The 72,089-nt window shown below is 38.5% G+C and overlaps 1 pseudogene and 1 gene segment (V, D, J or C); both read right to left on the bottom strand.

Annotated features, from left to right (window-relative positions):
* Window positions 1-27,493: 27,493 nt before the first annotated feature.
* On the bottom strand, window positions 27,494-28,230 carry LOC125396833 (immunoglobulin heavy variable 3-9 pseudogene; annotated as a pseudogene). Its single transcript, XR_015739309.1, has 2 exons — window positions 28,085-28,230; window positions 27,494-27,984 (listed from the first exon to the last, which is right to left on the bottom strand). The product of XR_015739309.1 is annotated as an immunoglobulin heavy variable 3-9 pseudogene (transcript).
* A 33,482-nt stretch (window positions 28,231-61,712) lies between these two features.
* Window positions 61,713-62,314, bottom strand: LOC125396653 (immunoglobulin heavy variable 2-4-like). The segment is given in 2 exon segments: window positions 61,713-62,149; window positions 62,233-62,314. Coding segments are annotated over 2 exon segments (468 nt in total).
* Window positions 62,315-72,089: the final 9,775 nt, after the last annotated feature.

Raw genomic sequence — 72,089 nt, 5'->3', positions numbered from 1 at the left:
CAGTTCCCAATATTAGGTTTCTGTCTTGATTTCATGTCCTAATTTTCCTCCATGGTGGTCTGTAATATTTAAGATTACACAAACACTTTTCTTTCTATATTGATGACAACATCAATAGATAACAGATTGGATCAGTTTAAAAATTTTCTGATAAGAGACTGGGGGTGGGGATGATGAGAGTATGCACAACTGTAACCATAGGCACACATGCAGTTATACTTTTAGGTATAGCCACACTCCGCAACACACACATTCACACTCACGGAGAGTCACACTTACAGACACAGACACAAATATAATTACACCTTAACAGTCATATTTAATGATGCCATCACACACACATACATGCACACACACACACACACACACACACACACACACACACCACCATTACCACCACCAGTCCACCACTACCACATCCACATGTAGAAATGTTTATTTATAAGTAGAGGTGCTGATTTTTTTTCTTCCTGTCCTTTACACAGGGTCACTCTGGTTGGCTTGGGCCCACTATGTAGACCAAGCTGATTTTGAACCATGAGGGATTCTCTTGTTACTGTTTCCCTGGTGACTGAATCAAAGGTGTTCATTCCCGACCATCTCATATAGAGGTCTTAAAAATTGAAATATTTTTTTCATATAATGAATTCTAATCATTATGTTCTTCCCTTGTCTCTTTCCATGTCTTTTCCTCTTTCACAACTTGTCCAACTCCATAACAGGCATAGATTTACAGACAGTTTTGGAACCAGACACATAGCATTCAATTTAATATTGACAATAAATGATTTAAAAGTACAGAATTGTCAGTACTTTCTTTTAAAATCATTATAATATATATATATATATATATATATTTAGTTTACAACATTTTCATTAATGTTTACAGTGAATAGTGCTGTAATTCAGGGCTGAGGGGATGGTTCAGTAGTAAGGTGCCTGCTTCACGGAATGAGTGCTTCAGTTTGATTTTCAACATTTAACTCTGAAGCTGGTGGTGATGGTTTATTCTTGTATTCTCAGAACTGGTGACCTAGTGAAAGGAGCTTCTCTGAATCTTGCTATCCAACCATTCTTTCTGACCCTCCAGAACTCCAGGATTAGTGTGAGACTCTCAAAAAATAAGGTAGATGTCAACTGAAGAATACACTCAGAATCAACTTGTGGCCTCTACACCCAAGTGCAGTCATACACTGTGATAATTAGTGTTTCCATTCTTTTCGATCATTTCCCTTTCTGTGTGTTGAGCTCATCATTTATAGTTATTTAGAACCAAGTCATGGAAGCTGCAGTCCTAGGCAGAGCTGATTTCTATGGGAAGCAAGAACAGAACTCTTATGCTGTATACTTATTCCCACTGGAAAACTTCCATCTGCCCTTTCTACTCTAGGAGCTATCATTCCTTCTCCAGCCACAAGATTGCCTGTTTCAAGTCTATTAATGTGGTAAATGATATTTTTCTGTATGCACTTCTGATTTTTTAATTTGAATGTTTTTCTTGAACTTAATACCTTGTAGATGGAAGGCAAGTACTATAACCCAGAGCTAGCCTAGCCCTTCTATCCTTTAAATATCACATTTTTCATTAGAAAATAATGTTTTGATTACAACACTCAAAAACAAACACCAGCCTCCCCACTTCAATTTGATATCCAGCTCTTATGTAACTGGGGTATGTAACACAGCAGAAAAATGGATTTGATAAATATTCTGAATGTAGAATAGGAAGAACAAATAAAATCAGAGAAGTAAAATGAGACTAAGGATAGAACCTTCCTTCTCAGCTTGTGGCACCCATCCAGAATCTAGAGTAGATGAAATGATGAAATCATTATGTACTGTAAAACTCCTAGAGCATTCAGGAATCTCCCTAATTATATTCAACACCACACACTTGCATGAAATTGTAAATATAAAAATGTTCTGTAAACACGAACAACACATTTTCTGCAACCCACTGAACCGAGGAATGCAGGGGCTACTGAGTTGTGCTTTCACTCATTGATGTTCTAATTGTCACTTTGGATCTTAGGCAGAAAGTGGATCTGGGTTTAATTTTCAGCATTTATAAAGGGAAGGGAGGCCCTGACTGTAAAGTCAGTACCCCACTACAAGACTCTCAGGGCACCTGATACTTGAGCAGGTCTCTGTGGTCAGAGGATTGTCTCTGTAAGGTAATCTATTAACATACTATGAGAAAATATGCCTCTCATAAGCAAACAAATAAGATTCCAGGCATAGACACAGACAGACATAAAAATGGAGAAAAATCTATACAAAGACATATATACTAGTGAAAAGATATATATGTATGTCAATATGTTATTTGAATGTCATTTATTCTATTTGAAATATCATGTTCATTCATAATATACCTTGATAATAATGATACATCCCAGTACCTTCTCTCTCCTGCATCTTACTCTGGATGACCCTGTGTTCCCTGAGCTATGTCCTGTGGACTGAAATCTCTGAGAAGTGTTTAAAATGAGTTGTTTTTGAAAAGAAAAATGAGACAGTTATTTTGATGAGAAATATGTCTTATCCTTTAACAGGGAGTAGTGATGATTCAAACACAGTATTTATTAATCATAATGAGGAATTAATATTTGGAATATTTCTTTTTAAATAAAAACATCATATATACTACACAAGAACTCTTCTATCAAGTTAGCTCCCAGAACTAGATCAGTAGTTTTTTAAATAAATACTTTTTTTTCCAAGATAGGATTTCTCTGTGTAATAGTCATAGATATTTTGGAACTGGCTCTGCAGGTCAGGCTGACCTAGAACTCAAATGATCAGCCTGATCTGCTACATGAGTGCTGAAATCAAAGATGTGCAATACCACCACCAGGCAAATACAGTATTTTGAGTTATGCATACATGTTTCTGTGTGAATGGTATAGTGAACATGGAGACATTCAGAGGTTCGGACTCACATGTGTTTATGAACTGCACTGAGTCTAGGGTTTAGAATCTCCAGAATTTTTAGTGTCTTTAAGATCTGATGTTGGTCACCAAAGAATCAGTTCCACCTTTTATGATAGTTTTCATTTAGTTCATGTCTGAGTACACCCTAAATTTAAAAAGCAACTTTAATGGGAAAATGAAAATAGCTCTACAGTTTAGATTATTGCTGAAGCAGAATCTTCAACTGGGATCTTAATTATGAGCACAAGTCTTCAAGGCTACAAAAAGAGCTGTGTGTCAGCCAACAAGTTTTTCTATCCCTGGGATGTGGAGACAGTATAATCACAGGAATTCACTAAAACTAGTCTAACCATTTGTGAAGTCCAGGCCATGGTGTAGAAAGTCCTTCTGTCTATGTGTTTCTTTTATTGGTTAATAAATAAGGTACTTTTGTCCTATGGCTTAACAGAATTATCCATACTGGAAGAGATATATATGTAGTGTTAGTAGGCAGAGTTAGTGAGACTCCATGTAGCTGCCAGAGGAGAAAGATGTGAGCCACCTGCCAGAATCTTGCTAGTAGGGCTTGAGCATCATGGTAAAATAAAAAGTAAATAGAAATATTAAGCAAAGCTATAAGAGCAAACTATCAACATGCTTAAGTGATTAGCCAAGCAGTGATTTAAATAATATAGTTTCTGTGTGATTATTTTGGGAGTCTGAGAGACTGGGAAATGAACAAACAACCTCTGGCAACAAGGCTATCTGATACAGTTTGTCATTGTAATAAGGTGCAGATTGATAGATGAATGAATCACAATCAAAATGTACAGAAATACACACAATACATGGGGGCATGTTACAGGGAGAGAGAGAGGAAGAAAGAACAGTATAACAAATACATATATAAATACAATTTATATAATAAAAATGAATAAAATAGATACAAAAACACTTATCAAACTAAAAACCAGAAATTTAAATAAACAGTTGGACACGTCAAGGAATGCTACACACCAAACCTGTAGAGCGAATCCTGAGTGTGATTTGGAGATGCAGCACAGACAAAGAGGTGTCTGTCCCTTTAGGCCTCATTCAATAGGCTCTACTGTGACCCAGAGCTCTGTGTGCTCTTAGCGCCCCCTGCTGGTTCTTAGGTACCTGCAGGGAGGTTTTCATATGAACTCACAGTAGTATTCTTAGTGTACTTTGCACCGAAACACATGGCTGTGTCCTCAGACCTCAGACTGCCTGTTTCCAGGTACAGAGTGTTCTTGTCCCTGCCTCTGGAGATGGTGAATCAGATCTTCATGTCATCATCATAGTTGTTGGAACTACTGTCACCCTTAATGCATGCAATCCACTCCAGCCCCTTCCCTCGTGCCGGGCAGACCCCGTTCTTGTTATAGTTACTTAAAGTGCATCCAGAGAGTCTCAGGAGCTCTTCAGGATTTACTAAGAATCCCCAAGACTCCACCAACTGCACCTCTCACTAGACACCTGAAAGCTCAAAGAAATCTGATCATAAAACTGACTAAAATCCATTTTTTTCATCCTCATGCACACACGTGACACATCATCTCTTCTCTATAAATTACCTTTTAAAATAATGACAAGAAAAAGTGAACTAAGCCACAAGTCCATGGTGAGTAGCCTGTTTTTAGTGCTAATCACTAATGGGAGGACCAGGGAATTCAGGACTGGGCTCCTTTGCAAGAGCTGCAGGATCAGGGCAGTTCTGGTATTCATGGACACAGAGAAGACTCATTTGCATGTCTTCCTGCTATAGAAAGCACTGGAGTGGGATCTCAAAGGAAGGCTTTTCTCAGAGCAGATAATAGTAATCAAAAACAATGAGGACATTTCTAGAAATTGACATAGTATTGAAGTTCAGTATTCATCCTTTTCTGGGTGAGGATTCATCACCTCTTGTTCTCTTTTGTGCAATAGCACAGAACTTGCTTTATTCCCATGATATATGGCTCCATTGTATAAATGTATAACTAAAGAGTTCCACACACATCTCTGTTTCTATACACAAGCTCATCCTTTCCCATTGTCTGGACTGGAAATTGCTACTCCCTGTTGTCTCTCTTAGACAGGGTCAGAACTACTTATCTAAGATCTTTGCAGAATTTCTTGTCTTTTATGGGAATACCTGTGAATTTTCTGAATTTTAATTATTTCTGAGACAATGCTGTTTCCGGGCAACAGGAGACTTAGAAATGAGACAAGTCTTGTCAGTGTCTCACTACCACTTTGCAGTTACATATTTTTATTTTCATCAAACTCACTTTCCGCATCCTTGTGTTCTGTCTTTGATTCATTTAAACTCTCTAACATCTTCTTCATGTTTACACAAGGCAACTCATGACTGCTTTTATTTTGTTTTAGCCTGGTTTTTATTTTATCCTATTAATATAATTAGCATATCACATGATTTTGATTAAGTTTTAGGATGACCTTGCTTTTTTTATTTGTTAACATTTTCTTAAATTCTCTTCTTTCCTCCCTACCCATTCCCTTTCTCTCAGCACACCTCACTTTTGTTTTCTCATCATCAATATAACCCTGCCTTTGGTAATCTTTGTTTCTCACATAAAATGTTTTCCCTTCCTAGGGTTTCCATTCTTGTTCCAAAATCTACAAAACAGAAGCAAGAACACCAAACACGTAATATAGGTTCTAAAATGATCAAAACAGGCAGTGTTCCTCCCCCACTAATCTTTATTCTACTGTTTGACACACGAATTTCCAGTGCCATGCATGTTTCTCCTAGGTTGAATGAACACAGAGGAAGAGGAGGCAGGAAGAATATAAAAGGTGGAGCATGGGGAGCAGTGCTGTGAAATCCTGTGTACAGGATGTTTCATGGTAATCACATTCATGAACTCATAATGACTGTTGTTTCGTGTGTAAGCCCTACTAAGAACAAGTCTGCCAAAACCCTAGTGGAGATTATTTTTAGACATTACCTCTTACTGAGGAGCTGTTGGATGTAGACTATTCCTGGAGAGGAAGAATGCTTGTCTTCTGAGTTGTAGTCATTGGTATTTTCCTATGATACAGTGCTTGTCTTCCCAAATATGCATAAATGGGCAACATTAACTGATCTTCTAAATGTCATTAAGTGGTGAGAAACATACATAGGGGAGAATATGAAAGGAAGTTGAAGGGGAAATAGCATTGAGATGTGATCATATTTAACTGTATACTAGCAGAGTACCCAATTCTTTAAGAGAAAGAAAAATAGTACCTACTGAATAACTGAAAGGTTTAAAGAAGCTTTTACTTAATGTGATGTGCAGCGGGTAGTCAAGACAACCCTCAGTAAAAAGAATGATGATGAAGGCATAATACACATTATTTCAGGTGCTACACTGCAGTTACCATGATAATAAATTCAGCTTGGGATCAGTACAAAATCAGAGAGAGAGAGAGAGAGAGAGAGAGAGAGAGAGAGAGAGAGAGAGACAGAGAGAGAGACAGAGAAAAAGAGAGACAGACAGACAGACAGACTGAGACAGAGAGACAGAGACAGAGACAGAGACAAAGACAGAGCATCTGGAAGAAGAAGTAGAGACCTAATGAGGTGGATTATATTTAGGGGGTGCCAAGAGTAAAATGAGTATTAGCTAGGTCATGAAATGGTTTATTTTGGCCTTCAAGGGCCATCAGGACAGACTGAAACAGGACATTGGAATATTTGAACTGCAGAAACCCAATAAAATTTTTGCAGTGTAAAGGCTAATGGCTAAGTTTGGAGAAGAACACAGGGGCCAGAAGGAAAAGAAAATTTACTAATTGCTTTTTCTTGCCAAATCAGGCTACTGAAGGGCAAATGGTTGGTGAAAATATAACTGTAGAGAATCTTACCTGAGAGGGCCTGACACTGAAATAGTGCAGTGCAGCACTGACAAGGGCTTTATGAGATTGCTTAGTGGAGATGTGCACAGAGTAAAATGTGTAAGATCATTCATTGTGTTGTTGTGCTGACTTAGTGAGACAAGTGCAGGGCCCTTGACAGTCTGTGCTTGTTATTTGGGGACTTATCAATAAAGAGAGAGCAGTAAGAGAAATACAAGATACTGGTTGAACAGTTGATGGGGATTTGGTATTCTCTATTGGTAATGGTGCTTAAAAGGAGGAGGTATGTTACTAGGCCTCCCTGGCCAATAACACAATTGTAGGAATTCTAGAGGGGGAGGATGACAATAAACATAAATTTTTATGTTTCATGAATTTGTTAAAAACATATCTAATTAATATTTCTTGAATATCTGCTGAGTTTCAATATAGTGAGAAGCAAAGATTATTCATACCATAAATTCCCCACCATATAAGACACAGATGTTTGACCATGAAGGCTGAAGACAAACAAGCTATAAGCATAGAAAATTATAAAAATTATAAAATTCCAGTCAGCATCTTTCTAAAGAGGAACGAGCCAGAAAAAAATCATCCAGAAACTTAATTAATTCAGTATATGAACCTCTAAGTAACAAGTAAAATTCTATGATGTATTATGAATGGTAACTTCAGGGGAGAAAGAAATGTTTTACTCTCTTACACAATAATGATTTCACCAGTGCTTACTCACACAACAACTATTGTGATGTCCAAGATGTACATTAGTTGTCAGAGATTATAGTATGCTGAAAAGACCTCAATAGGTTTCTTGTTAAAATTCTGACTAATGTAACTTCTGTCCATACTTTTATTCACAGTCATGCTCCATGCTAATAAAACATAGAATTAGGACCATGGGAATGTGAGAGGGAGAAGCACCATTCATTGAGGGTGTCTGTATGGAACATCACACCTCAGGCTTTCTGACGCAGAATCCAGGTGGAGAGACAATGTCACTGTAGTATCAGGAAACGAACACGGAATGAAAAACATCTATTTTAAATGAAAATGTCACCCTATTTCCACATTACTCATTTAAAGATTGCTCATCACATGGCCTTTGATTCTAATTCTCTGAAGCTCTTTAGTTACCAATGTCAAGCATATCCATGTACGTATAGAATGGGGTTGTGACATTTAATTTAATTTAAAAAATAAATCTTGGCTGAGGAACAGAAGAGTAATACAGCCACATGGGTCAGCCTTATAGAACAGGCAGCAATGAAAAACACCTGAAATCCCAATAGCCACAGTAGATTGCCATAGAAAAAGGACAATAATGATGCACACTCTTAATCGCAGAACTGGAGAGAATTATAAAAGAGGAGACAGTTCTCATTCTAAGACTCATTCTGAGTATCTTGGAGGCAGGTTCACCATTTCTGACTGAAATAGAGGAAAGAGCCAATGGATGGCTGTTTTGCTTTTCTGACCTTCATGTTTAACCCCAATTTCTGTCTCTGAGTTTCACATATCATGCCTCATTTGGCGCCCAACTTTAGGGATACAAATTCACCAATGAGCCATTTGCCTGAGACTTTTTAGGCACCAACTCAGGCCAGAGATGGGAGTGGAATTCCAGCTCTACGAGTTAGAGCACAAATCTGTGCTCCCAGCTGACATCCTCCCAACTTAACTTCTTCTCCTGCTGATTCTGCTGCTGTGCTGTCCTTGCTGATACTCCATGGCATATCACACAGCTTCCTGGGGGTGTTCCAGAGCTTCCTGAAGCTTTTCCTCTATCTCACATACATGAATCTTCTTTGGCCACCTCAGGTTGCCATGACTCCTGTGACATGTTTGCAACTGCTCTATAACTGCCCTGACCTGTGTCTGTTTAATAAAATTCTGTTCAGTTTGGTTTAGAGTTCTGCTTAGAAAATCTGCAGGTTTTTCTGGCCCAGTTTTGTTACACCTTAAAAGACTCAGGTTACTCAGGACTTTAAGAGAGATAGATCATAGGATAAACACACTCTTTTGACTATTTGTAAACCTCTCCTAAGATAATATCCCAATCCAGAATTATTTTTTTTAAGACAGAGTTTCTCTGTGTAACACTCCTTGTACTAGAACTAGCTCTTGAAGACCAGGCTGGCCTCAAACTCACAGAGATTTGCTTACACATTGCTTCCAAGTGCTGGGATTAAAGACATGTGCCCCACTGCCTGGTTCCCAATCCATGAATTTAGTCACCTTTTCATTTCTATTATTGATAGAATTCTAGGAGAGGAATGTGACCTACCTGGGAAATATGATTCTTATCCATAGCTCCTATCAGTTTGGTAATTCATATCATATATTTAGAAAAATGATTTGATAACAGACTCAAAATGAGAAACTTTTAGAAACCATGTAATTTCCTCAGACTGGTAACCATAAGTTAGCAGAAAAGATTCATGCCATTTAGAATGATAATCTTAATTTGACAGGCAAAAATTCAATTCATATCTATGGTCAATGAAACCTTACAAAATGATACTGAGAGATTATACAAAAGGGTTCATATTGTTGACAATCAAGATCTATTAAAAATTCATGACAAGTAACAGATATAACATAAGTCCTGAAAGAGTATCTACATACCATCCAAATAATCTGTAAGGATGAGAAGATGTCATTAATGAAAAAAAATTAAAAACTTGGAATCATATTTATATGATCAGAACTGAGATTAATTGATTTGAGGAAATATTTAGAAATAGTCACAGATCAAGAAATTCAGACTTTACAAAAGACAAGGATAAAAAGATTTCAATCAATTGAAGAACTTGTTAAACTGAACTTGTTAAACAAGAATAGGAGAAACAGACCAATAGTGAAGATGTAGCAACACCAGCATCTCTCAGAGTAAGAGATGACTTACAAGTGTTTTTCTGTTATTATTTCTAAAAATCCAACAAATATTGCATACCCAAAAGGATATAGAAAATGTAAGTGGGAGCCTATACATACCAAAGATCAGAAAGATACTGGGCAAGCAGTAGTATCTTGTGGCATGCCATCATCATATGTGAAGGAGCTGGTAAAGACATCGGTTTCAAAAAATAAGTTTACTTCACATAATTGCCTTCAACTAGTCTCAGCTGTACTAGACCATGGTCTGCAGCTTAAGTGAACGAGTTATTGGAGAGAGAGAGCTAAGGCCCTTGGATATCAAGACAGTCAGATGTTTTTCAGGCCTCCCAAGATCAAATTTTTGTGAGGGCCCTTGTGGTGATCCAGATAGTCAAGGTACATACAATTAAGACATGTTGTCCCTCTGTCATTCATCATCCTTGACAGGTTGTAACAAGATTTAAGAATCAAGAAAAAGAATTGAATCATAAACTAAGGTTATAAAAGCCCCAAGGGAATTCTTTAATGATTTTGGCAATGATTAACTAAAATGGTACAATTAGGGGACTCACCAGAACTTAGTGAGTCCACAGTGAATCTCTGGCTTCAGAAAATGCTAATTTAGAATGCAAAAAGATACTTGAGTCCTTAAAGGTCAGATTAGCACCAATGATCAAATGGATGCCACACAGAGACAAGGTTGAATCCTTTGACTACAACAGTGAGGCTTGGTTAAAAGTGATTTCCAATGGAATGAAGAGACATCAAAATAACAAATGCTTTAATTGTGGTAGAATAGGCCATCTGGGAAGGGGACTGTAGACTGGGATTTCCTAGAACTAATGTTTCTTCTGGGACTTACCCATATCGTAGACCCCAGTTTTCTAGGTTATACAGAAGATGTGTCAAAGATTAACACTGGTACAATGAGTGTAGAACAAAAAGAGACAAAAAAGGCAACCCATTATCATTGGTAAACTCCTTGAAAGACCTCTCCTAAGTCCCCAGGTTGCACATGGTCTAGTCATTCCTAGTCACTGTGGAGCCCACTCAATGGGAAATGATCATCACCAACTGCACATCAGAAAAAGAAATGATGATCTGAACATCAGAGGACTGAACTTCAAAATATATGAATAACTCAAAAATTAGACATCAAAATTCAAAATAACCCAATTTAAAAAGGTATACAGTAGTAAACAGATTAATTCTTAAAAGAAGAATCTCAGAGGACTTAAATACACTTAAAGAAATGTTCAATATATTTAGCCTTTAGGGAAATGCAATTCAAAACAGCCCTTGGGTATCATCTTACAACAGTTAGAATTGCTAAGCTAAAAATAGCCAATTTTAGCTTATGCTAGAGAAGATGTGGAATAAGAGGAGCACTCCTCCATTGCTGGTGTGAATGCAAACTTGTACAATCACTCTGTAAATCACTATGGTGGATTCTCTGAAAATTAGGAAGCAACCTACCTCAGGACCAATCAATAACAGTCTTGGGCATATGCCCAAAAGATGCTCAATTATACTACAAGGCCATTTCTTCAATTACCTTCATAGCGACATTATTTGCTATAGCCATAACCTGGAAACAATCTAGATCCACCTCAACTGAAGAATGGATAAAAAAATGTGTCACATTTACACAATAGAGTACTACTCAGTGATAAAAAAAAACAATGACACCTTGAAATTTGCATGCAAATAAATAGAATGAGAAAAAAAATATCCTGAATGAGGTTACCCAGAACCAGAAAGGTTACCATGGTTTGTACTCACTCATAGGTGAATACTAGTTGTAAAGCAAAGGATATTGAGCCTATAGTTTATAATCTTTAGAGAAGATAAGAAAAAAATTGCCACTATTTTATTGAGTATTATTGCAACATTTTTCTTTTTTTATTGTCTGATTTAGTTTATTGGACAAGGTTTGCCTCTTCCCAGAAATAGATCATAGTACAGAAGTTAATTAGGAGCATGGAGAATATTACTGAAGAATAGGGAAACAGCAGGAGTGAAAATATGTGTGTGTGTGGTGGGGGCATAGGAAGTGTAGGAAAAGTGACACAAAGAGAGGGCAATCATATTCCCATTGTAGTTCTTAAAAACTAAAATGAGGTGTAGACACCTATGTAATTTTACTATTAAAATGCTCTGTTATTAACAAACTTCAGGCTTTGCTTTTCATTTTGCCCCATAGTGAGAGAGTTCAGTGTTGATTGCCTAGTCCCACCAGCATATGCAGGAATTATTGTAGTTCTCTGATAGAGAAGCAAGACAGAAAATGAGGCTCTGTGTCATAGAGAAGATAGTCAGACAAGTCACTCATAGCTTCATATAATGAGAACATTGTCCCCATAGCCTTGGATCCCAAGTCATCAGGACTTTAAGATGTTCAGTGATGACTTAATACCTCACATCATATGTACCTGATAATGCCCTCATGTGTAATTGTTTTGAAGGAGGCAATTTTAAAAGGAGCACATGGGAATGGTGATCAGTTTGATAAATGTTCTAAAATCTGCATGCCTGAGAATTCACATGTACAAATTCTGATTCTCTAGATAGCGATGTTGTCTAGCTAACATCATGAAAAACCAAATGACCTCTGCTCTGCTTGGAGAACTAGAAACACCTCACATTAACTTTCTGTTCATGAAAATCAGAAAGTGTCTCTAATAATTATATGATGCAAGGCTCCATGTAAGCCCCATTATAGAGGCCGATGATGTAATAAGATCATGGCCAAGCATCTGAAATTACAGGGAAACCGCTGATATGTAACTGATGTAGTGCCGACATATGATTTGTAATCTAGTCCCAAGGAAGTCTCCAAATAAAAGAAGTGCAGTTTTATATTGTGTGTTTCTGTGACTTAGCAGTACTTCTTGGCTTGCAGTTTATAAACCTTTTCCCAGTAACTGATTGGGAAGTCAGTCAGTCATCTGTTTCATGGATAATAGTGGCGTGATTTTGAAAAAGAAATGAAATTCATAAATCATCAAAAGTTTTTGCTCATTGTTTTTAGTTTTATCTTGAATGACTATATCTCTGTAAGCTCATATTTTTATTTAGTATCTATTACTTCAACATCTAAAGAAAGAAAGCACTTGCCTCTCAGGTCACCCTATGACTTGGTGGACTACAAAGATAACTGGCTTCAAATCCAAAAAAAAATCTAACCACAAGAATCATTTTATTATGATTATATAGCTTTAAATCTTATAAACTTATAAAAAAGTATGCCATTATATAAAATTAAAACTTTCGTTTTTAACGAATGGTGATCTCTTCAAAAAGCCATTAACTTGGAATTTGAATTAAGAGGTTTTAAATGCTTTATACTTTTGTAAGTGATATTTTTATTTATTTATTTATTCATTTTTATTAATTTATAAAAGTTTCCACTTCTACACTTTCTCCCAATACCCTCGCACTCTCCCTACTCCCTCTACTCCTCCCTCTCCAGTCCTAAGAGCAGCCAGGGTTTCTTGCCCTGTGGGAAGTTCAAGTTCCTCTCCAGTCCATCCAGGTCTAGGAAGGTGAGCATCCAAACAGACTAGGATCCCAAAATGCCATTACATGCAGAGGAAGCAAGTCCCAGAGCCATTATCAATGGCTTCTCAGACAGTCTCCGTATCAGCCACATTCAGAGAATCCGGTTTGATCACATGCTCTTTCAGTCCCAATCCAGCTGCCTTGGTGAGCTCTCATTAAATCAGTCCCCTTGTATCAGTGGATGAGCACACCCCTCACGGACCCGATTTCCTTGTTCATGTTCTCCCTCCTTCTGCTCCTCATGTGGACCTTGGGGGCTCAGTCCAGTGCTCCAATGTGGGTCTCTGTCTCAATCTCCATCTATTGTCAGATGACAGTTCCCTCTGATCCTGACTTCCTTGCTCATGTTTTCCCTCCTTCTGCTTCTCATTTGGACATAGGGAGTTAAGTCCAGTGTTCCAATATGGGTCTCTGTCTCTATCTCCATCCATTGCCAGATGAGGGTTCTATGGTGTTATGGAAAATATTCATCAGTATGGTTATGGGCCGAGGCCAATTCAGGCAACCTCTCCTCTGCTGTCCAGGGAACAATCTGCGGAACTCTCCTTGGAACCCCTATAGAATCAATTCTCTAAGAAACCATAAAATGGCTCCCTTAGTTGAGATATATACTTCCCTGCTCCCATATCCATCCTTCGTCCCTCCCCCCATCTCATTCCCCCAAACTTTCCCCAATCTTCCCCTACTCCCTTCTCTCTAACCCTCTCCCCTCCCCCCCATGCACCCAAGGTTGCCTGGCAATCTTGTCTACTTCCAATTTCCAGGAGGATAACTATATGATTTTCTTCAGGTTCACCTTTTTATTTAGCTTCTCTAGGATTATGAATTATAGGCTCAAAGACTTTAATTATGGCTTGAATCCACTTATGAGTGAGTACATACCATATTCCTCTTTTTTAGTCTGGGTTACCTCACTCAGTAAAGCGTTTTCTATTTCCATCCATTTGCATGCAAAATTCAAGATGTCATTTTTTTTTTTTTTTTACCGCTGAGTAAAACTCTAATGTGTATATGTTCCACACCTTTTTTAACCATTCTTCTATTGAGGGGCACCTAGGTTGTTTCCAGGTTCTGGCTATTACAAATAGTGCTGCTATGAACATAGTTGAACAAATGCTTTTGTAGTATGATAGGGCATCTCTTGGGTATATTCCCAAAAGTGGATTTGCTGGGTACTGAGGGAGGTTGACTCCCAGTTTCCTGAGAAACCGCAACACTGATTTCCACAGTGGCTGCACAAGTTTGCATTCCCACCAACAATGGATGAATGTTTCCCTCACTCCACATCCTCTCCAGCATAGGCTATCATTGGTGTTTTTGAGTTTAGCTATTCTGACAGGTATAAGATGGTATCTCAAAGTGGTTTTGATTTGCATTTCCCTGATCTCTAAGGAGGTTGAGCATGACCTTAAGTGCCTTTTGTATTCAAAGTTTTTCTTTTGAGAATTCTCTGTTCAGTTCAGTACCCCATTTTTTAATTTGATTAATTAGATTTTTAGTGTCTAGTTTCTTGAGTTCTTTGTATATTTTGGAAATCAGGCCTTTATCTGATGAGGGCTTGGTGAAGATCTCCCAGTCAGAAGGTAGCCTTTTTGTCTTACAGACAGTGTCCTTCGCTTTACAGAAGCTTCTCAGTTTCAGGAGGTCCCATTTATTCATGTATTCTCTTATTGTCTGTGCTACTGGCGTTCTACCTAGGAAGTGGTCTCCTGTGACTATGTCTTGTAGACTATTTCCCACTTTCTCTTCTATCAGGTTCAATGTGGTCAGATTAATGCTGATGTCTTTAATCCATTTGGACTTGATTTTTGTGCATGGTGATAGATATGGATCTACTTTTGTTCTTCTACAGGTTGACATCCAGTTATGCCAGCACCATTTGTTAGAATGTTATCCTTCTTCCATTGTATACCTTTAGCCCCCTTGTCGAAAATTTGCCACTATTTTATTGAGTATTATTGAAACATTTTTCATGGCCAAGATGGACTCAAATTCTCTTTCTTATTAATGCCGTTGTAGGGTCTAGGTATCATGGTGATTGTAGAAAGTGTTTGGCAATGTTTCTTCTGGTTCTATTATGTGGAACAATTTGAGGAATATTGGTATTAGTTCTTCTATTAAAATCTTGTAGAATTATGCACTGAAACCATCTGGTACTGGGCTTTTATTGGTTGAGAGACTTTTGGTGATGGCTTCTATTTCTTAAGTTGTTATAGGTCTATTTAATTTGCTTATCTGGTCTTGATTTAATTTTTTAAGTCATATTTATCTAGAACATTCTCCACTTTCTTTAAGTTTTTCAGCTTCATAGAGTACAGGTTTTCGAAGTATGACATGAAAATTCTCTGGATTTTCTCCATGTCTGTTTTAATGTCTCCTTTTCATTTCTAATTTTGTTAATTTAGATATTCTCTCTCTGCCTATTGTTCAGTTTGGATAAAGTTTGTAAATTTGGTTGATTTTCTCAATGAACCACCTCTTTGACTCATTGATTCTTAGTATTGTTTTCTTTGTTTCTATGTTGTTGATTTCAGCTCTTATTTGTTTATTTCCTGTTGTCTACTCCTGCAGGGTGAGTTTGTCTTTTTTCTTCTAGAGTCTTAAGGTCTTCTGTTAACTCACTAGTGTGGGATTGGTCCAGTTTATTAATGTAGGTATTTAGAGCTTTGATTTTTATTCTAAACAGTGTTTTTATTATGTCTCATAATTTGGGTTTGTTGTGTGACAATTTCTTAGAAAGTCTTTAATTTCTTCCTTTATATCTTTTTGCTCCATTAATGATTCAGGTGAGCACAGTTTAATTTCCATATGTTTGTGAGCATTCTGCAGGTAGTGTTGCTGTTGAATTCTAATGTTAAGTCATGGTGATCTGATAAGATATATGGCATTACTTCCATTTCTGCATCTGGTGAGGTTTGCATTTTTACCTAGCATGTGGGCAATTTTTGAGAAGGTTCCTTGAGGTACTGAGAAAAAGGTATATTTTTTATGTGTGGATGGAATTCTATGTTGTTTAAGTCCATTTGATTCATAACATCTGTTAGTTACCTTATTTCTCTGTTAAGCTTTAGTCTGGCATACCTTTTCAATGGTCAGAGTTGGGTGTTGAAGTCTCCCACTTAAAGTGTGTGGAGTTTAATGAGTAATTTAAGCTTTAGTGGTCTTTCTTTTACATATGAGGGTATGGTTGTATGTGGCATAGATGTTCAGTATTGAGCATTCCTCTTGATTGGATTTTCTTGTGAATAATATGAAATGTTCTTCTTTGTCTTTTTTGATTGATTTTAGTTTGAAATCTATTTTCTTAGATATTAGGATAGTTACATCAGCATGATTCTTAGGTCCATTCTAATATGTGTCAGAAGGATGTTTTCATATGCAATCTGTTAGCCTGTTTGCTTTTATAGGTGTCTTTATCACATTTATATTAAGTGTTATTAATGACCAGTGATTGCTAGCTCCTGTTATTTTAGTTGTCATTGTTGGTGATGTCATTTTGTGTATGTTTCCCTTTGGAATTTGCCGCTGTGAGATCATCTATTGCCTGTGTTTTTGTGGGTGTAGCCTTGGGTTAGAGTTGTCCTTCTAGTATTCTGTGTAGGTCTGGGTTTATGGCTAGGATTTGGTTAAATCTGGTTCAGTTGTGGAATATCTTGTTTTGTTCATCTATGATGATTGAAAGCTTTGTTTGGCATGGTAGTCTGGACTGGCAACCATGGTCTCTTAATGTCTGCATAATGTTTGAGTAGAACCTTCTGGCTTTCATTGTTTCCACTGGTAATTCAGGTACAATTCTGATATGTCCGGTTTCATATATTACTTTCCTTTTTCTTGCAGATCATAATATTTGTTCTTTATTCAGAATGTTTAGTGTTTTGATTATTTTGTGGCAAGGGAACTTTTTTTGATCCAGTCTATTTGGTGTTCTGTATGCTTCTTGTATCATCATATGCATATCTTTGTATAGGTTGGGAAAGTTTTCTTCTATGATCTTCTTGAAGACATTTTCTGTGCCTTTGAGCTGGATTTGTTCTTCTTCTACACCTATTACTTTTAGGTTTTGTCTTTTCAAGGTGTCCCATATTTTCTAGATATCTTTTGTTAAGCTTTTGTTAGAAATAATGTTTTCTTTGACCAATGAGTCTCTTTCCTCTATTGTTTCTTCATTGTTGAGATACTCTCTTCCATCTCTTGTACTCTGATGTTTATGCTTACATTTGTGGTCCTTATCATTTCCTTTTATCTTATGCTTCTATATTTGCCTCAGGTTTATTTTATTTATTATCTTTATTTCAAGTTTTGAGTCACTATTTATTTCTTTCATTTCCTTGGTTTTTTTTTCTTAAAGTAATTTTTTGATTTCTTCCAATTTTTTGTTTTCGTTTTCCTCCATTTCTTTGAGAGAATTTTTCATCACCTCTTTAAGGGCCTCAGACATTCTCTTAAAGTTATTTATAGGTTATTTTCTTCTGCTTCATCTATATTTGGTTGTTCAAGTCTTGCTGTTGTAGGGCCACTAGTTTTTATTGTTTCTCTTTGTGGTGTTGAATATATTCTTACCTGTCTACCCATCTTTTTCTCTAATTGATGTAGTTGAAGCTGTCTTGTCTCTGGTGATCAATCTTACAGGTGCCATTGGATCCAAGGATCAGATAGTTGTTCCTTGTAGTGAAGTCATGGTCTGAGTTCCAGTCTCCCGGGTGGTCACTCAGTATTCCTGGAGATTGTTATGAACTCTCTGAGGTCACTCTGCAATACCAGGAGTCTTTCATGCCTGCTCCCATGAAGGTTACTTGCTTGTTGATGCTTACACTGAGGTCACTGGCATGGGCCTCCTCCTGTAGATATCACTATCTGAGGCCTACCTGGTGGAGGTTGCTGGTTTGGGGCTTCCAGGGCAGAGGTTGCTGGTTCAGGCCTGCTACCTCAGAGGTCCATTCATCTTTGGTATTGTAAATGTCTCTGACATGGGCCTGTTCCCTCAGTGGAGGCTTCCTTGTAACTGCTCCTGTGGAGGCTATTGTCTCAGGCCTACTTAAGCGGAAGTCACTGGCTCAAGCCTGATCCTCTGGTGGTCACTACATTGGGCCTGCTCTGGCTGGGGTAACAGGTTCAGGCTTGCTCCCATGGAGGTCTCTGGCTCAGGCAAGTTGAAGCAGATGTCCCTGGTTTGTGCCTGCTCCCTTGCAGTTGGCTGAGTTGTGTCCAGTGTTGCAAATGTCTCTGGCTTGTGCTTGCTCTCTCAGCAGTTGCTCCCTTGGGAGGACTGAGGCTTCAGGCCTGCTCCAGTTGAGATTGCTGGTTCAGGCCTGCTGGAGCGGAGATCACTGGCTTGGGCCTGCTATGACAGTGTTCGCTGGCTCAGGCTTGCTACCTCAGAGGTTGCTGATTCATGCCCGTTCCTATAGAGGTCTCTGGTTTGGGACTGCTCCCTCATTAGTGGCTCCCTTGCAGCCGTTTCTGCTCCTGTGGAGGATGCGACCTCAGGTCTGCACTGGTGGTGGAGATTGCTGGCTCAGGCCCGTGTCTGTAGAGTCCCTGGCCTGGGACTGCTCCTGCAGAGGTCCCTGGCTTGGACCACATTCCACAAAGTTCTCTGGCTCAGGCCTGTTCACTCAGAGATCCCTGACCCGCACCTGGATCCCCAGAGGTCTCTGGCTTCGGCCACCTCCCTCAGGGGATGCTCCCTTGTACTTGCTTCTATGGGGTTTCTATTTATTTTTTTAAGGAGTGGTTTTATTCATTTTCTTCTCTCCCAAGCCAAGGTATATTTTTAAACACACTGGAGCCATTTAGATGTTTATTTTTCTCTATCTGTTTTTATTATATATCTCTGTCTGTTTCGAAGCACATGAATCTTTAATCTGCTTAGCAATAAGGCTAGGATTAAAACTGTGACTTTGGTGGCTCTCTCCACCACATTTCTCATCTTGTGGAGAGTCTACCTTCATGGTAGGGGTAATGGCCAGGGTCACCTATATTTCAACAAATCTGCAGAGTTTCTAGGTCCATACCACCACCAGAAAGCCTAAAATCAGTTGCTCATAGGCATCATTTAAATGTTTTTTGGAAGAACCTCTTAAAAGAGCCGAGATGTTTTTGCTGCCAACACCGAGTCATGAAGTTTCTCTTAAAGGTGCCACACCTCTGCTTGCCTCTAGCAAGCATAACCTACTGGACTAAAGATGGTTACCAAGAAGCTGCACTTGACTCTCATCTTATCTGTCTAGAATCCTTTACTTAATGCCTTCTCAGGTTTTATGTGGAATTCTTGCTAAACATTTTTGGTGCCTTTTGTTGACAAAACTTTCTGTCCAACCTAGTTCTGTAGAAATTCAGTCCCAAATAAACACACAGAGGCTTATATGTATTATAAACTACTTGGCTTATTGTTCAGACTTACAATTAACTAACACTTATGGCGTAAGATCTCCTGTAATTCTTGTTTATATTTAGTCATATGACTTGGTACCTTTTCTCAGTTTGGCATTCTCATCTTTCTTCTTCATTTGAGTGGTGACTGACTGGCTGCCTTTCCTCTTCCAAAAATTACCCTAGACTGATTGCCCTGCCTATACTTCCTGTTGAGCTACTTACCAATATGCATTTTATTAAACCACTATGATGGCCAAGACTTCTCAGTGTACACGAACATTATCTCAAAGCACAGCTACCTGTACCTGGGACAGGATACCTGGGGACAGGAAGAATCAGGTACCATCAGTCACACACTGACACAACCTCTGCGTTGGCACATATGTACATGGTGATACACACCTTGGAGAGAGAACATCTAGGCCGTCCTTCTTCCTCAGGGAACTCAGCCTTATGTGAGAAAAAGCAGTGAAGTCCCACAGATCAGGAAGGGGTTTAACTTAGAGCAGGATATTGGATTAGCATGTAGGGAAGCATTCCTGCCTTCATAAGGGAGCAAGTTAGATATTGACTCCTTTTGCTTATTCCAGGGTGAGGATCAGTGATCCTGCATTCTTATTATCTGAGTCTGGAATAAAGAAGCATGCACACTGGGGAGTCACTGGAAACACATCAAGGTTTGACCCTTCCTTCTCACTGTAGAGCTGCCTTGACACTGACTCTCTTCTTCCCTGTCCTTAAAAAGAAACCTTTAATCTTTTTATTCACATAATGTATTTTATTCAAATACACCCTACTTTCCCCATATTTCTCATCTCTCATGATGCACCTTTTCTGCAGAAATAAAAGTGCTTTTTAAAAATCTGCAGACTCTACTTAGTTCTGCCTCAATGTTTATGCATGTGGACTTATTATTGCAATAAGGGTCAGTAGTCTGTTAGAAACTGAAATCCCAAAGAAAACTGATTCTCCCTCTTCTAATAGCTAACCATTTTGAATACTTCATCTAAAGATGAGGATTCAAGACTTCCTTTACTATCATGCTGAGATGCTGGCTGGTGTGGACTTGTACAAGTAGTTACAGGTGCTGTGGGTTCATGAGTTTGGCTCCCTTGCCGTGCCTGGAAAACACTGTTTTACTGACATCATCCCTCATTTCTGCCTCGTAAAGCTCTTTTTACTTCTCTTTTATTATTGGTGCCCAAATCTTGGAAAGTGACGAAATGTTTGAAATGTCCCATTTAGACTGAGGACTTCAGTCCTATTCTCTAAATGTGTGCTAGTTAGTTCTTTGTATTAATCAACACCTTCATAAATCAAGAGTTTTGAATTAGCTGAAGAAATGCAATGATATATGTTATAAATTTTAAATTCTTAAGGGGTTGTTTAATACAGTGTCCATTTAACAGAGTAATAGTGCTAAATTATCTCCTAGGTCTTATGATCTACCACGTCATGGGTTCTTGGACTGGTTCTTGGAACCAGATATAATTTCAAGTTTTTGGAGGTGGACCTAAAATCTAATGAGAAGTATTTAGTCATTCCCATAACACTTATGGCACTTTTGAACCAATGTGCATACATTGTCAGACTCTTTACTGTTGTATGTTATGATTCTTACTTTTGAGATCCAAGGCCAGTGTCAGATATCCTCTCATGTTTTCAAACTTGCTTTCTCACGTGTGACTCAAACACATTTCCTACTTCCTTCCCTGTTCTCAGAACTAGGATTTGTTTTTGTCTTTCTCAGCTTGCTACTGTATCACATTGTTGTTATATGTGGTTCACACCTGATTCTTGCCCCATCATCCCTGTGAATTGCATAAGAAACACAAGGTGAGAATCCCACCTGGACACCCTACTCCCTTGCCATCTTACCCAAGGTCTCCACACACTATTCACGTACTGCCATGACTTACACGCTTTTACTGGCATGCATGTGACAATGCCATGGGGGCAGATATGTACTGTTGCCAAGGTATCTAAAATATTATTTTTGGCGTGATGACAATGAATTTGTTCCTCCTATTGAGGCCACTGCAAGCCTGCGGCCCCTCTTGGATTTGGAAAGGTCTCTGTTTGTTTTTAAACTTCCTTCTTTTATTCATTATTTTCTTTATTATTTTGACCTGGAGTAACATATTAATAAATCCCTTTCACTTAAATCATAGTTTCCTTCTGCACTGGGGAATCTAACTTGTACTAAAATTCTGGAAGACAAACAGGACAAACACAGCACAGATGGATTTTATACTCACAGACCATGGTACAGTTACTGTGACTCAGAGAAGAGATGAGCACTGCCTTGGGAAGCTGTTTGAATCATCAGATTTATGACTGTGAGACCTTGATTTGGCTGGACTGGATGTTCCTGGGACATGGTGTGAGGGATGCAGAAGTTCACATATGAGGAGCATAGGCCTAAAATGCTTCTGATGAGAGGGTGGATGTGGGGGAGGTAATAGACTGCACAACTTTAACCACAGATACACAGTTATATTTACACATACAGTTCCACATTCCAACTCACACTCATACACACTCACAGACACACATACAACACAGAGTCACATTTACAGATGAGTTCTCATATCTGAATACACACACAAACACAGATACCAAAATTCATACTTATGGCTACAGTCACAATCCCAACACGCATGTACTCACTGTCACACAATCACAGGCATACATAGACACACTCCCAGATAAGTAACGTCCAAACACACACACACACACACACACACACACACACACACACACACACAAAGACACAAATAGTTACAAACACAGATGCAGTCCCACATCCCATCACACATATACATCCATACCCCCCTCAAACATGCACACTCACAAACTGACACACAGCACCAAAGGCAGACTCAGAAACCTCCCCATTCACAGCACCAGGGGTGGTTTTCTTCATTTCTTTCAACAGGTCCACTCTGTCTGGCCTGGAATCACTGTTGACAAGGCTGCTCTTGAACTTCAAGACATACTTTTGCCTCTGTTTCCCTAGTGCCCATATTAAAGGTATGTGTCACTGTGCTTGGCCGTCAAACACAGAATTTTTAAAATATAATGTTTTTATATCACTAAAAGTAGTTTCTTTATTCACAGAGTGTATTCTGAGCACTGTTTTCCTGCCCTCATCTCATCTGAGACTCTCCCCAGCATCCATCTTATCCAAATAATGACAGGCAGAGGTCATAGGACTATTTACAAGGTCATTTAAGTATTGAACTCATGGCATTCTTTTATATATGTAAATTCTTTTATACACACACACACACACAAAGAATGACTTAAAATCCATGATTTCCCATTCATTTTGCTCAGATAATATAAATAATATCAAAAGTTCAATTGAATAAAAACAATATTTAAGTATGTGTAGTCACTTGAAAGTGGACTTGCTTCCAATGGGTCATATGTTTAAACTTTGTTCTCTGTATGATGGTGCTCTTTAAAAATGCTGTGGAAAGCTTGAGAGGTGGTGCCTCAGGAGGCACTGTGTTACTAGGTGTGGATCTTGAATTCTTATATACCAGTTATCTCTGTGGTTTACTCTCTACTTGCAGGATGCAGGTGCAGTGGGAGAAATCCTGCATCCCGTGCCTTTCTGTCGTAATAGACTGTGCTCCTAACTTCTTCAGTCAACTAGACTCTTTGTTTCTGCAATTGCTTTCTGTTAGCTATATTTCACAGAATAGAAAAACAGCCAGTACAGCTGTAAATGAAAAATATTTTATCTATAAGTGGTAGTACAAGCCTACCTGGGAAGGGGTGATGTGATATGTAATGGCACATGGCTTGAGCACTCAGATACAGAGAGAGGTAAGGTGTTTGGAGCACAAATCTAATAAACATAGTCAATACATCAAAGACTTCAGAATTAGTCATGTTCCTCCAAGTCTCAGAGAACACTGAGGAAAGGGAGGTTGGAAGAATGTAAGAGGTGGAAAACTGCCTCCGTCAGATTGGTATCAGGCAAGACTGTACGACATTTTCATGATCAAAAATTGGTTTTGGAAGGCTTAGGCAGATTAGAAAGTGCCATTCCTGGACATGTGTTTCTGGGTTTTATAAAAAAGCAAGCTAAACAACCATGGAGAGCAAGCTGGTAAGCATTGATTTTGTGTGATTTTTGATTCAGTTCCCACTTTCAGTCTCCTGCCTTATTACATGATTTGATTCTTCTCTATAATTATCTGTGAGAGCTATGGTGATATTATTCATTCTCTTCTCATGATGCTTTTAAGAATGGTTTTTATCAAATAAAAAATTATAGTCCAGAAAAATTTAAAATTCTTTTGATGACAGTACAGACATGGAAAACACAGTCAAATATACAATCACACTTATAAGTACAGTCATATATCCCAACAGAACACACAAACACATTACCAAACACACACACACAAACACATACATACAGACATCCATAAAATGTACTTTAAAAAATATTCACTGGTAGACGGGCTGACTTTCTTTTTTACTTTCCTTCTACTGGCACATTTTGTTAGGCCTGGACTCACTATCTAGACCAAGTTGATATTGAACTATGAAAGATTTTCTAGTCACTGCTCCCATATAACTGGATTAAATGAATGCATCACTCTGCCTGACATTCACATGAAGAGTCTTAAAAAATTATTCATTTTTTGAAAATATTTACACACAATATGTTCTGATAGCTATTTCCCTCCTTCATTCCTTCCCAGGTCCTTCTTCTCTCCCACATTGCTCAGTTGCACAACTGGAAGAATTTTTGGGACATTGAAGAGAATTGCCCCATGGTTTTCACTTTTATCTAGGCAACAAATGCTTCAAAAATCCATAATTACCTAAATATTTCTTTTTTAAAATCATTATACATTGATTTCTTTTTTAGATTACAATATTCTTATTAACGTATACAATGTAAGGTGATAATATTCAGTACTACGGAGTTGGCTTGGAAGTAAGGTGTCTGCCTCCCAATATGAGTATCTCAGTTTGCTTCTCAGTATTTAACTAGGAACCTGGGTATGATGGTTTTTCCTTATATTCCCATCAGTCAATAGATTGTGACAGGAGGCCCTTTGGGACATATATCTAACCATTCTATCTAAACATGTGAGCTCCAATTTCAGTGTGAGAAATGATCTCAAAAAATAAGTTAATGGGCAATTGAGGATGATTCTTCTAATCAACATGTGGCTTCCACAGTCATATGCAAACATACACATATGCAGACACTGTATCAGCAATGAGCATTTTCATTCATTCAAATATTTCCTTTTTCCTGGATTGATATTGTAGATATTTAGAACTATCTCATGGATGTCATGTCATGAATCTCTGTGAAGAGCTAAAGTGTGTCAAGTGGCTAAACCGCTATTGTGTGAATCTAGAACTGAACTCTTGTAATGCACTGTGAACTTGTTCCCTCTCCACCTTGTTCCATCAGCCCTTTCTACTCTAGTGACTGCCATTCCCTCTGCAGTCATGACATCACCTCTATTAATGTGGGAAATTATATCTTTCTGTCTACAATTCTGATATTTTTTTTACTTGGACTTGGTTCTTGACCTTAATACTTTGCACATTAGACAAATACCTTAAAAACAATTCTAAAATAAACACAAGCTACCCCCAATGTTCTCTTCTCATTGCATATCACTTAAGACAAAGGTCATCATACAATAGAAAAATAAAATGTAAAAGATCGATGTTCTGAGCATCAATATCAATAAGGCAGGAATAGGGAGGTCAATTAAATCCATAACAAACCATAGAAGAGAGAGAGAGAGAGAGAGAGAGAGAGAGAGAGAGAGAGAGAGAGAGAGAGAGAGGACATGGATGGGGAAGATGGAGAGGACGGAGAGGAAGAGAAGGAAGAAACTGTATCTTCTGCTGGTGGCTTCTATCCAGAGTCTCGACCACATCTTTGAACATGGAAAATAAGAACAGAGTGTGGACATGAGCATTGCAGTGTCTGCCCCACACTGAAATGAGAAATGCAGAATCTACCGAGCTGAGTTTCAGTATCTGGCATTCAGAGAGGAACTGGGAATCTGAGGCAGGAAATGGAACTGGTATGTCTGGAGAGACTTGTTCAGGGGAAGAAGGCCCAGAACCTGATTGAAACCCCTCACTTCCAATCCCACAGGACACATGACCTGGGCTCAGTTGTCCAAAGGTGCTGTGGTAACCCGTGTAAAGTAATATTATGAGAAAATAAGCATCTCCTGAGTAAACACATAAGCACTCAGAAAGAAACACAGAAACAAGGCACAGATTAACCTACACAAGTATAGACATAGAAGAAAAGACAGACAGATGTGTATTAGCACCTTGTGTTGCTCGAAAATGTTCTGTTTCTATCTGTCATTCAACCTACTTAAAATGTCAATATCATGATTGTTTATAATGTTCTGTGATTATATTCATTCATCAGACTACTCTCTCTCTTTTTCCTCTCACTACTTTGACTGTTCTGTTTTCTCCCACTTTCATGTCTCTTCACTCTTCCCTCCCCCTCTGTTCCTCTTCCTTCCTGTTTGCTTCTTTCTTCTGCTCACCAGAAGTGAGATTACTGGATAACACGGTCTTACATGTGTAAATCTCTGAAGAACCACCATAGTATTTGTCAATGTCACTATAAAGCGATGTTCACATCAATATAGCACATGAATCCCTTCCTCTATATCCCCCACACACATTTCAATACTTTCCTTTGGCAAATGGCACTTGCACCATTGGTTACAGGCAGCTTATCCTTTAGGTTTTAATATCCTTGACTCTGATGATTAGAGATGTTGGCCTATGCAAGGTCTTCAACCTATATTAATTTGTGAAGATGAAGGAGTGCAATCAGTGCAATCAGAGGATGGAGGGCAGGAAGTTGTCTGCCCATGAGGACATCACCTTTCACAACTGTATTCCCCGAACTTGTTTTACCTTGTGGACCCATTTCTCAGACAAGCGAGAGTAATGAGTTTCTATGAGAAGAAAAATGAGACTGATATCTTGAATGAAATAAATGGTGTTCTAACCTTTAACAAGAAGGATTGACGCTTCAAGCACAATATTTATTAGTCAAAAATTAGGCTGTACTTTTGAAATATTATGATTTGAATCAAGGTTTCATACATACAAACCAAGAACTCAGCCATTGGTATAAGTCCCAGAACTGGATGAATAAAGAAATACTTTATTTTTAATTGTATATATACACTTCTGTGTGGGTAGTGTAGTTATCATGGAGACAAACAGAGGGTACAGGATTCTCTGTACTCACAAAAGTTTTTGAGCTGCCCTGAGACTAGGGTTAACACTTTCCAGGTTATTTTCTTTCCTTAGAATGTGTTACACTTCCCTAACCATAATCACTTCTGCCCTGCTTGATTATTTTCTTCTGGTCAGAGTGTATTCTGAATTTACAAGGTAAAGAAGCCGTTAAAATATTTCTGTAGATCAATTTCTTGCCACAGAAGAAAAACTGAATAGAATCTAACTCTGAGCTTTGATCTCCATGACTGCAAAATGAATGGGTTTGCCAGCCAAGAAGTTGTCCTATTTATGGGATGTGTAGATAGCATTATCACTGGGACTCATTGGCCAACCAGACAAACCAATTGACAAATTTCAGGCCCAGTTCTAGAACCTGTGTCAAATATATACCACAGGTTAATAGAGGAATACATATGTCATCACGTGTAGAGAGAGAAGGGAAGGGAGAGAGAGAGAAAGGAGGTAGAAAGGGAGGAAGAGCAGTGCCAGAAGGAGAAAGAGCGGGAGAGCAAAAAGAGAGAGAGTAAAAGAGGCAGAGGGCAAAAACAGTACAATAAACAAACAGAAAAACATGTCACAATAGAAAATAGATATTTGAATAAAACTGTGAACACTTCAAGAATTACTGTAGAGAGAATCTTAGAATGTGATATGGAGATGCAGCCCAGACACAGAGGAGTCCTTTTATGTCTCTCTGAACAGGCTCCTCTGTTGCACAGAGTTCTGTGTGCTCTCCGCGCCCCCTGCTGGTACTGAGCACCTTGCATAGAGGTTTGTGTCTGAGCTCACAGTAGCTTTCACTCACTGTGTCACTTGCACAGTAATACATGGCTGTGTCCTCAGACTTCAAACTTCCCATTTCCAGGTATAGGGTGTTCTTGGCATTGTCTCTGGAGATGGTGAATCGGCCCTTCACAGCGTCGGCGTAGCGGATGTTATTACTATCATAAATAGATGCGACCCACTCCAGTCCCTTCCCTGGAGCCTGGCGGACCCAGTACATCCAGTAGTTACTAAAGGTGAATCCAGAGGCCACACAGGAGAGTTTCAGGGACTTTCCAGGTTGCACCATTCCTCCTCCTGACTCCATAAGCTGAACCTCACACTGGACACCTGCAAACAGAGATTCCTCATTAGAAAACTGTCACAGAATCCAATTTTTTTTCCTCCTCATGTACACAGATGCACACAGCATATGGTCTCCACAAATTACCTTTTAAAACAATGAAAAGGAAAAGCCAACTGGGCCCCAAGTTCATGGTGAATGGTCTCTGACAAGTGGTGATCAGTGAATGGGAGGACCAGGGAACACAGGTCTGGGCTCCTCTGTCTGTGCTGCAGGGTCAGGGCAGTGCTGGTTTTCATTGGTACAGAGAATCCTTATTTGCATGTCTTCCTGCTCTAGTGGCTCTATAGTTGGAGCCTTGAGGGAAGGCAGTGCTCATAACAGATATAAGGCAACAAAATGAACGATGACAGTTAGAGAAATTGAAATAAAATTGTAGTTTTGGAATCACAATTTCCTTGTGAAGAATTCACAGCACTCAAGTTAGTTCCTTTATGTGCGTGTGCACAGAACATGTGGATATTTGTTATCAGGTCTCTTTAGTACATCTATGAAATTAAGTGCACCAAACACAAGTGTTTCTACAAAGGAACTCAGTTTTTCCTACTTTTTGGCCTAGAAATAGATTCTCCCTGATGTGGCTCTTTGACAGGGTCACAACATTCAGATGCTGTTAGCATAACTCAGTCTCTGTTGCAAGAACACTTGGAAATTTTCTGAATTTTACTTATTTTTGAGACCATGCTGTCCTCATGCTATAGGAGAATTGAAGTGAGATATCCCTTGTCACTCTTTCTCTACACTGCTTTGCACTTGCTAAGGAGACCTATGTCCATTAGCATCAAGTGCACTTTTTTCCATTCTCTCTTTGATTCCTTTAAACTCCCCACTCCACTGTTATCTTCTGTCATCATTACTCCAGGCAACTCATGACTGTCTTTATTTTATGTTAGAATAGTTTTCATCTACCTAATAATATAATTGTCAAAACAAGAATTTTGATTAAGTTTTAGGAAAACCTCATTGTTATTTAAGCAGTTGTCTGGTTTCCTCCTACTCATCTTCTTTCCATCATCAGTGCCAGCGTTTGCTTTAACAGCACCAACATTCTCCTTGCCCCTCACTTAAGATGTCTTCCTTTCCTAGGGTTCCCATTCTCCTAACCAGGTCTACAAAACAGATGCCAGAACACCTGACACAGAGAATCTAGGTTCTGAATATGATAGAAAGAGGCAGTCTTTACCCTGCTCAATATTTGTTATATTTTTATGACATAACTGGTTCCAGTTCCAATTACATTCTTCCAAGGCTCAGAGAACACTGAGAAGAAGGAGGTGGAAAGAATGTATGAGGCTGAGTATAAAGAAGAGCACTGTGAACTGCTGAATTCTGGATTTGATATGGCTCTCATATCATGAATTCATAATGACAGTTGTTTTCTGTGTAAGCATACCTAAGACGAGGCCAGTCATAACCATTGTGTAAATTATGTTTCAGGCCTTCACTCTTACTGATTATCTGTTAGAGACAAATCTTTCCTGAAAACTGAGAAACTTTCTTTTTGAAAATGTTATCATTTATAAGTTTCTTATGCTACAGTGCCTGACTACACATGCATGCACACATGAGCAGCATTAACTAGACTTAAAGAGGTCAACACTTTCTGAAAGGTTTATGTTGGAGATGATTTGGGGGTAACTGAAAGGAAAATAGGGTACAAATGTGATTAAATTTAATTGTATATATTTAGGGTATGCATTTCCACAAAATAAAGAAAAAATGATACCCATTGAATGGCTGAATTTAAATCCCCAAAGAAAATTATTAAGTAAGATATTACTAAATATGAAATAAATGGGTAGGCAAGGCAACCTTCAGAAAAAGAAATGGCGATGAAGGTTTTCCACACTTTATTTAGAACTACATTGAAATATCTTGACAATAAATCCAGCATGGTACAAGCTCAATTGCTGACATATGGGGTATGGGAGACGAGCTACAAACCTGAGGTGGTTGATGGTGCTGGTAGAGGTGCTCAGGGAGTAGTAAGGATTTGCAAGGTCAATACAAGGGTTCTCGTAGGCATATATGGGTTATCTGTTAGATAGAAAGTAGGGCACTGGGTAAGTTGAGTGCAGGTGAATCAGTAGAACATGTCCAGGGTATAGATGGGCTGATAACTGGGTTTTGAGAAGAGATCAGAGATCAAGAAGAAGAGCAAATTTATTACTTGTATTTTCTAGCCAGGTTGTGCAACTGAGAAGTCCCTGTACAGTGAAGGCAGAACTTTAGAGACTCCAGACAGAAGCTTGGAGAAGAGACACAGAACACCAGTGTACTGGCAAGTGGGACTTTGTGAGATCCCTTAGGGAAGATGTTATGGGAGTGATAGGTCCAAGATAGGTCATTATATTTGTGTGCTGACTTAGTGAGACAAACTACGAGCACTACAAATCTGTGATATGACTTGGGAAATCTAAATGAAGAGGGGTAAACAGTGAATAATGGCTTGGGGGTTCCATTTTGACAAGGTGGCTGAGGAGGATCATCAGTATTGACTAGCATCCCAGGACTATGGAACAGTTGTAGGATCCTGCTAGAGGGAGGAGGAGGAGCATATTTTTTATGATTGATACATCTGTTAAAATACAATCAAGAGTTCTTGAGTATCACCTCAATTTCAAGACAGTGAGAGACAAAGATGCTGCCTAACATGGAATTACCATTTTTTATTTTTTATTTTTATTGAGCTCTACATTTTTCTCTGCTCCCCTCCCTGTCTCTCCCCTGTATGCCTCTCCTCTCCCTTTCAACCCTCCCAAGGTTCTCAGACTCCCAATTTACTCAGAAAATCATGTCCTTTCTATTTCCCATGTAGATTAGATCTATGTATGCCTCCCTTAGGGTCTTCATTGTTGTTTAGGTTCTTTGAGATTGTGATTTGTGGATTGTTTTTCTTTGCTTTATATTTAAAAACACTTATGAGTGAGTAAATGCAATAATTGTCTTTTGGGGTTACTGAAAATGATGTTTTCTAGCTCCATCCATTTGTCTGAAAAATTGAAAATAAAGACATCTAAAATTCAATCTTTTCAGAAACAGGATTTTTTTCTTAACCAGGAATCCTGAAGATAAACCATCCATGACTAAAGATAAGACAGAGACCAGTAGTGTCTGCTAACATTAAAAAAAATTCCATCAACATTCTTTTCGAAGGGGAAAATGCCAAAGAAACTCACCCAGAAAGCATAAATATCCTCAGCACATATTCCCCAAATTAGTCAATATAATCATATGAGGGGATATTGACAGCAACTTCAGAGAAGAAATAAATACATCATTATCTTACAATGTAGTGGTTTCATGGGTGCTTACTTACCTGGAAACTTTTCAAGATGTGCTTGCAAGCAGAGATTATTGTATGATCACAATACCTCAATAAATTTTCTTTGAAAAATCTGACTAATGTAACATGGAAGCAGACCCTGCCAGATTAAGGAGAATTCACACTAGCTCTGATTAGGGCATAATAAGGGATCCTTTAATTAAAGGGGATGCCACAGATCACAATGTGGAACAGGAACTGAATCCAACATCCAGTTCTGGTGAGTAGGAATAGCAAGGGGGGAGACCATATCTTTTTGCTTCCCAAGGCCACACCAACCATGGTCCAGCCTCTCAAAGGCCATTGTCTGAAGGAGGTTCCTTATCACCTCCTTTCTGTGACCAAATAAGAGAGTTCCAAAACTAATACAAAACTATATACAATAAAGAAATGATTTTCTGAGTAAATTGTGAACATGAGAACCTCGGGAGGGTTGAATGGGAGTGGAGAGGCAGGGAGGGGAGCAGAGAGAAAATGTAGAGCTCAATAAAAATAAAGCCTGGTAGTTCTGGCACACACCTTTAATCCCAGCACTCAGGATACAAAGGCAGGTGGATCTCTGTGAGTTCGAGGCCAACCTGCTCTACAACAGCTAGTTTCAGGACAGGCACCAAAGCTACAGAGAAACCTTGTCTCGGAAAAAAAAAAACAGATTCAAGTATAAAAATTAGAATTACAACCAGTATGAACAATATTAATCAAGGAGTAAGAGTCTATTATTCTACTGGGATTTAGTCATAAATCTATATGTACAGAGAACAAAATTTGACCCTGCAGATGACCTATCCTTATGAGTCATATTTCTCTTTGCTTCGTGATCCTTTCTGGATAGTTATTTTTTCCTCTTTATTCATCCAGATGTCCAGGGTCTCTTGACTTTCTGAAGATGAGTATTTTCTTTCAAAGTCAAGAACTGAACCCTTCTCCAAGCCTCATGATGTTTTCTTAAGAGTTGTATGATTGTCAACTCTAAGCATGAGCTGCCATTTCTCTTTCTCAAGAGGTTTCTCCTTTTCAAATCAAATATTTATTAATTGTGATGGTATCCATACTTTTTCACGTCCTGTGGGAACAAGAGTGAAATCCCTTCCCCAACATAGCACATTTTCTGGTTTCCATTCTGAGGTTGGAAAGTTCAAGAGGCATAGGGTAGCACCAGGACATCCATGCTTGTCTGGAGCCTCCAGTTAAAAGGAGATGGGGCTTCTCAGCTAGGTCTTGGCTTTCATCCTGAGCCTTAGAGTGGCTTTCCATTGATTGTGATTCCTGAGAGGATAAAGGAAGCCCAGGAAGTTTCCTTTCCTTTACGACAGACTTTTGCTTAAGTTCTTCTTAGTAGAAATGGAAATGGATATGCAGGAACATTTTCCTGGTTCTCGGTGGGTTTCTTTAACAAGAAACTTTTTGAGTCACTCTGTGCAGACTTGACAGGCAAAAGATGGGAATGTTCATGGTAAATCCACATTCATTCAATGATCTTAGAATAGGGTATCACTTACTTGATGCATTTGAAAGTCTCCTGAAAATTCATAGAGTGGATTAGGATGTAATTTGAGCTCATAGTCATTAGAAATCATACTTAAGAAAATTTAAAATTTATCATTTTGGTGTCAGTAGAGACAATTTATTCTTATTCCTCATTTAGAAGGTAACTGGTGATTACTAACATTTTACACATGTGATCTCATGTGTTCATCTGGGAAAAAAACACAAGTGACTGACTTGGATTCTATCTTATTAGGGTCACACTATTTACCTTACTAATTAGGGACACCATGCATGGGCACTTTTTCCTTAAACATCTTTATTTAGTTCAGTCTGCTTTTCCTTTCTTTTTTTCATTTTTTTATTAATTTATCAAAGTTTCCACTTCCACCCCTCCTCCCAATTACCTCCCACTACCCCCTTTCACTCTCCACCTCCCTCTCCAGCCCTAAGAGCAGTCAGGGTTTCCTACCCTGTGGGAAGTTCAAGTTTCTTCCCCCTCACTCCATGTCTAGGAAGGTGAGCATCCAAAGAGACTAGGATCCCAAAAAGCCAGTACATGCAGATGAAACAAGTCCCAATGCCATTATCAATGGCTTCTCAGAGAGTCCCCGTGCCAGCCACATTCAGATATTCCGGCCACATTCAGAGAATCCGGTTTGATCACGTGCTCATTCAGTCCCAGGTCAGCTGGCCTTGGTGAACTCTCATGAGATCAGTCCCCTTGTATCAGTGGGTGAACGCACTCCTCACGGTCCTGCCTTCCTTGCTCACGTTCTCCCTCCTTCTGCTTCTCATTTGGACCTAGGGCGTTAAGTCCAGTGCTCCAATGTGGGTCTCTGTCTCTATCTCCATCCATCGCCAGACGAAGGTTCTAAGGGGATATGCAAAATATTCATCAGTATGGTTATGGGCCAAGGCCATTTCAGGCACCCTCTCCTCTGCTGTCCAGGGAACAATCTGGGGCTCTCTCCTTGGACCTGGGAACCCCTCTAGAATCAAGTCTCTTGTAAAACCTAAAATGGCTCCCTTAGTTGAGATATATTCTTCCCTGCTGCCATATCCATCCTTCCTCCCTCCCCCCATTCCAATCCCCCAAGCTTTCCCCAATCCTCCTCTACTCCCTTCCTCTAACCCTCTCCACTTCCGTCCACACCCCCACCCCCGTGCACCCAAGGTTGCCTGGCACTCTTGTCTACATCCAATATCCAGGAGGATAACTACGTAATTTTCTTCAGGGTCACCTTATTTAGCTTCTCTAGAATCACAAATAATAGGTTCAAAGACCTTTAATTATGGCTAGAATCCACTTATGAGTGAGTACATACCATATTCCTTTTTTTGGGTCTGGCTTACCTCACTCAGTAAAGCGTTTTCTATGTCCATCCATTTGCATGCAAAATTCAAGATGTCATTTTTTTTTACCGCTGACCAAAACTCTAATGTGTATATGTTCCACACCTTCTTTAACCATTCTTCTATTGAGGGGCACCTAGGTTGTTTCCAGGTTCTGGCTATTACAAATAGTGCAGCTATGAACATAGTTGAACAAATGCTTTTGTAGTATGATAGGGCATCTCTTGGGTATATTCCCAAAAGTGGAATTGCTGGGTACTGAGGGAGGTTGACTCCCAGTTTCCTAAGAAATGCCACACTGATTTCCACAGTGGCGGCACAAGTTTGCATTCCCACCAACAATGGATGAGTGTTCCCCTCACTTCACATCCTCTCTAGCATAGGCTATTATTGGTGTTTTTGACTTTAACTAATCTGACCTGTGTAAAATGGTATCTCATAGTTGTTTTGATTTGCATTTCCCTGATCGCTAAAGAGGTTGAGTATGACCTTAAGTGTCTTTTGGCCATTCGAAGTTCTTTTGTTGAGAATTCTCGGTTCAGATCAGTACCCCATTTTTTTAATTGGGTTAATTAGAGTTTTAGTGTCTAGTTTCTTTGTATATATTGGAGATCAGACCTTTGTCTGATGAGGGGTTGTTGAAGATCTTCTACCAGTCAGAAGGTAACCTTTTTGTCTTAAAGACAGTGTCCTTTGGTTTACAGAAACTTCTCAGTTTCAGGAGGTCCCATTTATTCATTGATTCTCTTATTGTCTGTGCTACAAGGGTTCTACCTAAGAATTGGTCTCCTGTGCCTATGTATTGAAGACTACTTCCCACTTTCTTCTATCAGGTTCAAAGTGGTCAGATTAATGTTGATGGATTTAATCCATTTGGACTTGAGTTTTTGTGCATGGTAATAGATATGGATCTACTTTCATTCTTCTACGGGTTGACATCCAAAAGGAGAAGTTTCTCTGATTTCCCTCTTCTTTATCCTTTGTGTATAGGAGGGCCACTGATTTTTTGGAGTTGATCTTGTACCCTGCCACATTACTAAAGGTGTTTATAAGCTATAGAAGTTATTTGGTAGAGTTTTTGGGGTCGCTTATGTACACTATCATATCATCTGCAAATAACGAGAGTCTAAATTCTTCCTTTCCAATTCGAATCCCCTTGATTCCCTTATGTTTTCTTATTGCTATTGCTAGAACTTCAAGCACTGTATTGAAGAGGTATGGGGAGAGTGGACAGCCTTGTCGTGTTCCTGATTTTAGTGGAAAAGCTTTGAGTTTCTCTCAATTTAGTTTGATGTTAGCTGTCGGCTTGCTGTAAATAGCTTTTATTATATTTAGGTATGATCCTTGTATCCCCAATCTCTTCAACACCTTTATCATTAAAGGATGCTGAATTTTGTCAAATGCTTTTTCAGAATCTAATGAGATGATCATATGTTTTTTTCTTTCAGTTTATTTATATGATGGATTACATTGATAGATTTGCGTATGTTGAATGAGCCCTGCATCTCTGTGATGAAGCCTACATGATCATAATGGATAATTGTTCTAATGTGGTTTTGGATTCAGTTTGCCAGGATTTTGTTGAGAATTTTTGCATCGATGTTCATGAGTGAGATTGGCCTGCAATTCTCTTTCCTGGCTTTGTCTTTATGCAGTTTTGGTATCAGGGTAACTGTAGCTTCATAAAAAGAATTTGGCAATGACTCTTCTGTTTCTATATTGTGAAATACCTTAAGGAGTATAGGTATTAGCTCTTTTTGGAAGTTCTGATAGAATTCTGCATTGAAATCATCTGGTTTGGGATTTTTTTTGGTCAGGAGGTTTTTGATAACAGTTTCTAATTCTTCACGACTAACAGGTCTATTTAGATTGTTCACCTGGTCTTGATTTAACTTTGGCAAATGGTACTTATCTAAAAACAAGTCCATTTCTTGTACATTTTCCAACTTTGTGGCACATAAACTTTCGTAGTAAGATCTAATGATTCTCTGAATTTCCTCTGTGTCTGTGGTTATGTCCCCCTTTTCATTTCTAATTTTATTAATTTGAGTGTTCTCTCTCTGCCGTTTGATTAGTTTGGCAAGGGGTTTATCAATCTCCTTGATTTTCTCCAGGCTCCAACTTTTTGTTTCATTGATTCTTTGGATTGTTTTCTGTGTTTCTAGTTTGTTGATTTCAGTCCTCGGTCTGATTATTTCCAGTCTTCTACTCCTCCTGCATAAATCTGGTTCTTTTTTTTCTAGAGGTTGCAGGTGTGCTGTTAAGTCTCCAATGTGTGCTTTCTCAATTTTCTTTATGCAGGCACTTAGTGCTATAAACTTTCCTCTTAGCACTGCTTTCATAGCGTCCCATAGGTTTGAGTATGTTGTGTCTTTATTTTCATTGATTTCAAGGAAGATTTTAATTTCTTTCTTTATTTCTTCCTTGACACAGCGGTGATTCAGTAATTGACTGTTCAGCTTCCATGAGTTTCTAGGCTTTCTGGTGTTTGAATTGTTATTGAATTCTAACTTCATTACACGGTGATCTGACAAGACACAGGTGGTTACTAATATTTTTTTTTTGTATTTGTGGAAGTTTGCTTTGTTACCGAGTATTTGGTCAATTTTCGAGAAGGTTCCATGAGCTGTAGAGAAGAAGGTATATTCTTTCCTATTTGGGTGGAATATTCTATAGATGTCTGTTAAGTCCATTTGATTCATTACCTCTAGTAATTCTCTTATTTCTCTGTTGGGTTTCTGTCTGATTGACCTGTCCATTGGTGAGATAGGTGTGTTGAAGTCTCCTACTATTAGTGTGTGTTGTTTGATGACTGCCTTGAGTTCTGAAAGTTTTTCTTTTACATAAGTGGGTGCTATTATATTAGGGGCATAGATATTTAGGATTGAGACTTCCTCCTGATGAATTGGTCCTGTAATGAGTGTAAAATATCCGTCACCATCTCTTCTGATTGATTTTAGTTTGAAGTCAGTTTTGTTGGAAATTAAAATGGCCACACCCACTTATTTCTTAGGTCTGTTTGCTTGAAAAACCTTTTCCCAACCCTTTACTCTTAGTAGATGTCTGTCTTTGTGGTTGAGGTGTGTTTCTTGTAAACAGCAGAATGTTGGATCCTGTTTTCGTATCCAGTCTCTTAGTCTGTTTTATAGGTGAGTTGAGTCCATTAATATTAAGTGATATTAATGACCAGTGGTTGTTGACTCTGGTCATTATTTTTTTATTTTTTTATTTATTTTTTTGTGTGTAGTAGAGTTTTTGTGTTTCCCTTCTTTGAGTTGTAATTGTGAATGGTCGCTAAATGTCTGAGTTATTGTAGGCAGTGTTGACAATGTTGGGTTCCTTGGGTTGCTATTTTCCTTCTATTACTTTCTGTAAGGCTGGATTTGTGGCTACGAATTGATTAAATTTGTTTTTATCCTGGAATATTTTGTTTTCTCCTTTGATAATGAACGATATCTTGGCTGGGTATAGTAGTCTGTGTTTGAATCCATCGTCTCTTAGTTTCTCCAGGACCTCTATCCAGGACCTACTGGCTTTCATGGTTTCCATAGAGAAGTCTGGTGTAAGTCTGATAGGTTTACCATTATAAGTTACTTGACCTTTTTCCTTTGCAGCTCTTAATATTCTTTCTTTAATCTGTACTCTTTGGGTTTTGATTATTATATGGTGAGGGAATTTTTTTTGATCAAGTCTATTTGGTGTTCTGTGTGCTTCTTGAACCTTCATAGGAATATTGTTCTTTAGATTGGGAAAGTTTTCTTCTATAATTTTGTTGAATATATTTTCTGGGCCTTTGATCTGCAATTCTTCTCCTTCTTCAATCCCTATTATTCTCAGATTTGGTTTTTTTATTGTGTCCCAGATTTCTTGAATGTTTTGTGATGAGAATTTGTTGGATTTGCCATTTTCTTTGATCAGAGCATTTATTTTCTCTATGGTGTCTTCAGAATCTGAGATTCATTCTTCCATCTCTTGTATTCTTTTGGTTATGCTTGATTCTGTAGTCTCTGTTCGTTTACCTAGATTTTCCATATCCAGCTGGCCCTCGATTTGTTTTTTCTTCATTGCCTCCATTTCAGTTTTCAATTCTTGAACGGTTTCCTTTACCTGTTTGATTGTTTTTTCTTGGTTTCTTCTTCAAACTTTTTGTTATAGTTTTCATCCAATTCTTTAAGGGAGTTATTCATATCATGTTTAAGGGACTCTATTGCTCATAATGGCACTTTTTTCCACTTCTTCTGGATTAAGGTGTTCAAGTTCTTCTATTGTAGGGTCGTTGGGATCTGATGTTTTCATGTTGTTTTTCAGATTGTTGGAGGAGTTCTTGCCTTGGCGTCTGCCCATCTCTTCCTTCAAATGCTCTCTATTGGATCTTCTGATATCAGGTCAGCTTCCCTTGTTGGGCAGGGACTTCACTGACAGAAGGCCTACCTTTACTCAGGCAGGCTATTGAAACACAGGTACTGCCTCCTCCAGGTTGCACTTACTGCCCAGGCCCAGCTTGCAAGGCTGCTTAGCTGGGGAAATTTTAGGGCCCCAGGGGGAAAGGAGGGATGGAGGAAGGTGTACCGGGACGAAAGCTGGGATGGGCGGTGAGAGAGCTTAGCAGGGTGGAACCACCACTGCAGGGTGACCAAGAGTCAAGGGGTTCGGGGAAAGTCTGAATTCCTCCTTGCCCAGCTTCTGCCGTGGGCCAGGAGCAAACTCACCCTTCTGATGTATGTCCGACAGTGGCTCAGTGCCCCTTACTGTCCAGGAATGTCACTGATCTGAAACAGTGCCCACCTGTCCTCAGACAGGGTATTGAAACACAGGCTCAGTCTGCTTTTCTCCTTACATTTTTATATCTCGCTTTCTCTGTCCTCAGGTTGGAGTACATAAGAGCCCAGGTTCTATGATTATAGCATTGGTAAGAGAGGAGAAAGCCAGCAGTTCATAACACCCCGTGAAATAAAGTTGCATGCAACCAGGATTGAGCGTTATGTGATCTGAAGAATTAAAAAGACATAGTGATAACAAGACATGAAAGGAGGGCATGCTTGCACAGTCAGAACTGTTTGCCTTGTGGTGAGCATAACCATAGAGGACAAGGCACTTTCCTGCGATCTTCACATGCCTTAGTAATGTAAATCACCAGGGAATGAAAATGAGGTGCTGTAACCAACCTGCCTTGTCAGATCCTGGAGAACATCCACCATTTCCTATGTGTTTGAACCCCACATTTTATTTCCCTCATTTTTTGTGCATAATCTGTTTACTGTGAGTGGTAGTGTTGGGGCTCGAACATAAGATAGATGAGACAATCATCCTTGCAAATACTGACTGAAAAACAACACTATGAGTGTTGTGTTCTTCTTATTCATGGTATTCTGGAGGTTAAAAGAATATTTCTCAGAAATGTTTACTATGTCTAATCTTGGGTTTGTCTGATATTTTCATTGTGGTTACAAAAATTGGGAAAGGATATCACAGATATATTTCTGATAATACATTTGAGAACATTTTTGCTGACTTATTCAGGTATTTTTGACTTTAGTTACTGAAGAGATAGTCTGTATCTATATTCCGTCCTCTCTTGCTCCCTGGGTTATTTTTTTTCTGTGATTCTGCCTAGAAGGAAGTTACTAAGCAAAAGTCGCTTGCAAAGGGAGTGAGTTCATGGTTAAATTAAACATTATTTATAATTATCTTCTATTTGAAAGGTGGATCCTTCTTCTTAAGTGTTTCATCATTGATTTTTTTTATGTGGTGGACAAATGGCAGTCACTTAATGGGCCACATTATAATGACAATATCATGCTGTCCATTTGTGTTGTAGTTAGAATTCTGTCAATAAAATGCAAAACATAGTCATTAGGGAACAAAGAACCCCTTTTGGGAAACATGCCTTCATCATTTCGGTCTGCATGCAAGACTTTTCTTGTTTAATGACTGATATGAGAGGGCCCCAGGCTGATGTTGAAGATGCCATCCATGAGAAGGTGTTCCTGGTTTGTATAAGAAAGCAGTCTGAACAACCATGGAGAGCAAGTTGGTAAACAAAGTTACTGGTTTCTGATTTCATTCCCACCTTCAGGTTTGTACCTTGATTTAATGTCCTGACTTTCCTCATGATACATTTTGAGAAGTAAGATGACAAAAACCCTTTCATTCACATGTTGGTTTTGTTCATAGTGTTGATCACATTAGTAGATCACAATGTAGTACAATGGAAAATTCTTCTCATTAAAATAGGAAAGTAAGGGACATGACAGGCTGATCAACTAGAAACACAGCCACACACAGAGTCTCCCTTCCAGATGCAGCCACACATTCCAACACACACAGACAGAGACACAGACACAGAAAATGATGAAAGTCCCACTTCCATATACAGTCCCATACCCATCCAACATACCCACAATCAGAAACACCCTTCAATATACAGGTAGAGTGGATGACTTACTTCTAATTTGACAGGGTAATCTTGGTGGTCTGGACTTTCTATATAGATCAAGCTATGAGAGACATTTTTGCTTCTCTCTCCCCATTGACTGGATTAAGGCTATGTTTCACCATGCCTAACCAACAACTGCAGTGTAGCCAATATTCAATGAATTTATTTCCTTAAAAAATTTCAACACAATATATCCTGATAATTATTTTCTTTTGCAGATCCTGCCTATTCCCCCAATTCCAGAATTCCATAAAAAGTCAGAGTTTTAAGGGTCATTTATGAGGACATATAAGGGTTTGGATGTGAGGCATTCATTTCCATACAGACAGTTAATTGTTTAAAAATTCATAATTGGCAATATGTTTTCTCTTTTAAAATTATTATATAACACACTTATTTGCTTTGATGAATGAGTTTGTTTATCAATGTATAGTGATAATATTTATGGCTCAAGAGATGGCTCAGTAGTAAGACACCTAATTTCCAGTGTTAGTATCTTAGCTTGATTCACAACATTTAGCTTAGAATCTGATTGTGTCTGTTTAACATATATTCCCAGCACTGGGGGGCATTGTGACTGGAGGTACTCTAAGTCTTGCCATCCAAAGATTCTGCCTGCTTATTTGTGCTCCAGGATCACTGTGTTATCTTTTCTCAAAAATAAGTTAGAAATCAACTGGTAAACGTACTCAAAATCAACACTAGCCACTAATCACACATGCAAGCCATATATTATGCACACACAGTCTAGCCAATTAACATTTTTAGCAATTTTAACAGTGTCCTTACCTGGCATTGGATTCACAGTTTGTTGTTGTTTAGAGCGGTACCACGGATGCTGCAGACCTTGGATGAACTGTTTGCTATGGAACCCAAGAGATGAACTCCTGTAGACTTGTTCCTTCTCTGAAACTTCCCACCTGCACTAACTTTGGGAACTTCTATTCATTTTCCACCCATGAGAGTGACACTTTTAAGTCTCTGAAAGTGAGAAATAATATTTACCTAAGTGCTTAATTCTTATCTTTAAGTGAGCTTGGTTCTTAAACTTAAGATATTTCATATTGGCACAAAGCAATATCTTATTTATCACAGAGATACAAGCCTAGTTCAACTTTTTAAAACATCAGATTTTTCTACAGAAAATAATTTTTGATGACTACATTTATTCATTAATAAAATAAACACCAGGAACTGCAAATTATTCTTTCTTAATGCCCAGCACTTATAACTGATTCTGTAAAGGATCAATTTACTGCCGGGTGGTGGTGGTGCACACCTTATATCCCAGCACTCAGGAGGCAGAGGCAGGTTGATCTCTGTAAACTTGAGGCCAGCGTGGTGTAGAAGTGTTAGTTCCAAGAAAGAATCCAAAGCAGCAGAGAAATCCTATCTCGAATACACAAAAACAAACACAAACAAAAGGATCAATTTTCTTAGCATAGATTTGAGAATGTTGGGATATTGAGGATAAATCAAACCAAACAAAGAAAATAGAAGGAAGAGAACAAGGAGAAGTATGGAAACTGCACCCTCAGCTGGTGACTCCTATTCTCATTCTGGACTGCATTACCTTTTCAAGACTTCTGCGTAGTTGAACCATAGCATGTGCTGGAATCTCACTACTCTTGTTCAACTCCACACACCTGAATGAAAAGAAAAATAAGAGCAGACTGCACATAAGAGTAAGAGTGTCTGCCACACATCTAAAAGAGGAAGATGGGTCCTGTTGAGCTGTGTTCTCTGCCTCTGGTACTTTGAGAGTCAGTAGGATCTTAAGAAAGTGAAATGTCTTCAGAGTCTTACTCATAGTAAGAGAGGCCCTGAGCCTGAGTCAAACCTGAAATCCCAATCTTTCTGCTCACCTGATCTCAGGGCAGGTTTCTGTGGTCAGATGATGTTACAGTAACCTCTGTAATGTAAGCTGTTTACAGATAATGAGTAAGTATGCATCTCTGAGGAAGCACATAGACACTAAGGCATATACACACAGACAGATATACAATAGAGACAATCCTTCCCACAAACACAAGAACAAGGGCAGATGGATATATGTATATTAACATCATAAGATATTTGAAAATTTTCTTTTTCCGCAATTGTCATTCATTCTACTTAAAAACAAACACCATGCTCATTTATAATGCACTGTGATTACATTGATTCATCCCACTACCCTCTCTCTTCTTTCTCTCACTACTTTGATCTTTCTGGCCTCTTCTATAATTATGCCTCTTCTTTTCTATCCTCCCTCCTTTCCTGTTTTTCTACGCCAACACTGCTTCTTCTGTCTGCTCTTCCAGAAGTGAGATTTCAGGGTCACATTGCCTTGTGTTATTTTCTGAAGGACACCCACAATTTCATAATGTCTTAGTAGAACCACATTCCTATTTCAACAGCAAAGGCATCTCTTTCCCTCCATTCTTATATCAAATGATCTCATTCTTTCCTTGCATAAATGGCACTCATATCATTGGTTGCAGGCAACTAATTATTTTGGATTTAAGATCCACTTCTGCCGTTGTTAGAAATGTGAGCTTTATGTAACCTCTTCTGCCCACTTTCACCAGTCATGGTTAAGCATCTCAATCAAAGGAGGGAGGGCAGAACAATGTGTGCTCATGAGTACATCACCTCTCAACTCTGGGTTCCCGGAGCTATCTGTTAACCTCCTGATTCAAAACTTAGAGTTGTGAGAGAAAGGATATTTTCTTGGAAAGAAAAATTGAACTGTTCTCTTGAATGACAGAAACCATGTTATAAACTTAACAGGGGGTAGTGATGTTTCAAATGCAGTATTTATTATTCAAAATGATAAATATATTTTGAAATATTACCATTTGAATCAAGGTCTAATATAAGCTACACAAGAACTAGACCATTGAGCTAAACCATAGCATTTAATGAGAACTGTTTTTAAAAAAATACACTGTTTTAATAATGGGTATATGTTTCTGTGTGGGTAGTATAGTGCTCATGGAGATAAACACATACCACAGGGTCCACTAGACTCACACGTGGCTCTGAGCTACCTTCATCTTCTAGGATTTACAATCTTCTTTGGTTTCTTCACAAACTGATGCTAGCCACTGAACAGGATCATTTTGTTCTGTATGATGATATGCATTTTATTCAGGTAAAAGCACATCCTAAATTTCAAAAACAAATATTATGGGAATGTGAAATTCAAGTTTTGCCACACTAGAACTTTTCAGTGGGTTCTGAACACATAACTCAGAATATATAATGAAAAAAGAGAAATGGGTGTGGTAGCCAACCAGATATACCATATAGGGAATGTGGAGACAAAACCATCACTGGGACCAGACTATCAGGTCATTGAAATCCAGGCCCAGTGAGGGAATTTGTCTCAAAACAAGTGGTACAGATTGCTAGAGAAATGCATCATATGTCAGCACACACACACACACACACACACACACACACACACACACACACAAACACACGGGAAAGAAGTAAGAAAGAAAAATTAAAAGAAAGAAAGAGGGAGAAAGAGAAAGAGAGAGAAAGAGAGAGGGGGAAGAAATAGGGAGACTGAGGGAGATAAAGGGAAACAAGGAGAAACACTATAATAAATAAACACAACTGGAAACAGATTTTGAATAAACATTTGGACATTCAAGGATTACTACACACTATTCCTGTAGAGAAAATATTTAAGTGAGATATGGAGAGGAAGTGTAGACACAGAGAAGTCCAGTCTTCCATGCTTCTCTGACCAGGATCTTCTGTGCCCCAGATCTCTAAGTGCTCTCAGCTCCCCCTGCTGGATCCGTGTTCCCCACACAGGTGTTTTTGTCTGAGATCACAGTAACATTCACTCACTGTGTCTTAGCACAGTAATACATGGCTGTGTCCTCAGACCTCAGACTGCTCATTTCCAGGTATAGAGTGCTCTTGGCATTGTCTCTGGAGATTGTGAACCGGCCCTTCACAGCGTTGGCATACCTGGTGGTATCACCACCTTGATTAATTTTTGCGACCCATTCCAGTCCCTTCCCTGGAGCCTGGCGGACCCAATTCATCCAGTAGCTACTGAAGGAGAATCCAGAGGCTGCACAGGAGAGTTTCAGGGACTTTCCTGGCTGCACTAATTCTCCGCCAGACTCCAGCAAATGCACCTCACACTGGACACCTGTAAACACGAAGAATTCTGGTTAAAAAACTGACACAGAAGATTATTTTTCTTTTTCCAGTGTCCACACAACACACACCATCTCATCTTCATGAATTACCTTTTAAAATGAGGACAAAGGAAACCAATATGAGCCCTAAGTTCATTGTAGAATGTCCTGTGTTCACTGATGATCCTGACTGTGAGGACTTGAGAATCCAGGGCTTGTCTCCTGTGCCAGCACTGCAAGGTAAGGGCAGAACTGGATTTTATGGGCACAAAGAAGACTTATTTGCATATCTTCCTGCCATAACAGGATCTGTAGTTGGACCTGGGCAGAAGGCAGTTCTCAGAGCAGATATAAGACATCATGCACACTGATGATAGTTATAGAAATTGAAGCGTTAACGTAGCTCTGTGTACACATTTTTCTTGTTAGGAATTCACCACACTATTTAGTTCCTTTTCCACCACAGGCATAGAGAATGCTGTGTTTCCACACTGTCCTGTCTCTTTAGGATCAATGTGAAAATTAAAAGCTTTGCAAATACCTGTCTTTCTAGATAATAGCTCTGTCCTAATGTTCTGCTGGACATGGCTTCTTCCTGAGGCCGATCTTGCATAGGGTCACACCTGCCTCTAAGTAGAATTCCTTTGCTGTGACAGGAATACTTGAAACTATTCTGAATTTTACACAGTTCTGATAAGGGCTGTCATATGGCCCCAGGAATCTTGGAAATGGAATATTCCCTGTTACAGCATTCAGTCAGAGTATTTGTAGAGACTATATCTTTCCCATTTGGTCTGAGCATTGGTTGAGGTAAAAACTCTCTAGTGTCTGAATAGTCTGCTTTTCTGTTCCTTCACTTTTTGCCCCTGGTAGCTGACTCAGGATTTTTATCATTAAGAACAATTAGAATTCGTGCAACAGGAGGTGTCCCTGCTGATGTTGACTTTGGATTTGAGATCAGAATTATAATGTGTGCTTCCACCACTCCAGATTCTTCACATCCACTTCAGACACTTTTCTGGAGGATGGCAGATCCAGCTTAAACCATAGTTGGTTAATGAGAATCCAGATACAGTTCAGGTGAGGGACAGGGTCTGTGAGGGCTGCACTAGACCAGGTCCTTACTCCTTCTGCTGTACCTTGGACAGGGAACCTGGGAAGAGCTACAGCCATCATGACACATGCATCCCACAGATGACATGCTGGGTCTCTCTCCTGAAACTCTGAAACACTTACAGTTTGGAAAGTTCACAAGGCAGAGGAGCAGCACCAGGACAACCACGCCCTACTGGATGCTTTAGTGAGAAGGAGATGGGACCTCTTATTCAGGCCTGGAATTTAGCCTGAGGTGGAGGGTTTCTTTGCATTGTGGGAAGTTCCTGAGAAGATGAAAGGAAGCACAGGGCACGGTTTACACTTTTCCTTCAGGTTTCTGATAATGCCCTTGTGTTTCTTAGAGAAGCTTGTGATAAAGAAAAATGAGTAAAATTTTTCTGATACTGTCTATATTTCCACTTGCATATAAACAGGAAATTGTATGATTCACACTGCGCAGATCTTAGATGCAAAACATTAAGTGACTCCACAGTCATACTGTGCCGATAACTGAAGATAACACATTCTCGGCACGTATCCTCATAAATCCCAGTAGAGTGTTTAGAAGGAATTTAGTCACAAGATGCACTTCAGGCACTGGGCGGTGGAGGTGCACGCCTTTAATCCCAGCACTCAGGAGGCAGAGGCAGGTGGATCTCTGTGAGTTCGAGACCAGCCTGGTCTACAAGAGCGAGTGCCAGTACAGGCTCCAAAGCTACAGAGAAACCCTGTTTTGAAAAACAAACAAACAAACAAACAAAGAAAAAAGATGCAATTCAGGCTCTTCCTGATGTAAACTCAGGATTAAGGAACTACTTAAAATTCTTTCTGTTGTCATTGAAGATAATTTTATCCTTATCACTCACTTAGAAAATCCAAGTTGTGAGGATGCAACTCAAAAACATTTAGTGCAAATTATTTTAATTTTTTATGTGAGAAAAGATTAAAGAGATTGATTTTCGTACACATTTGTGGTCTCAGAGTACTCACTGGTCTACTCAGGGACACCACACCTGTATATTGACTAATTCCTGTTTTCTGTTTTTCTGTGTCTTTGTCATTATGTACTGTTATATGTCCTTCCTTGTCTCTTTACCATTTGAATCACATTGCAAAGGCAGGTTCCTAAATATGATTGTTGTATTGGTGAGGGATGGAGAGTCAGCTCCTCATGCCACCTCATTAAAAGCAGTAGCATGGAACCAGTCTTCAGGGTTCTGTTACCTGAAGCAATAAAAAGACAGAGAACCCTAAGCGATGGCAAGAAGTGGAGAGAAATATGTGCTTGAACAGTGGGAAGTCTTTGTCTTGTGGTGAAGATCACCATAGAGAGAAGGGATTTAGAGCTCAGCTCCATGCCTTGGTAATGTAAATCATCAGGGAATGGCAAAACAATATCTCAAAACAATCTGTTCAGTAATCCCAGAGAATATCCATCATTGTGTGGAGTTGTTCAGTTCACTAGTATGTGTTCTGTTCTCGGGATCTTAATAACATAGTCAATTTGGTCTCCAAAGTTTCATTGCACACTATTGGTGAAACTGTTAGAGTTTACAGAGAAGTCTCACCCTCAGGTGTGCAGATTCTCTTTTCCTTTTAAAAGGTACCTCAGGTTCAAGATCAATTAACATAGAGCCCATTGCCTATACTGCTTCTCTGAATGACACTTCTCTAGCTCACACATGGGACACCAGGTTCTTCTGATCAGCAGGAAGAGAGAGTGCCCAAGGAGTTCAGTAATACTGCAAGAATGTTTAGGCAGCAAGAGCAACAACAAAAGCACACACTGTGAAAATCAAAGAACTCATTTGTCTATGGGAAGTACTGGTGAAAGATGAATACAAGAAAGCAACTGAAATCAGCTAGAATGTGTACACAACTGGCTAATGATTTTGTGGTCTGAGAGTACACATTATACCTGCATAGAAATCATTACATTGGACTCCAAGGGAAAGGGAATTTTTATCAAAATGCAAGTGTTTAAAAATAGAATTTTGCAGAAATGATAATGACTGCACAATTTTATGGAATCCTATGTGTTTAGAAATAAGAAACTGTGGGTGATACATTTTCAAATCATATTTCAGAAAATCACATTAATTCAGAAAATTTGTGCTTTGTACATCACATGAGAAAAAATAAGGTGGAGATATTACAGATTAGATTAGACAAAATTTCCAAATTTCCTTACTGAATTTACAATAAATATTATAATTACAAACTTTTGCTGAAAACCGTGTATCTATAATGACACACACACACAGGACCACACCTATACACACACACACACACACACACACACACACACACATATATATATATATACATATATATTAAATAATGTAAAATTAATGTTCTATTTGTATAGAGAAAGAAATAAATGAATAGCTTAGAGGGTTTGTTGGAAAAACTGAATTTAGTTTTAAACTTTAATAAGTTTAGTATAACATGACAGTGAAATGGGGTTGTTAAAAGATATCTTTGGTTATAAGAGGAAGTCATATGTTCCTTTATTAGAAAACTGGCTTGTGCAGCACATTCTATAACTGCATAGCTTCTGAAACATTCATCAAATGTTCCTTCAATGTCCCCTATTTGTCCTCAGAGCCCTCTGCTGCTCCTGAGTCTCTGGAGGAAGGCTTCTGTGCAGGCTTATATTGGCATGGGCAGAGAAATAGGGGCTGTGTCTTCAGTTTGCAGATTGTTCAATTTTATGACGTGGGGGTGTTCCTGTTAATATTTAATTGGGCTTTAAGAGCTGAATTATAATCTGTGCTTCCACCAATCCATATTGCTTCCATCTCCTCCAGACCTATTTCCAGAGGTTTGCAGAATCAGCTTACACTATAGCTGGTTTATGAGAACCCAGAGACAGTGCAGGTGAAAGACAGGGTCTATAAGGACTGCACTAGGACAGGTCCTATCTTGGTCAGATGAACCTGTGACATGGTAGCTGGGGACAAGCAACAGTAGTATCAATCATACATGATGTAGATGCCATGTCTAGGTGCCTCCTTGGAAACCCAGAAATAATTATAGCTAGGATAAGTAACCAGGTAGAGTAACAGTGCCAGGCCAACAATTCTCTGCTGGAGGATCTAGTGAGGAGACAGGCTTCTGAGCTATGCCTGGACTTTTAGCCTGTGTCTGAGGGTTGCTTTGAATTGGGAGAGATTTCAGACAGAATAAAAGCACAGGGCTTGCAATTTTTCTCCAAATGACTGTTATTGTCTTGTGCTTCTTTGATGAAATGAAATATATCCTCAGGAACATTATCTTTGCTCAGTCTGGATTTCTATTTTTGAAAAACCAGGAAACAGTTTAGAAGCAAATCATGGGAATATTTATCATGAGTCCTCATTCAAACAATGCACACAGAATATTGTGCCATGTCCTAAATGCAAATTTACAACTGAGTAACTTCCAACAGAGAATCTAAGATGGCATTGGGGCTCTTGGGGATCAGAAATACTGCTTAAAAATCTGCTAAAAATCTTCATTTTGGTGTCAGTTGAGACATCTTATTCTCACCACTTTTTATAAGTAAGGTTGTACATTTGAGGACATATGCATGTGGGTGATAAAGAAGGAGACTCCTGATGTGGCCATACTCTGAGGTCTTGTGATCCACAAGGTACACCATGAAACTCTACATGGTGTGAAAACACCAGATTCAATGTAGTGTTAGCAAAGTATGTAAGGATATAATAAATTTAATACATGGCATGGGACACTTTCATTTTGGTATTTCTCGACAGGACAATTTGAAATTCCAAAAGTGTGGGGAAGGAACACAGAAAAGCATGTGGCCTTCCTCATTGTGAAAATAAGTGTTACAGAAAATGATGCCACAGATATTCTTCTGAAGAAATATTATTATGGTGATTTCTTTGTTTCTTGGGGTTTTGTTTGTTTGTTTGTTTGTATTTTTTTTTTTGGTTTTTTTCGAGACAAGGTTTCTCGAAAACCTTGTAGCTTTGGAGCCTGTCCTGGAACTAGCTCTTGTAGACCAAGCTGGCCTTATAAAGATCTGCCTATCTCTGCCTCCTGAAGTCCTGAGGGCTGAGAGTAAAAATGTGTACTTCCACTGCCTGGTTTATTATGGTGCTTTCAATAATTGCAAACATGACTGTCTGTAAATCATTTTCCTTATTTATTTATTTATTAAAAAGTTCCACCTCCTCCCCACCTCCCATTTCCTTCCCACTCCCTCTACTTCTCCTCCCCCTCCCTCTCCAGTCCTAAGAGCAGTCAGGGTTCCCTGCCCCGTGGGAAGTCCAAGGTCCTCCCCAGTCCATTGAGGTCTAGGAATGTGAGCATCCAAACAAACCAGGTTCCCACAAAGCCAGTCCTTGCTGTAGAATCAAAACCCAGTGGCATTGTCCTTGGCTTCTCAGTCAGTCCTTGTTGACAGCCACACTCAGAGAATCCAGTTTGAAAACAAACAAACAAACATGAATAAGCAAGAAGAGCAACAATGTGAGCAGACTGCAGTTAGAGGTGAATAATTTGTTTCTCCCAAGTGATACCATTCTGTGCTTTTCGGATGCTCACTTTGAGTATATATCACTTTTCTAATAAAAATAAATAAATAAACAAAAAGAAACATTTTATTTTTAATTATTTCTATATTTTTTGTAAGTAGTGTAGAGTTAATGAAGGCAAAAAGAGGATCAACTGTCCTTTGTACTTAAAGGTTGATAGGAGGTGCCCAACGTGAGCACTAGGAAAAAGTCTTTCTTAACCACTGAGCGAGCTTCTTCTCCAGTCCCTGGATCAGCAATTAAAGTCTTCCCTCTCTCATGGTTGCTCCAGCTCTGTTCACAATGGCATAAATATCATACTTCATGGGATGAACATGGATGACATTTTCGAGATTACAGCCAGAGACCAAGAGAACAACCTCTTAGCAAGTGACATCAAAAATTATGTTCTTAGGCAAAGCTAAATTGAGGGCAGGATGACAATGGTTTGGATGTTATAGAGAGAAGACTACTTGGTTATACAGGAAATATTATCCCAAATATTAAGTTGAATTGACATGTGTTTAAAAACATCAGTAACATAGTCAGAATACAAATATTTCATCTTCAATAAGTAAAATACAGAGTAGTTCATGTTACTATAAATGTAGTCAGAAAAGAAATGAACCCATTACTAAAACATTGTTAGTGGTGCTAACTCACACATTGCTCCACTGAGGTTTCTTGTTAAAGGTCAAATTAAATCCATGTTTCTATTTTACACTATTAGATTATTGTACCATTACTACATTGAAACTTTAAATCTAAAATGCAAATAAAGTGTATACCACATAATTATTAAACTCTTAATTCCATTACTATAATGTGAATCACCTATTTACCAAATTTATGGGATCCTTCTAATTAATTAGAATACTTTACCAGTCTCAAAAGTTTAAATTTTCCTGATAAGTAAATAATGAATAAGTTTATAAGTAACTCAAACAACTAGATAGTAAGAATACTAATAATCTTATTTTAAGTGAAAAAGTTTATATAAGATTTGAAGCTACCAGGAACTTTTGAATTTCATTTTAACAACTTCCTTGTCTGTACCAAGATCAGACAATTTATCTGTGACCACTATCCTGACTGACCTTGAACTGGCAGAGTCCATCACTTATTTTATACAATCATTTCACAAGAAAACCTACACATGTTTTCATTTACATTTATTTATTTTGCACTTCTCACTCAGGTGATACTTGTTCATATGTCAGAATTAGGGAAAGAAAATTGTAGGAACCAATGTCACATGTCAGTTTTGTCACATTATCAAAGTCACATGGTATAAACCCCAACTCTTGTGCTTTGGATGGTATAGTGTGTGCCAGGTTTCTACACTCATGTCGTGTGCCTCTTTTATTTGTAACTCTGGAAACAATGAGAGGACATGATCAAGAGGAGAAATTCCAGCAGTATCTAAATACAATATTGATACCTCTGCCATACTTTAGAGGTGAATTTCTGTCTTCAGTTATTTGATCAGTCATTTTCATACTTCTGTATGGTCTATGGAACACCATTTGTACATGGTGTCAGAATACCATTAACCTGTCATGTATTTTCTTGGTCAAAACTGAAGTCATTGGAAATTAGAGCTATTAAAGTTGGCATATTTTATCCAACTACCTTGTTTAAAAGGTTTGCCCTGCTAATCCTGTTTCCCCATGACCTGTTTTGACTGGTCGTTGGCTTGACTTAAGGGAACATAATAATGCTTTTTTTTTTCTTTAAGCATCCTGTGGAATTATTCTGTTCAAAGTTATGTCTCCTCATTTTACGATTCTAATAATCTAGTCAATCTGTTCTCTAAGCATAATCGTGAACTACTGTTGTCAGTGCCAGAGTTTCCAGAGAGGCCACAGCCTCAGATGAGGACATTTTCATTTCCTTTTGGAGGCTTCCTCAAGTTCATGATTCATTAAAATGGAGCCCACAGTCAAAACTGCTACTCTGAATGATGCTTCTATAGCTCACACATGAGACACTAGGCTCTTCATCATCAACAACAGAGAGTGTCAGAGTAGTAGAGTAACTCTGGGAGCCTTTGTAAGCAGTAAAATCATCAACAAATCACAAACTAAAACTTAGTTTTCATAGAACTCACTTGCTTTGGGAAGGGCTAGTGACAGCTGGAAGCAGTAATGGAGCTTACACCAGTTGGGATGCGGAAAATTGGAGGCTAAGAATTACATAAATAAAAGTTCTCATGCTATATTGGAGAACTTGGCCTTTGGTTACTTCAGAGATAGTTTGTGTCTGCACTTTCTTGTTCATTGGGTTTTCCTTTTTCTTGCATTCCCTAAAGAAAGTCACAAAGCAAATTATTTGTAAAGGATAAGAATTCAAGGTAAATTCACCCATTATATATAATCATATTCCACTAGATAGGTAAATTCTTATCCTTAAATCTTTTATCAGTTATTTGTTTACTTATATCTGGTGGACACATGGGTACTCAATGATTCATGTTATAATGGCAGTACCAGCTTGCACATTTGTGGTGTGATTAGAATTCCAAGAGTATAATACAAACTACAGTCATCAGGGAAGAAGGGATTTCATTTGGAAAAATCTCCTCTACCAGGTTGTTAAGAATGAATGCAGGGTCATTTTCTTGAGTAATGATTGATGAGGGAAGTTTTAGAAACACAGGGTGGTGCCATCTATGGGAATTTGTTCCTGGTTTATATGAGAAAGCATGCTGAACAACCAGGGAGTGCAGGCCGATAAACAGGGTTCTTTATGGTTTTCTTTTCAGTTCCCACCTTCAGGTTACTGCTCTGATTTCATGTATTGATATACCTACATAAGATTTCATGTATTGATATACCTACATAAGTTTTCATGTATTGAGATACCTACATAAGATTTGGTTCATGCCTGTATCTTCCAGATCTTTGCCTAATGGTTGAACTTATGAATGTACAGACCTCTCCTTGTTGTTTCTCCAGAATTCACGGGATGCAAATGTGTTACAGCCATAGGTATTCCATCATTATAGGCAACAAAAATTTATGATTTTCTAAAATATCTAGATTATTTCACAGGTGACATCATGCTTTGATTGAAGAAATAAAATCACTTGGCTTCCAATGTCCACCTATTATTTCATAATGAAACTGTATATGATGCCCACCTAATCTTTCATAATAAAATTTTATATGATTCCAGCATGTTATTTAGAATACTGCTTTCTTCCGATTTTTGTAACCTGAATACATCAGAGCTCAACCTAAAGAACCTCAGTTCAGAATTAGCCAGAGGTGTTATACAGCATAATTTTTGAACAACAGTGTAAATAAGACTCTTAGAAACTTGTAGGAAAGAAAACTCATTGCACTCATCAAATTTTGCTGGAATTCCACAAGCTCAACTTTAACACATAAACAGGAAAGAAGAAAAGAAATCATGCTATGTATGAGTGGGTTAGGAACTATTTTCAACTAATTGAAGGTCAGTGCGTATCACTAGATACATTGAATTCACAATCTCAGTGCTGGAGCCTCACACACATTTTATTACTAGAACTACAGTTGATTCAAGGCTAGGTCTGTTTCCCTTTCTGTGTGATGATGACATACAGACAAAAGAAAATCTCTGTTCATGGTTCACTGACACTGACTAATTCCCTTATTGGCTCTGACATTAAACAGCACAGTGCTCTAACTAGGGAATATTACTGAGTCTTTGGTCATAGTCTAAGTTTACACAACCTCAAGGATTCTTTACTTCTTCACGATCTGATTCTGGCACCCATATGGCCTATTCTGCCCTGTGTGATGATCTACGATTTGTTCAAATCAGAGTATATCCTACATTTCAAAACACCTAAAATGTCCCATGGAGATAGCTCTGTGATTCAAGTTTTAACCACACACACAGAAGGAACTTTGTTTAGTTCTTGGAACTAAACAAAAAAGGTATATGTGATACACAATCTGTGAGAAAATCTCTTAGAAATGGAGACAGTATAATCATTGAGAATAGTCTAGGCAATTGGTGAAATCCTTGCCCAGTGATGGAACTTATTTTAAAATTATCATATAGGCATATAGAGGAAAGCATCTCATGTCAACATATACACAAACACAAAGACACACAGACACAGAGATATCATGGGATAGACATATAGACAGAGAGATAGATAGAAACACTATAATAAATAATAAATACATAGACACAGATCTCAACAAAAAACTGAAATTTGAATATAACAACCTTTGTAAACTTCTAGGATTAGTACACACTCCCTCTAGAGAGAGTTCCTAAATGTGATAAGAATTCACAGCCAGGATACAGAGAAGTCCAGTCCTGTGTTCCCAAAACTCTCTGTGTTCTCAGCACTCTCTTCTTCTCCTAATTCCCTGCAGGGAGGTTTGAGTCAGATCTCACAGTAGCATCTACCTATTGTGTCTCTTGCACAGCTATATGTGAATGTGTCCTCAGACCTCAAACTGCTCCTTTCCAGGTACAGGATGTTCTTTGCATTGTCTTTTGACATAGTGAATTGGTTCCTTAGAGCATAAGCATAGTAGATATACCTACTGCTAATGTTAATGGATGTGACCCACTCGAGTCTCTTCCCTGGAACCTGGCAGATCCAATACATTCTATAGGTAATAAAGGTGGATCTATAACTTTCTGTTTTCTATGGAAATAAAGATGAGGCTTCTTCCCCAAGATGTTGTATTGATACAATCACTTCCACCCAAATGTGTTGGTGAAGATGAAAAACCTGATTCAGATTGAGCGCAGGAAGATGTTTGCCCAAGAGGACAACAACTGTCATTCATGTGATGTCTAATCGATATGTTATCCTTTGGATTCACACCTCAGACAAGTGATAAAATTTTTTTATGATAAGATAAATGAAACCTGTCTCTTGGATGTCAACGAGCAGTGGAATGTGAGAAAACTGACTTCAGGTTAAATAACACTGAGGGAAAGTTGACCCTGGCTTACACACTGTAGAATGAGATGTCTAGACAGTTATATAGGAAGGATTATTAGAATGATGAACTGTATGGATACTGACCTCAGTTATTATGATATTATATTTTTCATATATGGAGTGAGTTGATCTTCTGAGATATCCCCCCCAAAAAATCAATATCTGTGTAGTCACTCAAAAGTGGACACATATGTGACAACATAATGTTGGACAGAAAAAATAAAGTTTCAATCCCCATACAGTAGTACAGGACCATTACTAAAAATACAGGCTGAAGAGAAATAAATGCATTATGAACATCTCAACTGTACAAATTTTTATTTCATATTATTAAATTATATCACCATTTGCTTATATTTAAATTTTAAGATGTAAACAATAATTTTTTATATTTTTATTATACTACCATTAAATTCATAACCATAATGTTAATCAATCAACTTTTCAATTCCTGGATTTCTTCTAATCAATTACAATACTTTAGAGATATCACTAATTTTACTTATTACCTAGTAAGAAAAAAATTTACAAAGTCTATGATTCACTGAAACAAGTTTATAGTAAGAATAGATATAAAATGATTAAAAGTGGGAAAAGAATATAATATATTTGTGGCTACTAGGCACTGATGAATTGTATTTTTATGTCTGCTCTGACTGAATCAGGCTCAGCCACTTATTCTGGGGCCATCTTCTGGACAAATAGGGAACTGGTGAGATTCTTCAGTTATTTGTATGAGAACTATTTACATAAAAATCTATACATTACTTATAAAATAGTTATTTGCATGAATTAGTCTATATTACAATTTTACCGAGGGAAATACATAAAAATGTGAATTGTCAGAAATGATAATGAAGTGAAAAATTCTAAGTTCTGGTGGTTTTGAATATGAAAACAAAATACTTATTCCATCATTTCTACAATAAATTCCACAAAATTACAGATTACTGTGAATTCCAAACAAACTTAATAAAATTACACTTAACAAGTATCCGAACTTACAGTCTCCTTTTGAAATACACATTTACACAAACACACACACACACACACACACTATATATATATATATATATATATATATATATATATATATATAGAGAGAGAGAGAGAGAGAGAGAGAGAGAGAGAGAGAGAGAGAGCATGGAATTAAGTGGAAATGTATAAGTAAATACATGGCATTTATAAAATTATATGTCAATCTGTCTGAAAAAAAGAAGCAAATGTACAGCTCAGATTATTGATTTGTGGGTATAGTCCATTGATTTTAGCTTCGGGAAAAATAGAGAGCTTGATAGACTTCAATAGTTGAGAGGAACCTCAGCTGGACTTTTTTGACTGAAAGAAGAAACTTCACATTTTAAAAATTAAAGCAACCCTAGAGATTCCCTAACATACTACAAAAGCATTTGTTCAACTATGTTCATAGCAGCACTATTTGTAATCGCCAGAACTTGGAAACAGCCTAGGTGCCCCTCAATAGAAGAATGGTTAAAAAAGGTGTGGAACATGTACACATTAGAGTTTTACTCAGCGGTAAAAAACAATGACATCTTGAATTTTGCATGCAAATGGATGGACATAGAAAACGCTTTACTGAGTGAGGTAAGCCAGACGCAAAAAGAGGAACACGGTATGTATTCACTCATAAGTGGATTCTAACCATAATTAAAGGTCTTTGAGCCTATTATTCGTGATCCTAGAGAAGCTAAATAAGAAGACGAACCTGATGAAGATTATTTACCTATCCGCCAGGAGGTAGGAAATAGTCAAGAGTCCAGGTAACCTCGGGTGCATGGGCCGGGTGGGAGGGTTGTTGGAAGGGGAGAGGGTTAGAGAGAAGGGAGTAGGGGAGGAATGGGGAAAGCTCGGTTGACCGGGATTGGGGGGGGGGGAGGAAGGATGAATATGGGATCAGGGAAGAATGTATTTCAACCAAGGGAGTCATTTTAAGGTTTACAGGAGACTTGATTATATATGGGATCCCAGGTCCAAAGAGAGATGCCCAGATTGTTCTCTGGACAGAGGAGAGGGTGCCTGAACCGGCCTTGGCCCATAACCATACTGATGAATATTTTGCTTATCACCATAGATCCTTCATCTGTCGATGGATGGCAATACAGATGGAGACCCACATTGGAGCACCGGACTGAGTCCCCCCAAGGTCCAAATGAGGAGCAGAAGGACGAAGAAAATGAAAAAGGAAATAAGGACTGCGAGGGATGCTATCACCCACTGATACAAGGGGACTGATATAATGAGAGTTTACCAAGGCCAGTTGGACTGCGACTGAACGAGGACGCAATCCAACCAGATTCTCTGAATGTGGCCGGATTCTCTGAATGTGGCTGGCCCGGAGTCTTTCTGAAAAGCCATTGACAATGACACTGGGACTAGTTTCCTCTGCATATACTGGATTTTGGGGATCCAGTCTGCTTGGATACTCACCTTCCTGGACCTGGGGGAGGGGGGAGGAACTTGAACTTCCCACAGGGCAGGAAACCCTGACTGCCCTTAGGGACAAAGAGGGAGGAGGAGAGGGAGTGGGGGGAGTGGGAGGGTGTTGGGAAGAGGGGAGTAAATGGAAACTTTTATAATTTAATAAAATTACTTTCAAAAAAAATTAAAGCAAGTGTTCATGCAGCATAGTCTATAACTTCCATGTTTCTGAAGTGATTCCTAATGACCTTAGAACTCCTGTAGGTTCTTTGTATCCCATTCTATTTCCAAGTTTCTTTGAAGAGGTGCTCTCTGCGGGCTCACACTGAATTTCCCTCACTGTGTGTCAGTCACAGTAATACATGTCTGTGTCCTCAGTTTGCAGAGTGTTGCATTTTAAGAAAGCTTGTCTCTTTGAGGTGTTCCTGCTGATGGTGACTCAGGATTTGAGAACTGAATTATATTAGCACAGATGCAGAGACGCACAGGAAGATGTAGGAGGTGACTTTGACTGTGGCCATAACTTTTGAGTTGATGGAAAAGTACGATGCTCTCCATTCTGAGACCATGATGAAGAGGAAATGTCAGCTCCTCAACTCTCTGAGCCAGTGGATTGCCAGCCCAGCTTCTGGCTTCTGAGTCTATACTGGTAAATAGAACATTAGAGATTTAGTTACAAACTACATTTTGTAGAAGTGGCAGGCTTGGATCTGATTGACTCAAATGTGGGCTAGCTAGTAACTGTAGAGTCAAAATTACTTTCTGAAACAGCAGCAGCTACAGGTGTAGTCACTGTGAAGGTGTTAAAAGAACAAATTTTTATTTTTATATCAGGAACAAAAAGAATATGATAAAATTAAAGTGAACATGGCAAACATTAACAGTTTCATATATATTTTATATGAAAAACCAAGAATCATAAAATCATCTTAACTTAAATCATGCAGAGGCTTTCTTGTTGAGAAAATTGAGGGGGTAGCTTTTACAAAATTTCTAACCACAAAATGTTATATCTTGCATCTTTAATAGAAACAGAATGTATTTTAGCAATGAAAATCCAAACATTATATTTCAAATTTTCTGGATAATTTTTTCTCATGTGAATAAATAGGACTGTCTCTAAACTGTCTGAGAATCAGGAAAACATAAGAACTGGTGCCTAACCTTGGCCAAATTGCAGCCCAATACTTACAGCATGGTCTTCTCTGATAAAGCCTGCCATAGGACCCAGTGTTTACATCCTATAATTCATTCTGAATACAAGTATTTCTGTGCATTATGACAAATCCTAGGGCTTCATGTCAGAGTGCCCCAGGCTGTGGAGAGTTAGTGGGGATTTCAGGATTTCCCACTGGTAAGTGCAAAAAAGAGACTTAGAGATGTTATCTCTGTTGCCCAGGCTTATGGAACAGTTGGAGGTTGTCTCACAGATGGAAAATAACAACATGAAGATTTTCATGTCCCATGTATCTGCTAAATTTATTTTAAATTTATTAGTAAATAAATTTAACAGACACATGCTTTGTGTTTATTTTCACTACCATGCGATACAAAAAGATATTGTATAAGAGAATTCCTTATGCCTGAAGACAAAAGACGAATGTAACAGTTTGGAGAAGAATAATCCACTAGAATGGAGAACACAGTGACTAAGAGAGTCTGCATAGTTTAGAAAAAAATCAGTCAATGTCAGTCAAAGTGCCAAAAATGCCACTGGTCAGTGAGCAATGCAGTGAATTCATCAACTGAGCCTAACTGTTGTAAATAAAAATGGCCCATGTTCCCGAAAATAATCTTAAGAAGCAATCATGAAAGGGCCTTCAAGAGAACAATGAATTTTTTCCTGTCTTACAGTATAATATTTTCATAGCTGTTTTCTCACTTGAAAACTTTTGTAGGATGCTGACATTGAATGCACAAATTATTGTATGGCCACATTAATTCAATAAATTATTTTACAGAAATATAAGCAATGTAACTTCTGTGCCCACTTTTATTTATGGACAGTTGTCATACTGAAAACAATTAAGTGAAAATTATAGTGGTGTGATAACTACAATCATAATTAATTGTGGGTGTCTCTGTGAGATTTGACACCTCAGGCTTCACTTATACAGTCCAGTAGTGAGAGACAGCAGAACAGTTGGATATGGAAATAATCATTGAAATGTAATAACCTATTTTAATTGAAAATATCATTTTTTTTCAGATCCTCACATAGAAGTGAGAACGTTGGGCATGTGTTTTGTATATAAAATTTTGTGGCTTGCCCAAACTCCTTTACAGTAACATAACAGAACCATGTTCCCTTTTACAAGGCACAGGGCCTAATTCCATCCTCATAGCACTGTGATTTCTTTCTTTCCTTTGGTAAATGGATTTTGAATTATTGGTTACATGCAACTTATTCTTTTGGCTTTAATTTTCATTTCTATGTTGATCAAATATGCTTGTTCTATGCAACCTACTCTGCCCACATGCATTGGTCAAATGAAAGAACCAAAAGAGAGGATGGCAAGCTAGAAAATGTCTGTTAGTGAGGGCATTAGAGCTATGTGCCATCCTTATACTCAAATTTCAGACAAGTGATAAAAATGAGTTATAGTTGAGAAGAAAAATGAGACTGATGTCGTGGATGAGACAAAAAGGTTAAAGGTCCTAAACTTTTACGAGGAGTAGTGGTATTTCAAAAACAATATTGATTAATCCATATGAGGAATACATTTTAAATTTCCTATATGAATCAAAGCTTCATATAAACTATGGAGCACTCACATTGGGTTAACTTTCAACAGTGGATGAGAAAATGAAATGTTTTGTTTTTAATTATGTGTGTACGTTTCTGTGTGAATAGTATAGTGTGCACGGGGACAAATAGAGACCATGGATTCTCCAGACTTACAGGTACGTATGACAGAATTGTGGAGGCCAGAAATTGTAACTGTTTCCCTGCAAGAACAGTATGCTCTCTGAACTTCTGAGCTGCTTCCTGAATGTGCAGATGAGCAGTGGCAACCTTCCCTTTTATGTTTGCTGCAGCCCAGTTCTCAACAGTGGAAATATCAAACCAATCTGCATGAGCACGGAGGGCCTTGTATCAGTAATAGCCAGGCATCAAGAGCACAAGATGACCACCTACCCTATGCAACCTAAGAAGCTCATCTCAGGAAAAGTAAAATTAGAGAAGTCTGATCATGATTTGGACAGTGTAGACTCAGAAGATTAATCAGTTACTTGGGAAGGATTATCCCAAATAATGAATTATATGGAAGTTGACCAAAGTTAATAAGAACACATCCTGTTTTCATAATAGGAGAAAGTCAGTTTTAAAGTTAGACAGACCCCCAAACAGTAACTATTTGTTTAGCCTGAGGAACCACTGCTTATTGGTCTGATGGGAAAGCTAAATTTTACCAAAATGCAAATGCATGAAATAGGATCTGTCAAAAGCAATAATCAGTTCTATCCTTTTATGGGACCTTCTTGGTGTAGAAGAAAACTATGGGTATTTCAGTTTGCAGTGTGTTGTGAGAAAATGACTTTAAATTAGGGAAGCTGTAGTTTCTCATTCACAGGTGCAAAAGCAAAGAGGACAAATTACAACTCTTTTAAAGTTCTCTGGCTTATAACTGAGCCTAACATCCAATAAATGTCATAGCTGCTGACTCCTTTAAAATATCTACATTTATAAGAAAATGTGTGAGTATGTATGTATATATGTGTGTGTATGTAAAACACATGAAGTTATATGCCATTCTATCTAATAACAAGAAGCAGATTGCTAGCTTTCACGGCTTGTGGAAAAAGCTTTTTGTTATAGTATGTGAACAAATAGGAAGTTTGTTAGACTGAGACAGTGAAGAGATGCCTCTAGAGGATTTTTTTTAAATTTGGGTTCGGAAGTGGAAAACACAGTTTATAATATCGAAACATATTTTCATGCAGCATAGTCTAGAACTTCTTATCTTACTAAGCAACCACATACTGGTCTTGGGAGAACTTCTTGGTCCCCATCGCCCCCTGCTGGTCGTGAGTGTCTCCATATGGAGGTTTTTGTGCAGGTTCACACTGGAGTTTTCTCACTGTGTTTTTGGCACAGTAATACATGGCTGTGTCCTCAGTTTTCAGACTGTTCAGTTTTAAGAAAACTTGGCTCTTGGAGGTGTCCCTGGTGAAGGTGATCCGGGACTGGAGAGCTGAATTATAACTTGTGCCTCCACCAGTACTTATATAACCCATCCACTCCAGACCTTTTCCTGGAGGTTGGTGGACCCAGTGTACACCATAGCTGGTTAATGAGAATCCAGAGACAGTGCAGGTGAGTGACAGGGTCTGTGATGGCTGCACCAGGCCAGGTCCTGACTCCTTCAGCTGTATCTGGGACTGGGCACCTGAAACAAACAAAATCACCATCAGTCATATAACCCATAGATGAAAAACCTGGAACCCTTTCCTGAATCCCTGAAGCACTTACAACTTGGAAATGTCACCAGGCAGAGGAGCAACACCAGGACAGCCATGCTGTGTTGGAGGCTCTAGTCAGAAGGAGATGGGGCCTCTCATCTTGGCCTTGGATTTCATCTTGTGCTTGAGGACTGCTTTGCATTGGGGGAGGTTCCAGAGAGCATAAAAGAAAGCACAGGCAATTTCTCCTCCAGGAAACTGAGATTTGCTTTGTTTGTCTTAGAGGTACTTGATACTGAACCTCAGGAGTATTTCAGTGATGCTCTCTGGATTTCCAATTCCAGAGAAACAGGAAATATTAAAAGTCATACTGTACAGGCCTTAGAAGCAAAATATGGAAGTGTTTACATTAATTAGGTTCATATTCATTCAGTGGAGGCAGAGGAGGATACCAAGTTTCCAATGGATTCATGTATCTCTGTAACTTCCAGTAGAGAATTTAAGTGGTATTGGTACTTTTGGTGATCAGAAATCCTGTTTAAGGAACTACTTGAAAGTCTTTATGTTGGTGTCTGTGAAGTTGTCTCATTCTTATAATTTCTCAGGAAATAACTTGTGGGGAAGCAGCTCACACACATTTCATACATGTGATTTCACATGTTTATCTATAAAGAACTCGGTGGGACTGATTTGGGTCCCATCTTATTAAGCTCAGATTTCATCTTCTCACTTAGGAACATCCTACCTGAACACTAGTTTTTGTTCCTCTTGATTTATGTCAGTCCGTCCATGGACTTTTATATATTTCTCTATCATTCTCCTCAGCTTGTAGCCAATCACAGATTCCTAACTATGATTGTTGCTTTGGTAAGTTATCGGAGCTCAGATACTCCTAACACTTCATAAAAATTAAGTGTGCAGCCAGGTTTGAGGGTTATGTTCACTGAAGTAATAACAAGACAAAGAACATTAAGTGATGACAAGAAGTGGACTGGAAGACTGATATGAACATGGGGAACCTTGTGACGTGAACGATGGTCAAGGCATAGACAACAAGAGTTTCTAGTGTCTTTTCCTGTGTCTTACTAATGGAAATCACCAAGGAAGAGAAGTGCAGAGCTAGAACTAACCTGTTCATTCAAGACTCAGGAAATGTCTGTCTAACTTGGCATTGCAGATGTCACAATTTGTGACCATTATTTCTTTATGCTTAGTCTTCACTATTCACTGTAAGTTGCTGTGGTAGAAAGCATTCTTCAATTTAAGGAGACAGCCATCCTGTGAAAGCACTGATCATCATGTACAGTATGGAGTTCAATGTTCCCTGTATTTTTGAAGGCTTCAGGGTTATAAAAGATTTTTTTCAGACATTGTGCTTAGTGTGTTTCACTTTGAGATTGTTTGATATTTTCACTGTGATTACATTAATCTAGGAAGTAGCATCTCAAAAAAAATGCACATTTCTTATACTATATTGGGAAACTAGGTATAAATCCACTAATTCAAATGGCTTTGCAGAATATAGCCAGGCTGGAAGAGATATATATGTAGCGACAGTAGGCAGTAGGAATGAGCATCATGGTAAAATATAAAGTAAATAGAGATAGGTTAATCAAAGATAAAAGAGCAAACTGTCAACATGCTGAAGTGATTGGCCAACCAGTGATTTAAATAATATCGTTCCTGTGTGATTATTTTGGGAGTCTGCGAAATTGGGAAATGAACAAACAGCCTCTGGCAAAAAGGCTATGTGATACCGCTTGTCTTTAAAATAAGGTGCAGATTAATAGATGAATGACTCACAATTAAAATGTACAGATATACGCACATACACGGGGGCAACTTTAGAGAGAGAGAGAGCGAGAAAGAGGAAGAAAAAACAGCATATCAAATACAAATACACATATATATATATATAAATACAATTTAATAAAGTAAAATGAATAAAACAAATACAAAAACACTTATCAAACTGAAAATCAGAAATTTAAATATACATTAGGAGACTTGAAGAATTTCTACACACCAAATCTGTAGAGTGAATCCTGAGTTTGATTTGGAGAAGCAGCACAGACAAAGAGGTGCCTGCCCCTTTTTGCCTTTCTCAACAGGCTCTTCTGTGTCCCAGAGCTCTGTGTGCTCTTAGCGCCCCCTGCTGGTTCTTAGGTACCTGCAGGGAAGTTTGCATCTGAGCTCACAGTAGGATTCACTAACTGTGTACTTTGCACGGTAATACATGACTGTGTCCTCAGACCTCAGACTACCAATTTCCAGGTACAGAGTGTTCTTGTCCCTGTCTCTGGATATGGTGAATCAGATCATCATGGCATCAGCATAGTAATTGGAACCAGTACTACCCTTAATGCATGAAAACAACTCCAGCCACTTCCTTCGTCCTGGGCAGACCCAGTTCATATAATAATTACTGAAAGTTCATACACAGAGTCTCAGGAATCCCCAAGACTCCACCAACTGCACCTCTCACTGACACCTGAAAGTACAGAGAAATCTGATCATAAAACTGACCAAAATCCATTTTTTTTATTCTCAGGCACACTTGCGGCATGCCGTCTCGTCTCTATAAATTACCTTTTAAAATAATGACAAAAACGTGAACTAAGCCTCAAGTCCATGGTGAGTGGCCTGTTTTAGTGCTAATCACTGAATGGGAGGACCTGGAAATTCAGGGCTGGTCTCCTTTGCCAGAACTGCAGGATCAGGGCAGTGCTGGCATTCATGGGCACAGAGAAGACTTATTTGCATGTCTTACTGATATATAAAGTACTGGAGTTGGATCTCATTGGAAAGCATTTCTCAGAGAAGATAATAGTTATCAAAGACAATGATGACATTCATAGAAATTGACACATTTTTTAGTTCCGTATTCATCCTTTCCTGGTAAAGGATTCATCAGCTTTTGATCTTTTTGGGCAAATGCACAGTACTTTCTTTCTTTCCATGATATATGTCTCCTTTGTATAAATGTACAATCAAAGAGTTCCACGCATATCACAGCCAGGCTGTGAAAACTTTTTTTTACTGGATGTGATGTGGTTATCACATTCATGAACTCATAATGACTGATGTTTTGTGTGTAAGCCCTACATAAGACTGAGTCTGCCAAAAAACTAGTGGAGATTATTTGCAAACATTACTTCTTACTGAGGAGCTGTTGGATGAAATCATTCCTGCAGAGGACAATTACTTCTTTTTAGAGATTGCAACTAAGTTTCCTATTTTGTGGTGCTTGTCTCCACACATATGCAAAAATGGATAACATTAATTGACCTTCTAAATGTCATGAAGTGGTGCGACACATTGGGGAAGATTTGAAAGGGAATTGAAGGAGAAAAAGGGTAGACATTTGATCCTATTTAATTGTATACATGATGACTATACAATTTTTTTAATAAAGGAAAAATACTACCTACCCAATGACTGACTGGTTTAAAGACAAAAAGAATCTTCAAAGAAATACTTATGTAAGTGTGCAAAATTTCATATACAGGGGTAGCATGCCATTGGTAATATTTGAAATGTAGAAAACCAGAAGAGGTGCAGGGTAAAAGATGTTGACTGAGTTTGGAGAAGAACAAAGGGGCCAGGAGAAAAATGCAAATTTACCACTTTCACTTTCTTGACACATTTAGCAACTGAAGTATCGATAATTGGTGAAAATATAACTATAGAGACTCTTTACAGACAGCCTGAGACAGAATAGTGGGGCATTGACAAGTGGGCCTCCATGGGACTCCTTAGAGGAGATGTTCACAGTGTAAAAGTTGTAAGAACATTCAGTGTATTGTTTTGCTGGCTTAGTGAGACAAGTATAGGGCCCTCAATAGTCTTTGCTTGTGATTTTTGAATTCCTCAATAAAGAGGGACCAGGAAGAGAAATACAATATGTGAATTGGACAGATAATGGGGATTAGGGAACTCTAACGGCAAGGATCTTTAGTAGATGCAGGTGTGTTCATGGGGCCTCACAGGCTTAAGAAAACTGTAAGATCTCTGGTGGGGATATTGACAATAACCATAAACTTTTCTAATTCATGAATTTGTAAAAAGCACATTTAATTAAAACTTCTTGAGTATCTGCTGAGTTTCAAGGCAGTCGGAAGCAAAGACGGGTTACAGCATCGATTCCACACCCTTGCAGACTCAGGCATTTGGCTCAATCTACGAGCATAGAAAATTATAAAAATTATAAGATCCATTTTAAAATTTCAGTCAGCATCCCTCTAAGGAAGTAAAGGCCAGGAGAACTCATCCATAAAGCGTAAACACTTCAGTGCATGGGCCTCAAACTGGCAGAAAAACTTGTATAATGCATTATCGATGGAAATGTCAGTAGAGAAATGAATGTTTCTCCAGTGATTACTCACAAGACATATCTTGTGCTGTACAAGATGTACATTAGTTATCAGAGATTATAGTATGCTGAAAACACCTCAATAGATTTCTTTTTTAATTCTCACTAATGTAACTTTTGTCCTCACTTTTATTTAAGGACAAGTTCCATGTTAATGATACAGAGAATAAGGATCATGGGAATGTGAGAGGTAGAAGCACCATTCATTGAGGGTGTCTTTAAAGGACTTTATGTGGCTCAGGGTTTCAGGGAGAGAATCCAACGGGAGGGATAGTGTAAATGTGGTATCAGAAAATGAATATGGAAATGCAGACAAAATATTATAAATGAAAATCCACTCCATTTCTACACAGCTCATCCATTCCTGGTCACATGGCCTTTGTTTCTAATTCTTTAACGGTCCTACACCAAAGTCTAGCAGAACAATGTCCCACTGAAAGGTGGAGTGTCATTTCATTTGTATTTTTATAAATATAGCTTGCCTGAGGATCAGAAAATTAAAACAGCCACACTGGCCAGACTTACAGACCAGTCAGCAATGACACACACCTTTAATCCCAGTAGACACTCTACTTTGCCATAGAAACCAAGCAGTACTGGTAAATACCCTTAATCCCAGAACTAGACAGAATTATAAACCAGGAGGAGACAGCTCTCAGACTCTGTCTCATTCTGAGATTCCTGGAGGCAGGATCGTCATTTTGGATTGAGACAGAAGTAAGAGCCTGGCAAAAAAAAAATCACAGCTTTACACAGTTAAACCTTTGTAGCATAACACACCTTACACTATTAAAACAAATGTTCTACATCATAAAAAGCACAGATCAAAATAATATTCTACAACATTCACTAATTACAGCAGAGATTCTAGAATGGAATTTGGTGTATGTGGCACTTAGGGCTATGAGTGATATAAAATTATGTATAAGGAACTATTTAATCCTTTTTTAAAAAAAGTAATTTTATTAAATTATAAAAGTTTTCATTTCCGCCCCTCCTCCCAACACCCTCCCACTCCCCCCACTCCCTCTCCTCCTCCCTCTTCGTCCCTAAGGGCAGTCAGGGTTTCCTGCCCTGTGGGAAGTTCAAGTTCCTCCCTCCTCCCTCCAGGTCCAGGAAGGTGAGTATCCAAGCAGACTGGATTCCCAAAATCCAGTATATGCAGAGGAAACAAGTCCCAGTGTCATTGTCAATGGCTTTTCAGAAAGCCTCTGGGCCAGCCACATTCAGAGAATCCGGCCACATTCTGAGAATCTGGTTGGATCACGTGCTCGTTCAGTCCCAGTCCAACTGGCCTTGGTGAACTCTCATTACATCAGTCCCCTTGTATCAGTGGGTGATAGCATCCCTCACAGTCCTTATTTCCTTTTTCATTTTCTTCGTCCTTCTGCTCCTCATTTGGACCTTGGGGGGCTCAGTCCGGTGCTCCAATGAGGGTCTCCGTCTGTATCGCCATCCAACGCCAGATGAAGGATCTATGGTGATAAGCAAAATATTCATCAGTATGGTTATGGGCCTAGGCCGTTTCAGGCACCATCTCCTCTGTCCAGAGAACAATCTGGGCATCTCTCCTTGGACCTGGGATCCCATATATAATCAAGTCTCTGTAAACCCTAAAATGACTCCCTTAGTTGAAATATATTCTTCCCTGATCCCATATTCATCCTTCCTCCCTCCCCCCCATCCCGGTCCACTGAGCTTTCCCCATTCCTCCCCTACTCCTTTATCTCTAACCCTCTCCCCTTCCAACAACCTTCCCAACCCTCCCATGCACCTGAGGTTACCTGGGACTCTTGTCTATTTCCTACCTCCTAGCGGATAGCTAAATAATCTTCATTAGGTTCATCTTATTTAGCTTCTCTAGGATCTCGAATAATAGGCTCAAAGACCTTCAATTATGGTTAGAATCCACTTATGAGTGAATACATACCGTGTTCCTCTTTTTGGGCCTGGCTTACCTCACTCAGTAAAGCGTTTTCTATTTCCATCCATTTGCATGCAAAATTCAAGATGTCATTGTTTTTTACTGCTGAGTAAAACTCTAATGTGTATATGTTCCACACCTTTTTTAACCATTCTTCTATTGAGGGGCACCTAGGCTGCTTCCAGGTTCTGGCTATTACAAATAGTGCTGCTATGAAAATAGTTGAACAAATGCTTTTGCAGTATGTTAGGGAATCTCTAGGGTATATTCCCAAGAGTAGAATTGCTGGGTCCTGAGAGAGGTTGACTCCCAGTTTCCTGAGAAACCGCCACACTGGTTTCCACAGTGGCTGCACAAGTTTGCATTCCCACCAGCAATGGATGACTGTTCCCCTCATTCCACATCCTCTCCAGCATAGGCTATCATTGGTGTTTTTGAGTTTGGCTATTCTGACAGGTGTAAGATGATATCTCAAAGTTGTTTTGATTTGCATTTCCCTGATCGCTAAGGAGGTTGAGCATGACCTTAAGTGTCTTCTGGCCATTCGAAGTTCATCTGTTGTGAATTCTCTGTTCAGTTCAGTACCCCATTTTTTAATTGGGTTAATTAGAGTTTTAGTGTCTAGTTTCTTGAGTTCTTTGTATATTTTGGAGATCAGACCTTTGTCTGATGAGGGGTTTGTGAAGATCTTCTCCCAGTCGGATGGTAGCCTTTTTGTCTTACTGACAGTGTCCTTTGCTTTACTGAAGCTTCTCAGTTTCAGTAGGTCCTATTTATTCATTTTTTCTCTTATTGTCTGCACTCCTTGGGTTCTGCTTAGGAAGTGGTCTCCTGTGCCTATGTCTTGTAGACTACTTCCCACTTTCTCTTCTATCAGGTTCAAAGTGGATGGATTAATGTTGATGTCTTTAATCCATTTGGACTTGAGTTTTGTGCATGGTGATAGATATGGATCTAGTTTCATTCTTCTACTGGTTGACATCCAGTTATGCCAGCACCATTTGTTAAAGATGCTTTCCTTCTTCCATTGTATACATTTAGCTCCCTTCTCAAATATCAGGTGTTCATAAGTTTGTGGATTAATACCAGGGTCTTCTATTCGATTCCATAGGTCGACTTCTCTGTTCTTATGCCAATACGAAGCTCTTTTCAATACTGTAGCTCTGTAATAGAGTTTGAAGTCAGGGATGGTAATGCCTCCAGAAGTTACTTTATTGTATAAGACTGTTTTGCCTATCCTGGGTTTTTTTCTTTTGCCATATAAACTTGATTATTGTTCTCTAAAGTTCTGTGAAGAAGTTTGGTGGGATTTTGATGGGGATTGCATTGAATCTATAGATTGCTTTTGGTAGAATTGCCATTTTTACTATGTTGATTCTCCCAATCCAAGAGCAGGGGAGGTCTTTCCATTTTCTGGTATCCTCCTCAATTTCTTTCTTCAAGGACTTAAATTTCTTGTCAAATAGGTCTTTCACTTCCTTGGTTAGAGTAACCCCAAGATATTTTATGCTATTTGTGGCTATCATGAAAGGTAATGTTTCTCTGATTTCCCTCTATGCTTCTTTGTCCTTTGTGTATAGGAGGGCAACCGATTTTTTGGAGTTGATCTTGTACCCTGCCACATTACTAAAGGTGTTTATCAACTCTAGGAGTTCTTTGGTAGAGTTTTTGGGGTCGCTTATGTACACTATCATATCGTCTGCAAATAACGAAAGTTTAACTTCTTCCTTTCCAATTCGAATCCCTTTGATCCCCTTATGTTGTCTTATTGCTATTGCTAGAACTTCAAGCACTATATTGAAGAGGTTTGGAGAGAGTGGACAGCCTTGTTGTGTTCCTGATTTTAGTGGAATGGCTTTGAGTTTCTCTCTGTTCAATTTGATGTTAGCTGTTGGCTTGTTATATATTGCTTTTATTATATTCAGGTATGATCCTCGTAAACCCAATCGCTCCAACACCCTTATCATAAAGGGGTGTTGAATTTTGTCTAATCCTTTTTCAGCATCCAATGAAATGATCATATGATTTTTTTCTTTCAGTTTATTTATATGATGGATTACATTGATAGATTTGCGTATGTTGAACCAACCCTGCATCTCTGGGATGAAGCCCACTTGATCATAATGGATGATTTTTCTAATGTATTCTTGGATTTGCTTTGCCAGTATTTTATTGAAAATTTTCGTCAATGTTCATGAGTGAGATTGGTCTGTAATTCTCTTTCTTGGCTGTGTCTTTGTGTGGTTTTGGTATCAGGGTAACCGTAGCTTCATAAAGAGAGTTTGACAATGATTCTTCTGTTTCTATATTGTGAAATACATCAAGGAGTATAGGTATTAGCTCTTCCTGGAAGTTCTGGTAGAATTATGCATTGAAACCATATGATCCAGGACTTTTTTTGGTAGGGAGATTTTTGATAACAGCTTCTAATTCTTCATGACTGACAGGTCTATTTAGATTTTTCACCTGGTCTTGGTTCAACTTTGGTATATGGTACTTATCTAAAAAAAATGTCCATTTCTTTTAAATTTTCCAACTTTGTGGCATATAAATTTTCATAGTAACATCTAATGATTCTCTGAATTTCCTCTGTGTCTGTGGTTATGTCCCCCTTTTCATTTCTGATCTTATTAATTTGCATGTTCTCTCTCTGCCGTTTGATTAATTTGGATAGGAGTTTGTCAATCTTGTTGATTTTCTCCAAGAACCAGCTTTTTGATTCATTGATTCTTTGGATTGTTTTCTGTGTTTCTATTTTGTTGATTTCAGCCCTCAGTTTGATTATTACCAGTCTTCTAGACCTCCTGGGTGTATCAGCTCCTTTTTTTTTTCTAGAGCTTTCAAGTGTGCTGTTAAGTCTCCAATGAGTGCTTTCTCTGTTTTCTTTAATTGGGCACTTAGTGCTATGAACTTTCCTCTTAGCACTGTTTTCATAGTGTCCCATGGATTTGAGTATGTTGTATCTTTGTTTTCATTAAATTCAAGGAAGACTTTAATTTCTTTCTTTATTTCTTCCTTGACCCAGTGGTGATTCAGTAGTTGACTGTTCAGCTTCCATGAGTTTGTTGGCTTTCTGGGGGTAGCATTGTTGTTGAATTCTAACTTTAATCCATGGTGATCTGACAAGACACAGGTGGTTACTAATATTTTTTTGTATCTGTGGAAGTTTGCTTTGTTAGCAAGTATGTGGTCAATTTTCGAGAAGTCCTACATGAGCCACAGAGAAAGTATATTCTTTCCTATTTGGGTGGAATGTTTTATAGATATCTCTTAAGTCCATTTGATTCAATACCTCCAATAATTCTCTTATTTCTCTGCTAGGTTTCTGTCTGATTGATCTGTCCATTGGTGAGAGAGGAGTGTTGAAGTCTCCTACTATTAGTGTCTATGGATTGATGACTGCCTTGAGTTCTAGAATTGTTTCTTTTACATAAGTAGGAGGCTTGATATTAGGGGCATAGATATTCAGGATTGAGTCTTCTTCTTGATGAATTGTTCCTGTTATGAGTATAAAATGTCCGTCTCCATCTCTTCTGATTGATTTTAGTTTGAAGTCAATTTTGTTGGAAATTAGAATGGCTACACCTGCTTGTTTCTTAGGTCCGTTTGCTTGAAAAACCTTTTCCCAACC

This window comes from Myodes glareolus, chromosome 11, assembly GCF_982192425.1.
Source record: "Myodes glareolus chromosome 11, mMyoGla1.1, whole genome shotgun sequence".
NCBI classification, from domain to species: domain Eukaryota; kingdom Metazoa; phylum Chordata; class Mammalia; order Rodentia; family Cricetidae; genus Myodes; species Myodes glareolus.
Note: the sequence above shows the minus strand (reverse complement) of the source record. Positions and strands in the feature narration are given on the sequence as shown.